Genomic DNA, 72,089 nt, shown 5'->3' with positions numbered 1-72,089 from the left:
AGCTTATATAATTATGGTAACAGTACAAATATTTTGGTTGAATTATAATCTTTCATTATTTATTATTCAAAATTTCAATATGTTATTTTTATGCCAGTCACCATATTCTGAGTGTCATTCCTTTTACTACAAATAAAATATTAGTAATCATATTTGTTACATTTAACAGACTTATATGGTTCTAATAATAATACACATATTTATGTTGTTACAAACTTCCATTATTTAGCTATTCAATATTTCAACATGTTATTTTTATGCCAATCACCATATTATTCAAACATGCTTAATACTACCATCATTCAAGTTCTGATTTCCCCTCTTGTTATTACTTCACCTTATTATACGTATGAAAATGTGTATTCTATTAATCTCCCTCTCTCTAGTTTGAATGGTGGTAGTATTAAGCATGTTTGAATAATATGGTGATTGGCATAAAAAACATATTGAAATATTGAATAATTAAATAATGGAAGATTATATCTTGACATAAATATGTGTATTATTATTACAACCATATGTCTGATAAATGAAATAAATATGATTATTAATATTTTATTTGTAGTAAAAGAAAGTCAGTATTTTTTGTTGCAGTTCCCTATAGAATACCCTCCATCTTCATAAATTCCTGGAGACCTGGTTCTTCTTTCAGCTATTGGGGATATATGTGGTCAGAGCAGGATAAATATATATATCCAAATGAGGACCGAGTCCAATGTACCCCTAAAAAAATAAACTTCCTGATTATGAAGAACATCTGGGCATCATTCTGGTCTCCTTTTCGATACTCTTGTCCTTAACCACAGGCCTTGTTTTAATCATATTCATTAAATATCTAGAAACTCCCATTGTCAAAGCCAACAACCATGACCTCTCCTACATCTTCCAAGTAATCCTCTTACTCTGCTTCTTGTCCTCCATTTTCTTCATTGAATGGCCAAGGAAAACCACCTGTCTTCTCCGACAAACAGGTTTCAGCATTATCTTCTCAGTAGCTGTGTCTTCTGTGTTGGCTAAAACAATCACAATGGTGCTGGCCTTTCTGGCCACAAAGCCAGAGAACACTGTGAGAATGTTAGTAGTACCAGTGCGATTAAGCACTAGCAATGAACCCCAGGTCGAGGTTATAACAGAGCAACCCTGTAAAGTATACGCAGCGTGCGATAGATAAAGCAACCACACTGAATAATGGATAGTAAAGTAACAAAATAAACTTTACTCTTTGAAGAATATAGCAAAATCCATAAACACAGCCAAAAAGTCATACACAGAAAAAACAGTCCAATACTACCAAGATAACTTGGATACAAGTAGCAAATAACTTACACACAGTAAGTAGTAGCAACAGTAGTAACAGTTAGACAGCAGTTATCATACATCAATCAAGAGAGAGAGAGAGAGAACATCAGCTGCAATTTAAATGCTGTAATCTACTAATTAGCAGATCTCCTCTCTTAAAGATACATAACATGCCTTGTGCAATATATTGTCTACCCAACTTGTTGGTTACACCCTAACATTCTCCCCTTTGGGTAGATCAATATATCCACTCACAATGTAAGATGATAACCTTCACATGCTGAGGTATGTTTCACTGAACTTTGTGCCTTAGTGAAGTTGTCTGCTAAATTGTCTTCAGTTGAACAATATTCCAACTTTATCAGGCCATCCTTAATGCTTTGTCGAACATTAAGATACCTCAAATCAGTATACTTCGATCTCGTCTTAATAGCTAAACTAGTCGCCATTTTTATTGCTGCCTGATTATCTTCATAAACAGTAAAAGGTTCATTGATACTTAATCCCATATCTATAAGCAACTGCTTATAATATATCAGCTCAGTACATGTCAACGACAAACATGAAAACTCAGCTTCCATTGTGGATAAGCTTATGTGTTTCTGTCGTATCGACCTCCATCCAATCAGTACACCACCTAGCATAAAGGCTATGCCGGAAGTTGACTTCCTATTATCTATAGCAGCTGCAAAATTCGCATCAGCATAAACAGTCAAAACTAAATCCCTATTCGGTTCTAAATACAATGCATAGTGGATAGTTTTCTTCAAATAACGCAGCACACGCTTTGCTGCTTGCCAATGCCTCTCTGAAGGACTATCATTGAATCTAGCCAGTTGGTTCACACTAAATGATATATCTGGTCTAGACCAATTACTTAGGTGCATTAGGCTACCTATCAAAGATTGATAGATTCCCTTATCAAAACCAGTACCCTCAGTTACCTCAGGTTTAAACTCCAATGCCATTGGTGTCTTTGCAGTCTTACATAGCTCCATGCTATATTTCTTAAGCAAATGATTAATTTTACCAGCCTGTGACAGCTTAAAACCTTTACTGGTTCTAACCACGTCTAAGCCCAGATAATGCTTAATTTCACCCAAATTCCGGATTTTAAATTTACTCTCTAATTGTGAAACAATGTCAATAGCTTCCTGTTCAGACCTAGTAATAATAGCTATATCGTCCGTGAACAAAAGCAACAACGAGATCAAACCATTTTTCACCCGTCTAAACAAACAAGGATCAGCCAAACCTGGAATAAATCCCATAGCTTTTAATTCATTTACTATGCATCTGTTCCACTCAAAACCGGACTGTTTTAAACCATAAAGGCTTTTTTTAAGTCTCCAACAACCAGTCTGGCCATTAGAATCCACACCTGGTGGCATCTTCATATAAATGGTATGCTGCAATGGAGCATGCAGATATGCTGTTTCAACATCAATATGGGTAACATTACACTGATACTTAGCAGCCCACACCAATGATGCCCTCAACGTAGAGGCTTTCAAGCTCGGAGCAAAAACCTCATCGTAATCTCTCTCAGTTTGGGAAAACCCTTGAGCAACTAAACGAGCCTTATAAATAGCATTGCCAGCAGCATCGTTTTTAATTTTAAACACCCATCTACAGCCAATTGCACTCTCCCCTGAAGGGAGCCTAGCTTCTTCATAAACTTTCAATTCCTGTAAGGATTTCAACTCCTTCTCCATAGCTGTCTTCCACAATTTATTTTCCTTTTCAGGATACAGCCTTAACTCTGCAAAACTAGAAGGTTCTATGCTAACTTGCAATACTACACTGGCTTGGTATCTGTCGGGTGGATGCCTGTCCCTAGTAGACCTCCTAGGCAATACAGGACTTGCAGGATCATCCTGTTCCACCTCATGAGTAGATTCTACATCTACATCTTCCTCCCCTTTCAGAGTAATAGATGGACCATCCTGATTCTCTAACTGCTCATTTGGTGTATCATGATTAACCAAACGATCAACATCTATATCATCACAAACCTTGTGAAACTCTTGTTCTAACTTCTCCCAACCAACATGTTCTGAAAACTTAGCACTAGCACTGTGCATAATTCTCCGAGTTCCAGGTTCCCAGAACCTAAACGATCTATGATTGGAATTGTACCCAACAAAAACCATCTTCCTAGCTCTGCTTTGATCCTTCCGTCTAGTCTGTGAGGGAATATGCACCCAAGCAGGGACACCAAATGTGTGTAAATAACTCAAATCAGGCTTCCTACCATGCCAAAGAGTATAAGGAATCTTACCAGTAGTTGAGTTAACTACTATGTTCAGAATATGGTTTGCACACATTATAGCCTCACCCCAAAGCTTTTCTGACAAACCAGAATCAACTAGCATAGTTCTGGTCATTGCCTGCAATGATTGACCACGTCTTTCAATAAATGAATTATGTTCTGGCCTGTAGGGGGCAGAACGCCTATGTTCTATACCAGCATTCTCCAACATTGATATAAACCTATGATTAGTGAATTCAGACCCATTATCAGTGACTAGGCAAAGTACTTTTTTATCCATCTTACGTTCAACAAACTTTAACCATTTAGTAAAATGTTGGAAAGTTTCTGCCTTTGATTTCATTACATAACAGAAACCATACCTAGAATAATGGTCCATAATGCTGAGTATATAGCAGGCACCTCCTAAGCTAGGTTTCTTAGGGCCAATTAGGTCTGCAAACACTACATCCAGTGGTTTAGATGTCTTGAATCATTGAAACCGGTTTGCAGGAGTAACCTTACTTTTAGCCTGGTTACAGGCATTACAGTTAAGATATTTTGAACAAGGTTTCAAATTGATTCCATTAGATAGAATAACAGTTTGACGTACCATTTTATAATTTACATGGCCTAAACGTCTATGAAGTAGATGTATACAGTTATCATGGGGCTGTTTATTCTTATAATCAGGTTCAGAACTCGCAATATTTAAAGAGTTCTCATGTAGAATACATAAATTATTCTCCAAATTGGCAATAACACTATTACCTTCCTTTTCAATAATGCATCTATCATTCTTAAATGTTACTGTAAACCCACATTTCACAAGGTCTTTTACAGATAATAGGTTAAATTTCATTTTAGGTACATATAACATTTCCAATTTTTCATTAATACATGGACAATAAGCTGTACCTTCACCTGAAGCCTTGATTTTCCAACCATTTGCTAAGGAAATATGCTGTTTGCTAGCCTTCATAGTAACAAACCTTTCTTTAACCTTAGTTATAGAATGGGATGCACCACTGTCAACCACCCAGAAACTATGGTTTACAGCCTTATCAACCTTAGCTACAGTTACAGTAACATTGTTGCTTTTTCTTTTACTATTAGCAACACTCCTTTTCTTGCTATTTTTACAGTTCTTAGCAATATGCCCCTTACCACCACAAGAATAACATTTCTTAACAAAATTTACAGTTGAAAACTGTGTTTCTTCTTGTGATTGATTGTCTCTGAACTGAACTCTATCCTCTCTTCATCTGGACTCTTCAAGCAATCTCCCGGTAACCTCAGATAATGTCAGTTCATCACGTGAAAGAACTTCCAATGAGGAAACAAAAGAGTCGTAGCTTTCATCAAGCGATGATAGAATAATATACACCTGTTGAAGCTCAGAAAAAATTAACTTTTTTTCTTGCAAATCCTGCAAAGTTTTCTTCATGAAGTCTAAATGAGCCAACATATCACCACCTTTTTGCAAATGGGCTCTAAACAGTTTCCGTGTGAGATGAATATGAGCACCCACACTGTCCCGAACATAAATTCTCCGCAATGTGTTCCAACACCTAGCAGCAGACTCTTCGCCACGAATATGGACCAGTTGCTGGTCATTCAGTGTTAGTCCAATAATGCAGAGAGCTCTCTCATTGTCCCTGTTAAACTGCGCAATCTTCTTCGCATCCTCATTATCAGCAGGATCCCAACCTGTAACATCTGGTGGGTTCTGAACCACAGACCACAGTCCTTCTCTATGCAGAAGTAGGGAACACTTCAAGGACCAGGAAACATAGTTGGTTCCATCAAACCGGGTAATCATGTAGAGTGCAGCAGACTGTTCTTGTGCCATATTCACAAAAATAAACTATCCAAAAAGTGGTGCATAAAAATAAAAAAAATATGATTAAGGCAGGGCATCTGGGCCCATAACCAATGTTAGTAGTACCAGTGTGATTAAGCACTAGCAATGAACCCCAGGTCGAGGTTATAACAGAGCAACCCTGTAAAGTATACGCAGCGTGCGATAGATAAAGCAACCACAATGAATAATGGATAGTAAAGTAACAAAATAAACTTTACTCTTTGAAGAATATAGCAAAATCCATAAACACAGCCAAAAAGTCATACACAGAAAAAACAGTCCAATACTACCAAGATAACTTGGATACAAGTAGCAAATAACTTACACACAGTAAGTAGTTGCAACAGTAGTAACAGTTAGACAGCAGTTATCATACATCAATCAAGAGAGAGAGAGAGAGAGAACATCAGCTGCAATTTAAATGCTGTAATCTACTAATTAGCAGATCTCCTCTCTTAAAGATACATAACATGCCTTGTGCAATATATTGTCTACCCAACTTGTTGGTTACACCCTAACAGAGAAGATGGTTGGGGAAAAGCTTAAAGAACTCCATCATCCTTTCTTGTAATGGTGTCCAAATTTTCATCTGTGCTATGTGGCTGGGAATTTCACCCCCATTTCCTGATTCTGACTTACACTCCCAGCCTGGAGATATCATCCTTCAATGCAATGAAGGCTCAGTTACCATGTTTTATGTTGTCCTCGGATACATGGGGTTCCTAGCTGCCAATTTCAATAAACTTACAGAGAGCTTGGGAAAAATTCCATGGATGAGAATCCTCAAGGGGAAAACAACTCAAGAAGCTTGGGAAATTTTGAAAAATGAGATTACAAAAGCCCCAGTCTAGCACAATACCAATGAAGAAGAAAAATAACAGCTCCCAAAAGAAACCAGCATGGCTGCATAAAGAACTATCTGAAAAACTGAAAGACAAAAAAGGTAAGTATAAAAAGTGGAAGGAGGGGGACATAACTAAGACAGAATATCAGCAAATAGCCCGAGCCTGTAAAGATGAAGTGAGGAAAGCTAAGGCTCACAATGAAGAAAGGCTTGCCACAAAAGTAAAAATTAACAAAAAAAGCTTCTTCCAACATGTTAAAAACAAGAAAAAAGTTAAGGAAACAATGGGTCCATTTCTAGGAGAAAGTGGCAAGAAGGTGACTAGCAACAGGGAGAAAGCACAACAATTTAACTCATGTTTTGCATCTGTCTTTACACAAAGGAATAAAACAGTCCAACCTATCAAAAGCAGCACCACAAAAATCAGATTAGGAACACAAATTGAAATAGGGAAGAAAATGGTAAGTGAGCACCAGTCTACCCTAGACGAGTTCAAATCACCAGGACTGGATGGATTACACCCCAGGGTTCTAAAGGAACTAGCAGACGAGATCTCAGAACCACTGAATTATATCTTTCAGAGATCCTGGAACACCGGGGAACTACCAGAGGACTGGAAAAGAGCTGATGTGGTTCCCATCTTCAAAAAAGGGGGGAAAATTAGATCCAGGAAACTACAGACCTATCATCCTGACCTCAATACCAGGAAAGATTCTGGAAAAAATAATCAAGCAACGAATTTGCAAACACCTAGAAGCAAACAAAGTAATAGCCAAAAGCCGACATGGATTTGTCAAAAACATATCATGCCAGACTAATCTTATTGCATTCTTTGATAATGTGAGAAAATTAGTGGACCAGAGGAATGCCATTGATATAGTTTACTTGGACTTCAGTAAGGCTTTTGATAAGGTAGACCATAACCAGATGGATTCGTAACTGGCTGACCAACCGCACTCAACGTGTAGTCCTCAATGGAACTGCATATACATGGAGGGAAATATGCAGTGGAGGACCCCAAGTCCTGTTTTAGGCCCAGTGCTCTTCAACATCTTCATCAATGATTTGGATGAGGGAATAAATGGGGAACTCATCAAATTTGCAGATGACACCAAGCTGGCAGGAATAGCCAACACTCCAGAAGATAGGCTTAAGGTACAGAAGGATCTTGACGAACTTGAACATTGGGCACGATCTAATAAAATGAAATTCAATGGTGAAAAGAGTAAGATTCTACATTTAGGCAACAAAAATGGAATGCACAGGTACAGTATAGGTGGTACCTTGCTCAGTAGTAGTAACTGTGAAAGGGATCTTGGAGTCCTAGTGGACAACCATTTAAATATGAGCCAGCAGTGTGCAGCAGCTGCCAAAAAAGCCAACACAGTCCTAGGCTGCATCAACAGAGGGATAGAATCAAGATCACGTGAAGTGTTAATACCATTTTATAATGCCTTGGTAAGGCCACACTTGGAATACTGCATTTAGTTCTGGTCGCCACGATGTAAAAAAGATGTGGAGACTCTAGAAAGAGTGCAGAGAAGAGCAACAAAGATGATTAGGGGACTGGAGACTAAAACATATGAAGAATGGTTGCAGGAATTGGGTATGTTTAGCTTAAGAGAAAGAAGGACTAGGGGAGACATGATAGCAGTGTTCCAATATCTCAGGGGTTGCCACAAAGAAGAGGGAGTCAAACTATTCTCCAAGGCACCTGAGGGTAGAACAAGAAGCAATGGGTGGAAACTAATCAAGGAGAGAAGCAACTTAGAACTGAGGAGGAATTTCCTGACAGTTAGAACAATTAATCAGTGGAACAGAAATTGCCTCCAGAAGTTGTGAATGCCCCAACACTGGAAGTCTTTAAGAAGATGTTGGATAGCCATTTGTCTGAAATGGTATAGGGTTTCCTGCCTAGGCAGGGGGTTGGATTAGAAGACCTCCAAGGTCCCTTCCAACTCTACTATTGTATTGTATTGTATTGTATTGTATTGTATTGCATTGCATTGCATTGCATTGCATTGCATTGCATTGCATTGCATTGCATTGCATTGCATTGCATTGCATTGCATTGCATTGTATTGTATTGTATTGTAATGTATTGTATTTGCTTCACTGTAGCTTTCCTAGCCAGGAACCTGCCTGGGGCCTTCAATGAAGCCAAGCTGATCACCTTCAGCATGCTATTTTTCTGCAGTGTCTAGGTCTCCTTCCTGCCCACCTACATGAGCACCAAAGGAAAATACATCGTGGCTGTTCAAATCTTTTCCATCTTGGCCTCTGGGGCTGGACTGCTGGGCTGCATCTTCTTCCCCAAGTGTTACATTATCCTCTTCCGGCCAGAGCTAAACACTAAGGAACATTTAATGATAAAAATAGGGAAATGATAATGAAATTGTTACTTAGATTCATATCACTTAATTATGTTGCAATTATCATTGACTTGTATGCTTCTGTTGCATTTAATTGACAATTAGGGTTATTTAAAAGCAAACTAATAAAAATACTAAGAATGTAAGATTAATAAAATTAAAATATAAAATAATCTCAAACATTAAAGAAATCATTGATAATTGCTATTTGTATTTAAAGCTATTTGTTGTCCTCCTTTTCCTCAGAACACTCAAATTAGTGAATGCATATATTAAATGACAAATAATATCAAACAATAAATACATAATATTCATATCTTGAAATGTCTTTGAATATTAATTAATATTCATATCTATTAAACAGTTGGTAGTCAACCATCTTCTCATCACTCAGGTTAATGTATATTTGTTTCAGGCAACTTTCCAGAGTGGATGCATGTGAGCTACAACCTGGTCTTTGGTGTGCTGAAAACATGGCAGGTTCCTTCAAAGTTAGTTAGGAAGGTCTTTCATGGTTCTTTGTGACTCAGTATTTTCATTCCTCTGAGGTCTGGATATTACAGGCGGGATGGGGGGGGGGGGGAATAAGGATGATGTGATGTTGCAACAGCTCTAACTGGGATTGGTGTTCCTTTCTTTCTCCTGATTAGTTCCTTCTCTGCAGCCTCCATTCATTTAAGCTCCAGATCAAGATCCACCTTCCTTGTGGGTGTTTTTTTTTTAAGTATTCATTGGATTTTCCAGCTTTGACCCACCATCCAGGACTCCACTGAATACTTAAAAAGAACCCTCCAATTTTTCTCACCTGTGCACAGTAAATAACACACACAATGTAAACATCCATTTTATTCCTAGTTCTGCATATAGATATTTCAGCAGTGCTGATTAAAAGATTGATGCCCAGATCTAACAAGATCTTATGTCCTATGCCTGTCTTCCTTAAGATTTTTACCGGCACCTCTGCTATACGTTTAGCGGTCACATTTGTTAATGGAACTGCTTCCGGGTACATAATGGCGTAGTCACAGACAATCAGAATATACTCATTGTCTTCAGTGGTTTGTGGCAAAGGCCTGCAATATCCACAGCTGTTTTATAAAAGAAAATGTGGACTGAAAGCCCTCTTTCCATAGGAACTTTGTCATGCTCCCCTTTTGGCTTTACCAACAGAGACATGGGGGAAGATTGATAGGGAACGCGTCCAGCGTGGCTTCTTCAAATAGCCAAACTCCACTCCTGTTCCTTCTTTGGCTGTTTGAAGAAGCCATGCGGGGCGCATTCCCTTCTCTTTCTCAGCCACTTCATTTCCAATTGGGGGGAAAGCGGGTGAAAGGCGGGTGAAGGGCGCTGTGCTGGGAGAGGCTGACCATCCCCGAAGCCAGCTCTAAAGGAAGGATGCAGAGATGAGGTTTAGGGCTCATTTCCCTGCCTCCTTCCTCTGAGTGCTGCGGGCGGCCGGGAAAATGAGGTTTCTCTGCTAGCCTCCCAGGTGGCAAAACAGAAATTTGCACCAACTGGAGGTTATGTGTGTGTGAAAGAGGGGGGCAAGAGAGAGAAAGAATGAAAGAGAAAGAGTAAGAGAGAAAGAACAGAAGGAAGGAAGGGAGAGAGAGAGAAAAAAGGAGAGACAAAGATAGAAAGAGAAAGAAGGAAAGGGAAGGAAAGAAAATTGGAGAGAAAGACACAAGAAAGAAGGAAGGAAAGAAGGAAGAGAAAGAGAAAAGAAGGAAGGAAAGGAAGAGGGAGAGACACACACAAAAAAGAAAGAAATGAAGGTAGGAAGAAAAAGGAAGGAAGGAAAGAGAACGAAAGAAAGTTGGAGAGAGAGACACACAAGAAACAAGGAAGGAAGGAAGGAAGGAAGGAAGGAAGGAAGGAAGGAAGGAAAAAAGTAAGTAAGTAAGTAAGTGGGGGGGAGAGACACAAGAAAGAAGGAAGAAAGAAAGAGGAAGAGAAAGCAAGGAAGAAAAGAAAGAAAGAGGGAGAGAGACACAAGAAAGAGAAAAGGAAGGAAGGAAGAAAAAAGGAAGGAAAGAGAAAGAAAGAAAGAAAGTTGGAGAGAGAGAGACAGAAGAAAGAAGGAAGAAAGGAAGAAGGAGGGAAAGAGAGACACAAGAAAGAAAGGAAGGAAGGAAGAAAATGAGAAAGGAAAGAAAGAAAGACAAAGAATGAACTTATGATCACAATTGAGCCCAAAATTTGCTAAGCAAGAGCGTTGTTAAATGAGTTTCACCACATTTTACAAGTTGGCCACTCCAACCCGGTCACATGGCTGTCAAGCCACACCCACAAAATAGGCCACACCTACATAATAGGTTCTAAAAACCTTTGAAACCCACCACTGGTACAATCCCCCCTCTCATATTTCCACAATTGAAGAGGCATAGTAGAATAATAGAAAGTGTGGCAGGCTAAAGATCCAAAAGGAATATGGCTGCAGGCCTGATAGCTAGAAGACCTCCAAGGTCCCTTCCAACTCTGTTATTTTTATTTATTTATGTTTATTTATTATTAGATTTATAGACGGTCCCCTCTCCCCGAAGGGACTCGGGGCGGTGTACAGACAACAAGATAAAAACAGTATATAGAATTAAATAATCTTAAATACCCCTAAAATCAAATTAAATATTAGGCTGTACAGTAGAATAAAAATTAAAAACAACCTAAACAACCTACCCCTAAAAATTTAAAATGCAGGCTAGAAGAATTAAAACTGCGGTTAGGCCAGGCCAGCTGAATTGAACAGGTGGGTCTTAAGTTTCATGCGGAAGGAGCGGAGATCGGTGATTATTCTAATGTCGGGGGGGGGGAGGTCATTCCAGAGGGTCGGGCCCATCACAGAGAAGGCCCTACTCCTGGGCGTCGCCCACTGGCACTGCCTAGTGGACGGCACCCGGAGGAGTCCCTCCCTGTGAGAGCGAATCGGCCACAGGGATGTATGGGGCAGGATGCGATCCCGCAAATACCTAGGTCCTGTGCCATGGAGCGCTTTAAAGATGATAATCAACACCTTGAAACGCACCCGAAAAGCCACAGGTAGCCAGTGCAGCCCACACAGGAGAGGTGTTACATGAGAGTACCTAGTACCTCCCAAGATTGCCCGTGCGGCCGCATTCTGGACCAACTGCAGCCTTCAGGTGCATCTCAAGGGGAGCCCCATGTAGAGAGCATTACAATAGTCCAGTCGGGATGTCACTAGCGCATGGGTCACTGTGTGAAGGGCGTCCCGGTCCAATAGGGGACGCAATTGGCGCACCAGGCGAACCTGGTGGAACGCCCCCCTTGCCACGGCCGTCACATGGTCATCCATTGACAGCCGGGCATCCAGGAGGACGCCCAAATTGCGTGCCCGCTCCACGGGGGCCAGCCGTTCGCCCCCAATGGCCAGTGATGGAACCCACTGGTTGAACCGGGGTGCCGGTAACCACAGCCACTCCGTCTTGGAGGGGTTGAGCTTGAGTCTGTTACTTCCCATCCAGACCCATACGGCCTCCAGACACCAGGACATCACTTCAACAGCATCGTTGGGGTGGTTCGGGGTGGAGATGTACAGCTGAGTGTCGTCAGCGTACAGATGGTACTCGACCCCAAAACCACGAATGATCTCACCCAGCGGCTTCATATATGTGTTGAAAAGGAGAGGCGAGAGGACCGACCCTGCGGCACCCCACAAGTGAGCGGCCTCAGGGTCGACCTCTGCTCCCCTGTCAGCACACATTGCGCTCGGCCGGAGAGGTAGGAGGAGAACCACCGCAAAACGGTGCCTCTCACCCCCAACCCCTCCAGACGACGCAATAGGATACCATGGTCAATGGTATCAAAAGCAGCCGAGAGGTCTAATAGGACCAAGATGGAGGAGCAACCCCCATCTCTGGCCCTCCAGAGATCATCCACCAACACGACCAAAGCCGTCTCCGTGCTGTGACCGGGCTGGAAACCGGACTGGTGCGGGTCTAGATAATCAATTTCCTCCAAGTGGCGTGGGAACTGTTGTGCCACCACACTCTCAACAACCTTCGCCAAAAAGCAAAGGTTGGAGACAGGACAATAGTTAGTTAACATAGCTGGGTCCAGGGAAGGCTTCTTGAGTAGGGGTCTCACCACCGCCTCTTTTAAGACAGCCGGCAAGAACCCCTCTCTCAAGGAAGCGTTGACTAACTCCTGGAGCCAGCCTCGTGTGACCTCCCAGGATGCCAGTATGAGCCAGGAGGGACACGGGTCCAATAAACATGTAGTGGCTCTCAGTCGCCCATGCAACCTGTCCATATCATCGGCAGTAACAGAGATGTTATTCTAAGGATGGCTTCTCAGTAAATAAATATATTCTCAGAAAACAAAGGAAGGAAGTTCCTCTTATGGAATGACGGTTAGGAGGGAGTTGGATGGCCGGGACAGGAGACGTTGTTGGGGACGGTGTAAAGGAGGGACTGATGTTAATGTGTAAAAGGCGTGCTGGATAGAGAGCAACTTATGGCCGCTCCCCTAATTACAACTGTCATCACTCTTGGTTGAAGAATAATAACTTCCTGCAGTTGATCATCCCAGCTTAGAACAAACTTGGTAGTTGCCATCTTATTATTATACATTTACTGCTTTATTTAGAGGATTTATATGGCTGCCCACTCACCCTCAGTGACTCTGGGCAGTGAAGGATCAGATGTTGGAATGTATATACAGATGAGGCCATGTGGATCAGAGGAAGGGTCATACGTGGAGATAAGACCTAGGTATAGACTGAATGGACACAAGAGTGAGGAATATGAATTCTGATAAAACATTTTCTCTTTTCTTCTTTTCTTTGCCTTGACAATTAAGAACTTTGCTCCTTCCTGTCCTCTTTCACTGCGGAAGGATGTGGGGGTCCTGGGGGAGTGGGAGTGCAGCGTCAGACAAAGACTTAAAACTGATTTTACTTTTCTCTGTGGAAGGAGGGGGTTCGCGGGGGAGTAGGGATGCTGACAAAACTGTTCTTTTATTCTCCTCTGCAATCGGAAGGGGGAGACGCACATTCGTAGCAAGTCAGAATTAAGCACCTTACCTGTTACTAGCCAGGACATTAGAAATAAGAATAGCTCACTTATAAGAAAAAAAAACCCAAAACCACATCGCTGGCACACTTTGCAAGATACCCATGACCTGGGGTGAAAAAGGATTGACATCACATTTAGCTATTAAGCATAACAAGCGTAAGGGTTTAGGGCGCTGAAATCTAAATAACCAATCAATATTATCTGTTCTGCATTCATTATTAGGGGAAGGGCAAAAGGTTGAAGGAGACCATTTAATCTTGGCCCTTGGTTATCTTTCAGACCATGGTCCTTATATCTTGGTACCAAATAATTCTGTATCACACCTTGTATCCAATGACGTATCGGCTTCGACATCAAGCAAGAGCCCAGTTTTGGGGGAAACAGTAGCTTACAAACAATTTACGATATGATTGTTATGGATCAATATGTTGGCATGAGGAAACAGGCTTTTTTCCTACATCTGCAACTTCCTTACTCTACACATAAAGTTCAGGGTCCCCAGAGGAGAAGTTACTTCTCACTGTAATTATCATCATCATCCCAATCATTGAGACCTCTTCTGCAACTTCTCCAGTGATTGTTTTTCATTTAAACATCAAAAATTAGACTGAATAGAAGGGAATTTCCAACAGAAGAGAACAAATGCTTCGTGTCATGCTCTGTGTGGCACAGGTCTTGGGACAGACATAGGCTGGGCTCTTGAATGTGTCGTTTTCTCCTTTGCAGCTGAAGCTCAGTTTGTCTCTGTCCAAATCAGGAAGGCACTGTCATTTCCATCTTCTGAGATTGCCATAGAACATAGAATAATCCAGTTGGAAGGGATCTTGGAGGTCTTCTAGTCCAACCCTCTGCTCAAGCAGGAAATCCTATACCATTTTAGACAAATGGTTATTCGGTTTATTCTTAAAAATTTCCATTGTTGGAGTATCCACAACTTCTGGAGGCACGTTGGTCCTCTGATCAATTGTTCTAACTATCAGGAAATTTCTCCTTAGCTCTAATTGCTTCTCTCCTTGATGATTTTCCATTGCTTGTTTTTCGCCTTGCCTTCTGGTGCTTTGGAGAATAGGGTGACCCCCTCTTCTTTGTGGCAACCCCTCAAACGTTCTAACAACTATCGTGCAAGCCCCACTCCTTCTTTTCACTAGACTAAACATATCCAATTCCTGCAACTCTTCTTACATGTTTTAGCCTCCAGTCCCCTCTTTATCTTTGTTGCTCTTTTCTGCACTCTTTCCAGCGTCTCACCATCTTTTTTTCTATTGTGACAATAAATGTAAAATGTGGTTGCAGTATTCCATATGTGCTTTGTAAAGTAGTACTAGCATTTCACATGATCTTGTTTCTCTCCCTCTTAGAATTCCTCTAACTCTTCTTGCTCTTTAGAAGTGTGAAGGATATTGATTGAACCTTATGAATCTTTTGCTTCTGCTTTGGATGCTACTGGTGTCCCAACCAGGCTCTGGGAAGCTTAGAATGAAGTGCCCGTTGAATTTGGAGGACAGAAAAAGACCATGGAGCTATTACAGTCCAGGAGACCATGCCATTAGTATCATTATCACCGCAGCAAAATTGCCACTTGAAAACTTGCCCTTTAATGTGGCTCCTTCTAGTCATTCGTAAGTCATACTGTGTGATGGAGTTCTATTCTCTCCATTTGAAGTTCTAACACTCTTTTATTCTTATTACACTTGTTCCTAAATTGGAGAAATGGTCTGATTTCCAGAATCATTTGATTTCCAAGGCTTCCCTCTTGTTTCTTATTTTGTGGAAGAGATTCAAATCCAAAGACAGGGCGGGAAAACTCTGATATAAGTTCAAATTATTTTCCCCTCCCAAATCAGTCAAGAGTTCATCACTTGAGTACTGATTTTTGTTTAAAATAGCTTATTGAAATTGTTGCTTTTGCTCTGTCCTACTTATTTCTTCATTTTTATAAGTGCTCGTTGATATTCAGGGATTGGTGTTATAAGAATAGAGATTTTTAAAAACTTGTTTTCTTGATCTCTTATGAATTACTTTAATGATTGGATGATTTTGTATCCTTGTTATTGAGAAAATGAAAATTAGCGCTAATACACACAATTGTATATTTGTTGATTTATTTGTATATTAAACCTGGTAAAAAAGGGTCTCCATCCCATCTTCTCAATAGTCATAAAAATCACCTGGCAATGGGGGACTATGATTTATTTTTTGGTTTGCATCAGTGTTGGCTTAAAACTCAGTAGGCTTCAGGAGATGAAACTTCAACTTTTTATTTACAGTCTTTCACCTTTTAATCATGAAAATATCATACGATTCATTGGTACCATTGAAATGCTGAACAAGAATCTCCAGGTCCTGCACAATCTCACACTTGGCTACAACATCCACGACAGCTTATTGAACATACTTGTCACTTCAGAGGCCTTGCTGGACATGGTGTCTACTGGTGAAGCCAATGTTCCTAACTACAGCTGTGGAAGGAAGGACAACCTTTTGGCTCTTCTTGATAGTGCTTTTGATGACACCTCCATCCAGATATCAACATTAGTGGCCCCTTACAAAGTCCCACAGGTTTGTGTGAATTTCTCTATCTGTTAACTGAGCGATACATCCAAACATATCCTCTTGTGACACCATCTCCATTTTGGGGAGGTTTCTGCTGCAACATGTGCAGGGGAGGACGGGCTTTATATCCAATCAAGGAGCCCTCTTTACAAAAGGACCATGTCGAAATAACGAAAAAATCATATTTTGTACATAATCATATCCAGAATAAAGATTCACATCTATTATTTTAATTATAATTGATAAAAACTATACATCTAATGGGACCACTAACATTACAAAATACAGAATAAAAGAATTGGAAGGGACCTTGGAGGTCTTCTAGTCCAACCTGGTGCTCAGGCATGAACCCTAAAGGTTTGAAGACAAATGGTTATCCAATCTCTTCTTAAAAACCTCCAGTGTTGGAGCATTCACAACCTCTGAACAAAGCTGTTCTAATGATTACATGTTCTGTCAGGAAATTTCTTCTTAGTTCTAGGTTCAGTCCCTCTCTTAATGCAGCCCAGAATTGACTTTTTTGGCAGCTGCAGAACAGCTCCTCACTCATGTTTAAGAGATTGTCCACTAGAACTCCAAGATCCCTTTCACAGTTGCTACTATTGAGCCATGTGCCACCTATGCTAGACCTGTACATTTGGTTTATCTTGCCTACATGTAGAACCATACACTGAATTTCATTTTGTTAGACATAGCCCAAGTTTGCAAAGATCCTTCAATATCTTCAGTCTATTTTCTGGAGTGTTGGCTATTCCTGCCAACTAGGTGTCATCTGCAAATTTGATGATTTCCCCACCTATTCTCTTATCCAAATCATTGATGAAGATATTGAAGAATACTGAACCTAAGCCAAAGTCTTGGGATATGACACTACATACTTCCCTCCATATAGATGAAGTTCCAGTGAGGACTCCATGTTGAGTACAGCTGGTCAGCCAGTTATGAATCCATGTGGTGGTGATGGTATCTAAACCACATTTTTCTACCTTATCAAGTAGCAGGTTGTAGTCTAATTTATCAGATGCCTTACAGAAGCCCAAGTAAATTGTATCGACAACATTCCCCTATTCCATTATTTTTGTCACTTTGTCAAGAAGTGCAAAGAATGCAATAAGATTAGTCTGGCATTATCAGGTTCTGACAAACCCATGTTGGTTTTTGGTTATGACTTTGTTTCTAGATGTTTGCTGATTAATTGCTTGATAATCTTTTCCAGAATCTTCCCATATATTGAAGCCAGCCTGATAGGTCCAAGGTTTTCTGGATGTATTTTACACCCTTTTAAAGTTTTAAGTTTTCTGATAGTTCCCTGGTGCTTCAGGATCTTTGAAAGAAATAGTTCTGTGTTTCTGAGATCATGTCTGCCAGTTCCTTCGGGGGTGTAATCTTGTCCTGGTGATTTGACCTTGTTTAGGGTCTACTTGTGCTCACTTACCATTTTTTATCTATTAAACTTGTGTTCCTAAAATGTTTTTAGAGTACTGTTTTTATAGGATAGACCATTTTTATTTAGTATAGACATTAACAACTTACCAGAACTAATGAAAGGTCCCAAAGATGTAAAATCAATCAATCAATCAATTCCAGGTTTCTTCTCTCCTCGAGTATTTTCCATCCATTGTTTCTTATCTTGCCTTCTGGTGCTTTGGAAAATAAGTTGATCCCCCGTGATGCCCACACAGATTACCCTCATGGTCTCATGTCAACCTGAACTTTGGTACTTAATGTATATATTACTGCTGAAAGAAACCCAATTACAGTATCTGAGAAGCATCTTGGTTTCAAATGACTTCAGTTTCTGCCCTCAGAGCTGAACTGGAAATTTATGCAATTTGTTCATTGCCAAATATCAGGGAAATTATTAGATTAAAAATAAAGCTACGTTAAAATAACAGATTCCCAAGATTCTATTTTGTAGAACAAAGAAAATTAAAGACCTCTTGAATTTTATAAATAAATATATAAATAACTGTGGACTCCTTGTCTCATGTATGAGTGGAAACCAAGCTAAAAGGTTGCTGAAGAAATTATATGAGCTATCAAACCAAAGAAAAAATACAACTATCCTTAGTAAGGCTGGCACTCTGAAATGGAGGAGCCACTAGAAATGTTCCTTCCAAATTGCCACATATTTCATTGCAGAAGTGCCAAAACATCTTAGGGTGGTATTTACTTGAGTAAAATTTGAGCAGCTGGACACAGTGGTTAAATATGGAACATTTAATGAAAAGAAGAGACTTCTATTTGTGGAGTTCAGGAAATAAAAGACATAATACATCTATTATTTGAATATCAATTGTATAAGAGTGAGATCAGTATCTTGGACTGCATATTCAATGAATGATGCACTGGGATCCTTTCATTAAAAGGACATATTTTCTGTGTGTTCTGAACTTTAAAAATTCTATTAATTATGGTCCCTTATTTAAACCAAACAATTAAGATATGCATCTTAATTTGATGATCAAGTTTAATGATGGCGGATTCTAGGGTTTATTATTTGGATTCAATACAATACAATACAATAGTAGAGTTGGAAGGGACCTTGGAGGTCTTCTAGTCCAACCCCTGCCTAGGCAGGAAACCCTATACCATTTCAGACAGATGGCTATCCAACATCTTCTTAAAGACTTCCATTGTTGGGGCATTCACAACTTCTGGAGGCAAGCTGTTATACTGATTAATTGTTCTAACTGTCAGGAAGTTTCTCCTCAGTTCTAAGTTGCTTCTCTCCTTGATTAGTTTCCACCCATTGCTTCTTGTTCTACCCTCAGGTGCTTTGGAGAATAGTTTGACTCCCTCTTCTTTGTGGCAACCTCTGAGATATTGGAACACTGCTATCATGTCTCCCCTAGTCCTTCTTTCTCTTAAGCTAGACATACCCAGTTCCTGCAACATTTCTTCTTATGTTTTAGTCTCCAGTCCCCTAATCATCTTTGTTGCTCTTCTCTGTACTCTTTCTAGAGTCTCCACATCTTTTTTACATCGTGGCGACCAGAACTGAATGCAGTATTCCAAGTGTGGCCTTACCAAGGCATTATAAAGTGGTATTAATACTTCACGTGATCTTGATTCTATCCCTCTGTTGATGCAGCCTAGGACTGTGTTGGCTTTTTTGGCAGCTGCTGCACACTGCTGGCTCATATTTAAATGGTTGTCCACTAGGACTCCAAGATCCCTTTCACAGTTACTACTACTGAGCAAGGTACCACCTATACTGTACCTGTGCATTCCATTTTTGTTGCCTAAATGTAGAACCTTACTCTTTTCACCATTGAATTTCATTTTATTAGATAGTGCCCAATGTTCAAGTTTGTGAAGATCCTTCTGTATCTTAAGCCTATCTTCTGGAGTGTTGGCTATTCCTGCCAGCTTGGTGTCATCTGCAAATTTGATAAGTTCCCCATTTGTTCCCTAATCCAAATCATTGATGAAGATGTTGAAGAGTACTGGGCCTAAAACAGAGCCTTGGGGTACTCCACTGCATACTTCCCTCCATGTAGATGCAGTTCCATTGAGGACTACACGTTGAGTTATTCTTTGTTCTTATTCTTTTTTACGTGATTCTTTCATCTTTTCAATTTTTGTGTATGGCTTTATTAATGTTTTATGTTTTATATTCTGTATCTTGATATGGCCTAATGACTAATCATCAATAAGATACTTTAATATGTTCATAAGAAGAAACTTAGTTTTATTAAGAGCTAATATTTTGGACTTAATGTGATCCCAAATATAACGTAGCACTTTTCATTGCTTTTACAGATCAGTGGTAGAATTGTTTCAGAGACTCTCAGTGATAAAAGTCAGTTCCCTTTTTTCCACCAGACGCTTCCCAAAATAGGGTTCCACTACTCAGAAATTGTCCAGCTGCTCCTGCATTTCAGATGGACCTTGATTGGTGTCTTTACTTCAGATACAGATGAGGGAGAGAATTTCATGAGGACTTTTACTCCTATGCTTGTCAAGAATGGAATTTGTGTTGTTCTATCACAAAAATTCTCAATGACTGAAGATAAAGAACTCCTCGGAGATGCCATCTCTAAGTGGAGGCAAGTCAATGTCTATGTTTACTTCATGGAATATGTTGCCCTTGGTGAGATAGTTCTTCCTTTCTTCTTAAAACTTATGAGTTTGCCAAGACCCATTGAAGGAAAAGTCTGGATCTTAGCAGTTATGTCATATCTGACAATCCGAAGGAGCATAATTTTCAAATTTGTCCATAGTTTCTGGACCTTTAATATGATGAGGAAAAAAATGCCAAAGGATGATGTCATAAAAACCCCTTTCTTTCTACATCACCAATTTAAAGATCAGTCTTTTCACTGCTCTTTTTCAAAGAACATCATTTCTATCAAAGGTCGGAGAAGATGCACCCAGAAAGCACCACTGCAGACCAAAGAGGACTCGAACCAGATCCAAATGCCAATTTCGATTAAAAATTACAATATTGTTAAGACTCTGGGCCACATCTTGAATGCTGCATACTCCTCCAGATCCAGGAGGAGACTGAAGGAGAACAAAGGGAGTTTGCAAGCTCCAAGGCTTCAGCCATGGCAGGTATGGAGTCCTGACAATGATCCCTTAAACTTAATTCCTTTGGAGAAGCAATTCAAAGGAGAAGGAGAAGGACCATCACAACCTATCAACGACAGATTTGGCTAATCTAGTTGCTCCGGAGGTTCTGTGTAACATCTTTCGGTTATTGGATCATTGTTGTATCTTCTCTTGTCCAACTAACAGGTTTTGAACAGGTGCTCCCAGATACCTTCTGATTTTCACCTCCTGTATAACAAAATGGCTCATTTTGTTATCTTTCCTCAAGGCTAAGTGCACCTCTTTGATCTCTTCCTTGGCTGCATTGTCCTTCCCAAAATTTGATCCAAATTTTCTCCAATGTCTTCCCCAGACATGATGCTTGCAAAATCACCTGATCCATAGAATGGAATAGAATAGAACAGAATAGAATAGAATGGAATAACCTGGTTGGAAGGGATCTTGGAGGTCTTTTAGTCCAACCCCCTGCTTAGTCCAACTTCTCCTTTAAAAGGTCTGGTATTGGAACATTCACAACTTCTGGAGGCAAGTTGTTCCATTGTTTAATTGTTCTAACTATCAGGAGATTTCTCCTTAGTTCTAAGTTGCTTTAGTTTCTGTTAGATTCGGGCAAGGAGAGGACAGACTCCAGACGATCGTGACAACAGTTCTTTATTAGTCAAGTAGATCCGTTCCAGCTGAATACGGGGTCGTGCAGCTCCCCTTTTATGGGGAGCTGGCAGACCTCCCGACCAATCAGAGTAACCCTTGTTCCCGCCTAAACGGCGGACCTGAGTGGATACTACAGCAGTTTATGCAAATATCTAACAGTTTCCATCCTTTGTTTCTTGTCCTGGCTTCAGGTGCTTTGGAGACTAGTTGGACCCCCTGTTAGGAAAGCTCCCCGTTGGGAGAGCGAGCGTGTTCAGAGAAGCGTTGTGAGAGTTTTGTTGGAGAACACAGAAACCAGCATACAGAGACAGTGCAGTTTAAAAAAAGGTGTTTACTGTCGTGGAAATAGATGTATCAGAGTCCATCAAACAGTCCAAGTCATACATGGATAAGACAGTCAGTCATCAACGTCTTTCAGTTATGGGATAATCCAAGTAACACAGTCCATAATCATACAAACAGTCCGGCACACAAACTTACAATAGCCCATGCTTATCACTATACAGCACTTCTAACAGCCAGCTTCCAAAACCCTCAGAGCAGATCAGAGTCTTACAGTGATTCTGGCTCTTACAATCTTACAATCTTAAGCCATATTCCTCGCAACAACATTTATGCTTTATATTACCTTGGGCCTTAGTAAAATGATCTGCAATGTTACATTCAGACATGCAGTACTTCAATGACACTAATTTACCATTCACACTTTGCCATACATTTAGATATCTTAGATCAGTGTGTTTTGACCTAGTTTTTACAGCAAGACTGGATGCCATCTGAATTGCTGCTTGATTGTCATCATAAACAACAATAGCCTCTAGTATGTCAATCCCCATTATCAAGTAGGAGTTGTTTATAACAGACCAAATCGTACATGATAATGACAAACATGAGAATTCAGCCTCCATAGTTGATAGACTTAAATGTTTTTGTCTAATAGACCACCATCCAATTAGAGCTTTTCCCAGGAATACAGCAAACCCTGATGTATATTCCTAAAAACCCCTCTTCTTTTTGGCAGCCACTGAGATATTGGAAAACTGCTATCATGTCTCCTCTATTCCTTCTTTTCATTAAACTAGACGGATTCAATTCCTGCAACTCTTCTTCATATGTTTTAGTCTCCAGTCCCCTAGTCATCTTTGAGTTTGGGATCTTTCCATACCAGAACATTTACTTCTGAGAAACTCATGGAGTCATTTGCCTTCTTTCCATGAGCATCACACTGCTAAGTCTCATTCGCTTTGTAATCTGCTATTATTTTGCAATCATTCTCACAAATATATTTATCAAGTCTGGTATAATCATAATCCTTCTTCTCTTGCCTCTCATTTCTTCCAGGTGAAAAACTTTTTACTTGTCTATCTTTCTGTCTTTTAATTTCAGTCAGGTTTTTTTTTTCCACCCAATTTTTTTTGTAAACCATCAAGTTGTATTTTAAACTTAAAAGTATAATTTCCTCATCTGGCCAAGTTTTTCATTTGTTCTACCTGGGGGAAGATTAACCTGGCAACTTTCTTCTTGAAAACTGAATGCTTTTTGCTAATCAATCTGTTGTTTTCAAGGAGATTGTGAATAATCTTTTTATTTCTTTTTTGATTATTTTTTTTTGTGGCCTGCTCTTGTACCTTTGCTTACCATTTTCCAAGATACGGAAAACAGTTGTTCTCTCAACTAAGAGTATTTGAAAGTTAGACAACTGTATTAGAAAGATTGAAGCCCTATAGACTAAGAAACCAGGCTTTCTGCTTTAAATATTTGTGGATATTTTAATCCTAGTTCCATCCCTTTCTGGACAAGAAGGAGATTTACAATGTTTCACTGGATAGATTGTATGTGGACCAAAATGGAGACATGAGAGCAGATCTGGAGATCCTGAGCTGGGTGATTCTTTCAAACAAGAATCCCCCCGAACTGCAAATGGGGAGTTTTGAAAGCCAGAGGCTGATTTTCAACCAAGATGCTCTGTCTCGTCTAAAGTTGCTCAACAAGGTATGTGATATATATTTGTGTCTGTTTCTGTTTTCCAAAGCCATAAAACATATTTAAGGTAGCCTAAGCCTAGTCACCTTCACTAAGAGTTGAGTGTGGGCAGCAGAACCCTCATGGTTTTCTTAGATGGCTTTGAAGGCTTTAGTACAATTGCCCAAGTGTCCTTTAGATGCTGGAGCATGGAGCACTATTTTAAGATGATTCAGCCATACCCAGTAAGGAATTCCAAGTGATGATTTTTCAGGACACAAAGCATGGCCTTTCTTCTTCCTGAATGCAACTGGGTCAGGCCTGGAAGCTATTAATTCATTGGAATTTTGAGGAAGCACAAGCCTCAGATCATTATTTATTTGAGGATGCTATTTGGAACCCTGACATTGTTTAAATTTATAGTTACTACTTTAATCTCTTGGGGCAAATAGGAGGCTCCAAATATAACTAATAATAATTTTTGCCATATTTTCGATCTCCTTACAAACATTTGGAACTTGAAAGAGATTTCATATTTATCTAAGTGAAGCTCCGAAACTATTTGTCTAATATTCACGCCAACCACAATTTTGCACAGATGGTGACTCCTAACACATTTTTTGTCATTTTTTTTTCTTTTTCTGCTTAGTCTCTGCCTCAGTCCAAATGTGTGGAAAGTTGTCACCCTGGATTTTTTAAGCAGGCTCAGGAAGAAAAGCCAGTTTGCTGCTATGACTGTGTTCCTTGTCCAGAAGGGACCATCTCCATTCAAGAAGGTGGGTGATACTGGTGGAAAGGTTGCTGGATCATCCAGATCATTCCTCCTGGATTTAGGATGCCTTCGTCATGCTTTGGTTACTTCCTGTGCACTGAATAGCATTCATAATATACTTTAATGTATTCTGCGTAGGGTTGCTGCTGAAGACTACCTAGACTGTACTCATGATCCAGAAGGCAATATCATGCACTTTGCTGAGTTTCCCTATATTCACCCCAATTATGTCAGCTCCTTAGACTCCCACTGTCTTTCCAACTGCAATTCAATTAAAGCTAAATTTGCTTAGAACCAGAGTATCAGTGGGACTAACTCCTCCTGAGGAAGTCTGCTTTGTCCCACAATATATAATGTATATAATGGACATGCTATGATGCTTTGATAAAACATTGCTAACTTGTGGATAATTGGAAGGCAGCATTTTGTGTTGTAATTACTATTCTATGAAACACCTTCCCCTTTAAATTTCAGGAGGCCTCCATTCTCCTAAATTTTGAAGACCTGGTTCTTCTTCCAGCCATTGAGATTAGCTGAGGACAGTTCAGGATAAGAATGTGGTGTGTTGCCTCAGTGGGGGATGAGTGTGGTGCCAGGCATTTCTGTTGGGAGTTTTAGTTTTTTGATGTATTTGTTGTTGTATTTATTTATTTTTTATTTATTTTCAAAATTTATAGACCGCCCCCACTCCCCGAAGGGACTTGGGTCTGTGTACAGGCATCTCATTAAAAAAACAGGTACAAAAGATAGATACCCTTAAAGACATTCCCTTAAAAACGAATTAAACCTAAATTCAACTGTACAGAATAATAAAAGTTAAAATCAATTAAAAAGCATACCCCTAAAAATTTAAAAATACAGACTTGAGGGACTAAAGTTGGTATTAGGCCAGGCCGGCTAAATTGAACAGGTGGGTTTTAAGCTTCTTACGGAAGGAGCGGAGGTCGGTGGTAGTTCTGATATCCGGGGGGAGGTCATTCCAGAGGGTCGGGCCCATCACCGAGAAGGCCCTACTCCTGGGCGTCGCCCGCTGGCATTGCCTATTGGACGGCACCCGGCAATATATTGTATACATTGGGTTGTTGTTGTTGCTTTTGGTTGGGTTTTAAGCTGCACTAATTTGGTTTAAGATAGACAAACATACAAATTTATATTTTATTATAATGTTCTGAGACCAGCTTTGGGATTTGGAAATGGGAAATCGTTTTTTTAAAAAATATTTTAATAAATAAACCTAGTGGGGAAAAGTAGGGAAATGTAACAGTGCTGCCAGGTATTATTTTTAGAGGCGGGCAGAATTTTGTTATTGGTTTTGTTGTTGTATATATTTGGGGTTTTTTGTTGGGCTTTCAGCTGCACTAAACTGGTTTAAGATGGGCAACCAGACAAATGTTATTTATTTTAACCATTTTCTATGGCTTTCCCGTCTCTCAGTATCATCGGTCATCCAAAAAAGATATTCATTGAAACATGACAAGATTTATAAGATCTGGTTCTTCTTCGATCCATTGGGATTATCTGAGGTCAATTCAGAATAAGACTGTTGTGTGTTGCCTCAGTGAGGGATGACTGTAGTGCCAGATATTTCTTTGAGTTTTTCAATTTTGTTGCTGTATTTGTTGTTGTATACATTGGGGATTTTTTCATGGGCTTTAAGCTGCAGTAAATCGATTTGAGATAGGCAACCAGACAAATGTTACATAGTTTAATCGTTTTCCATGGATTTCCAGTCTCTCAGTATCATTGGTCATGCATCATCTCTCATCCAAAGAGGGTATTTATTGAAACATGACAAGAGATAGAAAAGAAATCGTACTTTCTGTTTTCTCAGATACTGAAAAATGCACCAAGTGCCCTAACGATCAATATCCAAATGAGGACAGAGTCCAATGTATCCCCAAAAGAATAAGCTTCCTGTCCTTTGAGGAACATCTGGGCTTCATCCTGGTCTCTTTTTCGCTACTCTTATTCTTAACCACAAGCCTTGTTTTAATCATATTCATTAAATATCTAGAAACTCCCATTGTTAAAGCCAACAACAGAGACCTCTCCTTCATTCTCCTGGTCTCCCTCATACTCTGCTTCTTGTCCTCCATTTTCTTCATTGGACGACCAAGGAAAGCCACCTGTCTTCTCCGACAAACAGTGTTCAGCATTGTCTTCTCAGTAGCCGTATCTTCTGTGTTAGCTAAAACAATCACAGTGGTGCTGGCCTTTCTGGCAACAAAACCGGGGAACAGTGTGAGAAGATGGTTGGGGAAGAGCTTGGCGAACTCCATCATCCTTTCTTGTTCTGGTGTTCAAATTTTCATCTGTGTCATGTGGTTGGGAGTTTCTCCTCCATTTCCTGATTCTGATCTGCACTCACAGCCAGAAGTGATCATCCTTCAATGCAATGAAGGTTCAGTCACCATGTTTTATGTTGTCCTCGGATACATGGGGTTCCTAGCTGCCATTTGCTTCACTGTAGCTTTCCTAGCCAGGAATCTGCCAGGAGCCTTCAACGAAGCCAAGCTGATCACCTTCAGCATGCTGGTCTTCTGCAGTGTCTGGGTCTCCTTTCTGCCCACCTACCTGAGCACCAAAGGAAAATACATGGTGGCTGTTCAAATCTTCTCCATCTTGACCTCTGGGGCTGGACTGCTGTGTTGCATCTTCTTCCCCAAGTGTTACATTATCCTCCTCCGGCCAGAGCTAAACACTAAGGAACATTTAATGATAAAAATAGGAAAATGATAAATAAATTGTTTCTTAGATTTGTATCATTCAATTATTTATTGAAATCGTTATTGACTTGTATGCTTCCTTTTCATTTAATTGACAATTGGAGATTTGAAATCAAAGCTAATAAAAATATTAGTGTAAGATTAATCAAATTAAAATCTAAAATAATCTCAAACATTAAATAAACGATTAATAATTACTCTTTGTATTTTAAACTATTTGTTGTCCTCCTTGTCCTCAGAACACTCAGATTAGCTAATAGATATATTAAACAAAAATAACATCAAACAATACATAAGTGAATGATTAATGTTCACATCTTTAAAACTGCTGGTTGTCATCCCATTTCTCATCACTCAGCTTAATCTATATTTGATTTAGGAAACTTTCCAGAGTGGACACATGTGAGCTACAACCTGGGCTTTGGAGTGCTGAAAACATGGCTGGTTCCTTCAAAGTTAGTTAGGAAGGTCTTTCATGGTTCTTTGTGACTCAGTATTTTCATTCCTCTGAGGTCTGGATATTACAGGTGGGACCGGGGGGGGGGGGATTAATCAGGATGATGTGATGTTGCAACAGCTTTAACTGGGATTGGTGTTCCTTTCTTTCTCGTGATTTGTTCCTTCTCCGCAGCCTCCATTCAGTCAGAAAGAATTCCAGCTTCCTTCCCTTCCATTTTCCTCCTTGTCATCACCTTAAACTGGGAATTTGTAGTTACTCCCACTATCTTAGCCTCACATGTGCTATCAGAATGACACATGCGTCATCACAAGGTCACGCTGCAAGCTCCACCCATTTGGGGCATGTGTGATGTCACAATGCACTTAGGACAGGGAATGTGGCTTGCTTCACAAGGACACAATGCTGCTTCATCAGTCTGGCATCCTTTAGCTCTTTCTCTCTCTTTTTTTCATTCTTTTATTTTAGTATTTACAGTAAGAAAAATAAAAATTAAAAAGAAGGAAACAGCAATGCCATTCACTGTTCTTTCTCTCAAGTTGGTAAAATAGTTAGAAAGAATGTTATTTGCATTCTTATCAAGAATCAGAAAGTATATCTCACTATGTTTCTTTCCTATGTTTTGCTGGCCTTCTTACATTTCACTCTTCAGAAGCCTTGAAAGTAGCTTATTCAGGGAAGTGAGATCAGGTGGTTGACTGGTGTCAGCGTTCCAAATAGCATCCAATATTTAATCAGAGTCCAAGCCAAAGTATTGCTCAAAGTTCCAATTTATTAAGAGAGCCATGTTGGCATATCTGGGAAAACCTGAATCTGAAAGGCTCCCAGTTTTCCCCACCCCATTGAAAGTTCAAAAACTTGCCCCACATCCATGAGTCCATCAAATTGTCCAATCTTCCATTTCCATGTTGGCTGTTCCACCCATCCAGTTCCGGTTAGGTGCAGAGGTGCAGAGACAAATGATGACCTTGGCTCTCAGAAAGGAATTCTGTTTAGGCTACATAGCATCTAACTCCGTACAATCCAGGGGTGGGTTTCAGTTAGTACGCACCGGTACGCCTGTACCCGTTCGTGAAATTTAGTGTGTCTTCCTGTACCTGTTCTTCCAGAGGCCACACTCCCTCTAATTGCCTGTCCCCTTGCTCACTCCCCCTGCCTGCCCAGTCACCACTCGCTTGCTCGCTCACCCCACCTGTCCACACCAGGCTTGCCCCATCCTTCTCTTTGACAGCTGCCTCGTTTCCAATTCGGGGGGAAGAAATCCATGTTTTTCCTTTCTCTGCATGGATTTCCCCACCCCCTCAAATGGAAATGAGGTGATTCCAGCAGCTGCATTTTGCCTTGAAACTTGCTGTCCTGGCAACCCGAAAGGGACATTCTCCAAGTGGCGTCTCAGGTGCTCCCCCCTTAGCCGGGAGGGAGTAAGGACAGCTGGGCGCAGTTTGGCTATTCCTGGCTCCCCTCAGATCAACGGGGGGGCCTCATGTGTTTGCTCACTCACTTGGCCTGCATGCTTCTATTGGGAATGGGAAGTGTGGGTATCTTAATGTAGTAGGGCAGGGGAGGTTGGAGCAGGAGGTTCCTCAGTGCTTGCGGCAGCAGCTTCTTCTTGGGAGAAAATCAGCTGGATTTTCTCAAGTGACAGCCGCTGGGCGAGACACAAGCAACAAAATGGGTCACCAGGGGCACAAAAAGCACCATTGGATTGCCTCTCATGGTCTGGGAACCAACCAAACAAATAAATAAATAAAGTTGGCTTCACTTCAGAGGTGGGTTTCAGCTGGTTCTGTCCGGTACGTGAGAGTGAATGTGTGGCTGGCTGCCACACGGTGACCTCGTCTGCTTTGAGTGTGGACCCTTGCAAAGGTGAGCCGGAGCTAGGCATCGAAACCCCTGCAGAGGTGAGCCTGACTGAGCTCGGCTATGGGACCCCAGCTGGGGTGCGCCTAGGTTAGGCGGGCCTGATACTGCCAAGGAAGTACGGACTCCATGATGTGTTGCAACGCATCAACCAGCTCAGCAAGATCAAAAGACCCCGGCTGGCCGATTGAGACGGTATTTATTAAAATCATACAAAAGGTTTCTGTCTTACAGCGTGTTATTACATGATTGGTTAAAACACTTGTTACTGGGCAGGCTTTGTTCACTTGTTACGTATACTTGTTACCGGGCAAGCTTGTTCACATGTTACAAAAAGATTTTACAGAAGAATGTTGCATAGAAATGTTGCAAAGCAAAACCTTGAGCAGGCTTTGTGGCAGCTAGCAACTTTAAACATGATCGCTACAGGTACGTGCGTACCAGTTGAAAGAATTTAGCCTGTCTTCCCATACCGGGGCTTCCAGGGTTCCAGTACCAGAATGGTCCCTCCCCTGGCCTGCCCCTCCCCCTGCTCACCTGCCAGCAGAAACCTTCTAGAAGATTTTTATTGGAGGCGCGCGGAGGGAGAGTGGGGAATCGATGCAGAGGTAGGAAATCGCATTGATTCCCCACCCCCTTAATTGAAATGAGGTGGCTGTCAGAGGAGAGAGCAGCGTGCACCCATTGGCTGGTCCAATGAATCCTCCCTTCCTGTTAATTCTTCTTCTATTTGAACAAGCCATGTGGGGCACGCTCCCTTGCTTTGACAGCAGCCTCATTTCCAATTTGGTGTGGAAGAAGAAATCGATCTTTTCTGCCGCTCTCCATGGATCCTCACCCCAATTGGAAATATGGGGACTGTGAATGATAAGGCAGCACGCCCCACGTGGCTGTTCAAACAGCAAATGAAGGAACAAGAGATGAGTTCCACGCAGGGCTTTTTAAACAGCCAAACTCCCCTCCTGTTAATTCTTCTCTTTGAACAAGCCATGTGGGGCACGCTCCCTTGCTTTGACAGCCGCCTCCCTTCCAATTGGGGGGGAGAAGAAATCCATCTTTTCTGCCCCTTTCCATGGGCCCCACCCCAATTGGAAATGAGGGGGCTGTGAAAGACAAGGCAGTGCACCTAATGTGGCTGTTCAAACAGCAAATGAAGGAACAGGAGAGGAGTTCCACGCAGGGCTTTTTAAAAAGCCAAACTCCCCTCCTGTTCCTCAGGCAGGCCAGAATGGGAGCGCATGCTTTTGCTCCTCCTGCTACCGCTGCTGTTGGCATGACTCTCATGAAGGGAACAGAAAAAAATAATAAAAGGCTCCCACCATGGAGCGACCCACCCCACTCTCTCATCCGGCAAAGCTTTTTTCCCCCTCAGCTCAGCTCTTCTTTGCCCACCAAAATGCTGCCCCGCTCGGCTGCCCTCACTGTCACCATGCCCCCTCTGCGTGCCCAGCCAAAGACCTGATGGGGAGCGAGTGATGGCAGCGTGGGGTGTCTGGTGGCAGCGGGGGCTAGTGTTCCTTGGCTTGCTGTGTGTAGCGGGTAGCTCCCCGATTTACCCGCCTCCACTGGCAACACCACGCCACCTTAGCAGCAACACCTCCCACCCGCAGACCCGAAGCAGGGAAGAAGATCAAATGACGTATGTCAGTGTTCTAAATACCATGTATGAAATCAATCAGAGACCAAGGCAGAATCATCCTTAAAGTTCCAATTTAATCATATAGGCAAGTTAGCACATCTATGGAATTCCAACTCTGATCTTCTTCCTGGAATTCCACCCAGTTGAAAGTTCATGATCTATCCTCACACCCACAAATCCATCACATGTTCCAATCATCATCTTCCACGCTGGCATCTACACCCCTCAGCTTCCGGTCAGGTGTCGAGGTGCGGAGACAAAAGATGACCTTGAGCTTCTATAAAAGAATGACAACAATACATTCCATAAATCTACCCCTTTCTATTCCCCCCTCCCAACTACTACACTAATGAAACACATAGAAAATTAATAGAACGTGTGGCAGGTCAATGATCTTAAAAGAAACATAACTACAGGCGTGACAACGTGGAGCCACAGACTCCTATCTTTCCCCCACCCCACAGCTCACCTCCTTGGGTGGGACCAGGACATGCACAGGGTGAGTGGAGTTTGCGACCAACTTTAAAGTGAATGGGGCTGTTTGTGAATAAATGAGATAGAGAACACAGAGGAATGCAAGGGAACATGGAGGTAATCTAGTCCAACCCCTTCCCAAGACAGAAGTTCTTCGTTCTCTTTGACAGTTGTCAGTGGCAGACATGAGGGAATTGGTGTGTGTGTGAAAGAGAGAGAGAGAGCGAGAGAGAGAGAGAGAGAGAGAGAAAGGATGAGAAAGAGAAGGAAAGAAAGTTAGAAAGAGAGAGAGACAAGAAGGAAGGAAGGAAGGAAGGAAGGAAGGAAGGAAGGAAGGAAGGAAGGAAGGAAGGAATAAAGAAAATAAGTGGGGGAGAGAGACACAAGAAAGGAGGGAGGGAGGGAGAGAGGGAGGGAACATGATCACAATCGAGCCCAAAATTTTGGTTGCTAAGCAAGAGCGTTGTTAAGTGAGTTTCACCGCATTTTCCAACGTGGCCATGCCCACCCAGTCACATGACTGCAAGACACTCCCACAAAACAGGTCACACCTACAGAATAGGTTCTAAAAAATTTTGAAACCCACCACTGATTCACTTCCTTGTGCGGCAAAGGAGAAAGTTACCTGAGAGAGTAGCTGCTGAGAGAATGTCCCCTTCAGGTTGCCGGGTCAGCACGTTTCAAGGCAAAACGCGGCTGCTGGAATCGGTATACCTGCAACTTAATGCTCTCCGAGATGTCTGTGGTACTGGGAGCAGCAGCAGCAGAAAAAGCTGACACCACCACCACTCCCCGGTGTCCAGTGTCCTCCTCGGGAAGCTCGTGGGCATTTGCACATCTCTCCCGAGCGCCTGTTGGGAGGCGACTGCCGATAGAGCCTCCAGGTGGAAGGCGAGTGAAGGGTGCAGTGGTGGGAGAGGCTGGCCATCCCCAAAGCTAACTCTCGAGGAAGTTGGCTCCGGGCAGCAGGGAAAACAAGGCTTCTTTGCCAGCCTCCCAGCTGGCAAAACAGATTTTTTCACCAACTGGAAGGTACATGTGTGTATGGGGGGGGGGGGGCAGAGAGATAGAAAGAGAAAGAGTATGAGAGAAAGAACGGAAGGAAGGAAAGAGAGAGACAAAGAGAGAGACAAAGATAGAAAGAGAAACTAGGAAAGAGAAAGAAAGTTGGAGAGAGAGACACAAGAAAGAAGGAAGGAAGGAAGGAAGGAAGAAAGAAAGAAAGAAAGAAAGAAAGAAAGAAAGAAAGAAAGAAAGAAAGAAAGAAAGAAAGAAAGGAAAGAAAGTGGGGGAGAGAGACACAAGAAGGAAAGAAGGAAGGAAGGAAGAGGAAGAGTAAGGAAAGAAGGAAAGAAAGAAAGAAAGAAAGAAAGAAAGGGGGAGAGAGACAGAAGAAAGAAAGAAAGGAAGGAAGGAAAGAAAGAAAGAAAGTTGGAGAGAGAGAGACACAAGAAAGAAGGAAGAAAGAAAGAAAGAAAGGAAAGGAAAGGAAAGAAGGAAAGAAGGAAAGAAGGAAGAAAGAAAGAAAGAAAGAAAGAAAGAGAAGGAAAGAAAGAAAGAGGGAGGAAGGGAAGGAAAAAAGAAAGAAAGAAAAGAAAGAAAAGAAAGAAAAGAAAGAAAAGAAAGAAAAGAAAGAAAAGAAAGAAAAGAAAGAAAAGAAAGAAAAGAAAGAAAAGAAAGAAAGAGAAAGAAAGAACTTATGATCACAATTGAGCCCAAAATTTTGGTTAGTAAGCAAGAGCGTTGTTAAATGTGTTTCACCACATTTTGCAAGTTGGCCCCTCCCACCCGGTCACATGACCATCAAACCATACCCACAAAATAGGCCACACCTACAGAATAGGTTCTAAAAAACTTTGAAACCCACCACTGGTACAATCCCCCCTCCCATATTTCCACAATTGAAGAGGCATAATAGAATAATAGAAAGTGTGGCAGGCTAAAGATCCAAAAGGAATTTGGCTGCAGGCCTGACAGCTAGAAGACCTCCAAGGTCCCTTCCAACTCTGTTATTCTAAGGATGGCTTCTCCGTAAATAAATATATTCTCAGAAAACAACGAAGGAAGGAAGTTCCTCTTACGGAATGACGTTTAGGAGGGAATTGAATGGCTGGGACAGCAGAAGGTGTTGGGGACGGTGTTGTAAAGGAGGGACTGATGTTAATGTGTATAAGGTGTGCTGGATAGAGAGGAATTTATGGCCGCTCCCCTAATTACAACTGTCATCACTCTTGGTTGAAGAATAAAAAATCAATTTCATGCAACTTTCTGCAGTTGATCATCCCAGCTTAGAACAAACTTGGTAGTTGCCATCTTATTATTATACATTTACTGGTTTATTTAGAGGATTTATATGGCTGCCCACTCACTCTCAGTGACTCTGGGCAGTGAAGGATCAGATGTTGGAATGTATATACAGATGTAACCCTGTGGATCAGAGGAAGGGTCATAAGACCTAAGTATAGACTGAATGGACATGAGAGTGAGGAAAATTAGTGGACCAGAGGAATGCCGTCGATATAGTTTACTTGGACTTCAATAAGGCTTTTGATAAGGTAGACCATAACCTACTACTAGATAAAGTAGAAGAATGTGGGTTAGACAGCATCACCACCAGATGGATTCGTAACTGGCTGACCAACCGCACTCAACGTGTAGTCCTCAATGGAACTGCATCTACATGGAGGGAGGCATGCAGTGGAGTACCCCAAGGCTCTGTTTTGGGCCCAGTACTTTTCAACATCTTCATCAATGATTTGGATGAGGGAATAAATGGGGATCTCATCAAATTTGCAGATGACACCAAGCTGGCAGGAATAGCCAACACTCCAGAAGATAGGCTTAAGATACAGAAGGATCTTGACAAACTTGAACATTGGGCACTATCTAATAAAATGAAATTCAATGGTGAAAAGAGTAAGGTTCTACATTTAGGCAACAAAAATGAAATGCACAGGTACAGTATAGATGGTACCTTGCTCAACAGTAGTAACTGTGTAAGGGATCTTGGAGTCCTAGTGGACAACCATTTATATATGAGCCAGCAGTGTGCAGCAGCTGCCAAAAAAGCCAACACAGTCCTAGGCTGCATCAACAGAGGGATAGAATCAAGATCACGTGAAGTGTAAATACCACTTTATAATGCCTTGGTAAGGCCACACTTGGAATACTGCATTCAGTTCTGGTCGCCACGATGTAAAAAAGATGTGGAGATTCTAGAAAGAGTGCAGAGAAGAGCAACAAAGATGATTAGGGGACTGGAGACTAAAACATATGAAGAACGGTTGCAGGAACTGGGCATGTTTAGCTTAAGAGAAAGAATGACTAAGGGAGACATGATAGCATTGTTCCAATATCTCAGGGGTTGCCATAAAGAAGACGGAGTGAAACTATTCTCCAAGGCACCTGAGGGTAGAACAAGAAGCAATGGGTGGAAACTAATCAAGGAGAGAAGCAACTTAGAACTGAGGTGAAATTTCCTGACAGTTAGAACAATTAATCAGTGGAACAGCTTGCCTCCAAAAGTTGTGAATGCCCCAACACTGGAAGTCTTTAAGAAGATGTTGGATAGCTATTTGTCTGAAATGGTATAGGGTTTCCTGCCTAGGCAGGGGGTTGGACTAGAAGACCTCCAAGGTCCCTTCCAACTCTACTATTGTATTGTATTGTATTGTATTGTATTGTATTGTATTGTATTGTATTGTATTGTATTGTATTGTATACCCATGCCCTGGGGTGAAAAAGGATTGACATGACATTTAGCTATTTAGCATAACAAGCGTAAGGGTTTAGGGTGCTGAAATCCAAATAACCAATCAATATTATCTGTTCTGCATTCATTATTAGGGGAAGGGCAAAAAGTTGAAGGAGACCATTTAATCTTGGCCCTTGGTTAGCTTTCAGACCATGGTCCTTATATCTTGGTACCAAATAATTCTTTATCACACCTTGTATCCAATGACTTATCAGCTTCGACATCAAGCAAGAGCCCAGTTTTGGGGACAACAGTAGCTTACAAACAATTTACGGCATGATTGTTATGGATCAATATGTTGGCATCAGGAAACAGGCTTTTTTCCTACATCTGCAACTTCCTGATTCTACACACAAAGTTCAGGGTCCCCAGAGGAGAAGTTGCTTCTCACTGTAATTATCATCATCATCCCAATCATTGAGACCTCTTCTGCAACTTCTCCAGTGACTGTTTTTCATTTAAACATCAAAAATTAGACTGGATAGAAGAGGATTTCCACCAGAAGAGAATAAATGCTTCGGGTCATGCTTTGTGTGGCACAGGTCTTGGGACAGACATAGGCTGGGCTCTTGAATGTGTCATTTTCTCCTCTGCAGCTGAAGCTCAGTTTGTCTCTGTCCAAATCAGGAAGGCACTGTCATTTCCATCTTGTGAGATTGCCATAGAACATAGAATAATCCAGTTGGAAGGGATCTTTGAGGTCTTCTAGTCCAACCCTCTGCTCAAGCAGGAAATCCTATACCATTTTAGACAAATGGTTATTCAGTTTATTCTTAAAAATTTCCATTGTTGGAGTATCCACAACTTCTGGAGGCAAGTTGGTCCTCTGATCAATTGTTCTAACTGTCAGGAAATTTCTCCTTCGCTCTAATTGCTTCTCTCCTTGATGATTTTCCATTGCTTGTTTTTCGCCTTGCCTTCTGGTGCTTTGGAGAATAGGGTGACCCCCCCTCTTCTTTGTGGCAACCCCTCAAACATTGTAACAACTATCGTGCAAGCCCCACTCCTTCTTTTCACTAGACTAAACATATCCAATTCCTGCAACTCTTCTTACATGTTTTAGCTTCTAGCCCCCTCTTTATCTTTGTTGCTCTTTTCTGCACTCTTTCCAGCGTCTCACCATCTTTTTTTGGATTGTGTCAATAAATGTAATATGTGGTAGTAGTATTCCATATGTGCTTTGTAAAGTGGTACTAGCATTTCACATGATCTTGTTTCTCTCCCTCTTAGAATTCCTCCAACTCTTCTTGCTGTTTAGAAGTGTGAAGGATATTGATTGAACCTTATGAATCTTTTGCTTCTGCTTTGGATGCTACTGGTGTCCCAGCCAGGCACTGGGAAGCTTAGAATGAAGTGCCCATTGAATTTGGAGGACGGAGAAAGACCATGGAGCTATTACAGTCCAGGAGACCATGTCATTAATATGATCACCACTGCAACAAAATTGCCACTTGAAATCTTGCCCTTCAATGTGGCTCCTTCTAGTCGTTGGTCATCACGGTGTGATGGAGTTCCATTCTCTCCATTTGAAGTTCTAACACTCTTTTATTCTTATTACACTTGTTCCTAAATTGGAGAAATGCTTTGATTTCCAGAATCATTTGATTTCCAAGGCTTCCCCCTTGTTTCTTATTTTGTGGAAGGGATTCAAATCCAAAGACAGGGCAGGAAAACTTTGATATATGTTCAAATTATTTTCCCCTCCCAAACCAGTCAAGAGTTCATCATTTGAGTACTGATTTTTGTTTAAAATAATTTATTGAAATGTTTGGATGATTTTGAATCCTTGTTATTGAGAAAATGAAAATTAGCGCTAATGCAAGCAATGTTATATTTCTTGATTTATTTGTATATTAAACCTGGTTAAAAAGGATCTCCATCCCATCTTCTCAGTAGTCATAAAAATCTCCTGGCAATGGAGGACTATGATTTATTTTTTGGTTTGCATCAATGTTGGATTAAAACTCAGTAGGCTTTAGAAGATGAAAAAGGAATAAAACATCATTTTATTATTGCTGATGATGATAACTTGAACATTTTATTTACAGTAATTCACCTTTTAATTTTCCAAGTATCATACAATTCATTGGTACCATTGAAATGATGAACAAGAATCTCCAGGTCCTGCACAATCTCACACTTGGCTACAACATCCACGACAGCTTATTGAACATACTTCTCACTTCAGAGGCCTTGCTGGACATGGTGTCTACTGGAGAAGCCAATGTTCCTAACTACAGCTGTGGAAGGAAGGACAACCTTTTGGCTCTTCTTGATAGTGCTTTTGATGACACCTCCATCCAGATATCAACATTAGTGGCCCCCTATAAAGTCCCACAGGTTTGTGTGAATTTCTCTATCTGTTAACTATACATCTTATAGGACCACTAACATTACAAAATATAAAATAAAAGAATTGGAAGGGACCTTGGAGGTCTTCTAGTTCAACCTGGTGCTCAGGCAAGAACCCTAAAGGTTTTAAGACAAATGGTTATCCAATCTCTTCTTAAAAACTTCCAGTGTTGGAGCATTCACAACCTCTGAACCAAACTGTTCTAATGATTACATGTTCTGTCAGGAAATTTCTTCTTAGTTCTAGGTTCGGTCCCTCTCTTAATGCAGTCCAGAACTGACTTTTTTGGCTGCTGCAGAACACTCCTCGCTCATGTTTAAGTGATTATCCACTAGAACTCCAAGATCCCTTTCACAGTTGCTACTATTGAGCCATGTGCCACCTATGCTAGACCTGTGCATTTGGTTTATCTTGCCTACATGTAGAACCATACACTGAATTTCATTTTGTTAGATAGAGCCCAAGTTTGCAAAGATCCTTCAATATCTTCGGCCTATTTTCTGGAGTGTTGGCTATTCCTGCTATTCCTGTGTCATATGCAAATTTGATGATTTCCCCATCTATTCTCTTATCCAAATCATTGATGAAGATATTGAAGAATACTGAATCTAAGCCAAAGTCTTGGGCTACAACACTACATACTTCCCTCCATATAGATGAAGTTCCAGTGAGGACTCCATGTTGAGTACAGCTGGTCAGCCAGTTATGAATCCATGTGGTGGTGATGGTATCTAACCCACATTTTTCTACCTTATCAAGTAGCAGGTTGTAGTCTAATTTATCAGATGCCTTACAGAAGTATATTGTATCAAGAACATTCCCCTATTCCATTATTTTTGTCACTTTGTCAAGAAGTGTAAAGAATGCAATAAGATTAGTCTGGCATTATCAGGTTCTGAGAAAACCATGTTGGTTTTTGGTTATGACTTTGTTTCTAGATGTTTGCTGATTCATTGCTTGATTATCTTTTCCAGAATCTTCCCATGTATTGAAGTCAGCCTGATAGGTCTAAGGTTTCCCTGATGTATTTTACACCTTTTTAAGTTTTAAGGTTTTTTTTCCAGTTTTCTGATAGTTCCCTGGTGCTTCAGGATCTTTGAAAGAAATAGTTCTGTGTTTCTGAGATCATGTCTGCCAGTTCCTTCAGAACCTTGGGGTGTAATCTTCTCCTGGTGATTTGACCTTGTTTAGGGTCTACTTGTGCTCACTTACCATTTTTTGTCTATTTAAACTTGTGTTCCTAATCTGTTTTTACAGTACTGTTTTTATAGGATAAACCATTTTTATTGAGTATAGACATTAACAACTTACCAGAACTAATGAAAGGTCCCAAAGATGTAAAATCAATCAATCAATCTATTCCAGGTTTCTTCTCTCCTTGAGTAGTTTCCATCCATTGTTTCTTCTCTTGCCTTCTGGTGCATTGGAAAATAAGTTGATCCCCCCTGATGCCCACACAGATTACCCTCATGGTCTCATGTCAACCTGAACTTTGGTACTTAATGTATACATTACTGCTGAAAGAAACCCAATTACAGTATCTGGGAAGCAACTTGGTTTAAAATGACTTCAGTTTCTGCCCTCAGAGCTGAACTGGAAATTTATGCAATTTGTTCATTGCCAAATATCAGGGAAATTATTAGAATAAAACTAAAGCTACGTTAAAATGACAGATTCCCAAGATTCTATTTTGTACAACAAAGAAAATTAAAGACCTCTTGAATTTTATAAATAAATATATAAATAACTGTGGACTCCTTGTCTCATGTATGAGTGGAAACCAAGCTAAAAGGTTGCTGAAGAAATTATATGAGCTATCAAACCAAAGAAAAAATACAACTATCCTTAGTAAGGCTGGCACTCTGAAATGGATGAGCCACTAGAAATGTTCCTTCCAAATTGCCACATATTTCATTGCAGAAGTGCCAAAACACCTTAGGGTGGTACTTACCTGAGTAAAATTTGAGCAGCTGGACACAATGGTTAAATATGGAACATTTAATGAAAAGAAGAGACTTCTATTTGTGGAGTTCAGGAAATAAAAGACATAATGTATCTATTATTTGAATATCAATTGTATAAGAGTGAGATCAGTATCTTGGACTGCATATTCAATGAATGATGTACTGGGATCCTTTTATTAAAAGGACATATTTTCTGTGTGTTCTGAATTTTAAAAATTCTATTAATTATGGTCCCTTATTTAAACCAAACAATTAAGATATGCATCTTAATTTGATGATCAACTTTAATGATGGCGAATTCTAGGGTTTATTATTTGGATTCTTTATTCTTCGTTCTTATTCTTTTTTACGTGATTCTTTCATCTTTTCAATTTTTGTGTATGGCTTTGTTAATGTTTTGTGTTTTATATTATGTATCTTGATATGGCCTAATGACTAATCATCAATAAGATACTTTAATATGTTCATAAGAAGAAACTTAGTTTTATTTAGAGCTAATATTTTGGACTTAATGTGACCCCAAATATAACATAGCACTTTTCATTGCTTTTACAGATCAGTGGTAGAACTGTTTCAGAGACTGTCAGTGATAAAAGTCAGTTCCCTTTTTTCCACCAGACGCTTCCCAAAATAGGGTTCCACTACTCAGAAATTGTCCAGCTGCTCCTGCATTTCAGATGGACCTTGATTGGTGTCTTTAGTTCAGATACAGATGAGGGAGAGAATTTCATGAGGACTTTTACTCCTATGCTTGTCAGGAATGGAATTTGTGTTGTTCTATCACAAAAATTCTCAATGACTGAAGATAACGAACTCCTCGGAGATGCCATCTCTAAGTGGAGGCAAGTCAATGTCTATGTTTACTTCATGGAATATGTTTCCCTTGGTGAGATAGTTCTTCCTTTCTTCTTAAAACTTATGAGTTTGCCAAGACCCATTGAAGGAAAAGTCTGGATCTTAGCAGTTATGACATATCTAACAATTCGAAGGAGCATAATTTTCAAATTTGTCCATAGTTTTTGGATCTTTAATATGATGAGGAAAAAAATGCCCAAGGATGATGTCATCAAAACCTCTATCTTTCTACATCACCAATTTAAAGATCAGTCTTTTCACTGCTCTTTTTCAAAGAACATCATTTCTATCAAAGGTCGGAGAAGATGCACCCAGAAAGCACCACTGCAGACCAAAGAGGACTCGAACCAGATCCAAATGCCAATTTCGATTAAAAATTACAATATTGTTAAGACTCTGGGCCACATCTTGAATGCTGCATACTCCTCCAGATCCAGGAGGAGACTGAAGGAGAACAAAGGGAGTTTGCAAGCTCCAAGGCTTCAGCCATGGCAGGTATGGAGTCCTGACAATGATCCATCAAACTTAATTCCTTTGGAGAAGCAATTCAAAGGAGAAGGAGAAGAACCATCACAACCTATCAACGACAGATTTGGCTAATCTAGTTGCTCCGGAGGTTCTGTGTAACATCTTTTGGTTATTGGATCATTGTTGTATCTTCTCTTGTCCAACTAACAGCTTTTGAACAGGTGCTCCCAGATACCTTCTGATTTTCACCCCCTGTATAACAAAATGGCTCGTCTTGTTATCTTTCCTCAAGGCTAAGTGCAGCTCTTTGATCTCTTCCTTGGCTTCATTGTCCTTCCCAAAATTTGATCCAGATTTTCTCCAATGTCTTCCCCAGACATGATTCTTGCAAAATCACCTGATCCATAGAATAGAATGGAATAGAACAGAATAGAACAGAATAGAACAGAAAAGAACAGAACAGAACAGAATAGAATAGAACAGAATAGAAGAGAATAGAATAACGTGGTTGGAAGGGATCTTGGAGGTCTTTTAGTCCAACCCCCTGCTTAGTCCAACTTCTTCTTTAAAAGATCTGGTGTTGGAGCATTCACAACTTCTGGAGGCAAGTTGTTCCATTGTTTAATTGTTCTAACTATCAGGAGATTTCTCCTTAGTTCTAAGTTGCTTTAGTTTCCATCCAAAGGCTTCAGGTGCTTTGGAGACTCGTTGGACCCCCTGTTAGGAAAGCTCCCTGTTGGGAGAGCGAGTGTGTTCAGAGAAGCGTTGTGAGAGTTTTGTTGGAGAACACACAAACCAGCATACAGAGACACTGCAGTTTAAAAAAAGGTGTTTACTGTCGTGGAAATAGATAGTCCATCAAACAGTCCAAGTCATACAGGGATAAGACAGTCAGTCATCTTTCAGTTATGGGATAATCCAAATAACACAGTCCATAATCATACAAACAGTCCGGTACACAAACTTACAATAGCCCATGCTGATCACTATACGGCACTTCTAACAGCCAGCTTCCAAAACCCTCAGAGCAGATCAGAGTCTAACAGTGATTCTGGCTCTTACAATCTTACAATCTTAAGCCATATTCCTCGCAACAACGTTTATGCTTTATATTATCTTGGGCCTTAGTAAAATGATCTGCAATGTTATATTCAGACATGCAGTACTTCAATGACACTAATTTACCATTCACACTTTGCCTTACAATTAGATATCTTAGATCAGGGTGTTTTGATGTAGTTTTTACAGCAAGACTGGATGCCATCTGAATTGCTGCTTGATTGTCATCATAAACAACAATAGCCTCTAGTATGTCAATCCCCATTATCAAGTAGGAGTTGTTTATAACAAACCAAATCGTACATGATAATGACAAACATGAGAATTCAGCCTCCATAGTTGATAGACTTAAATGTTTTTGTCTAATAGACCACCATCCAATTAGAGCTTTTCCCAGGAATACAGTAAACCCTGATGTATATTCCTAATGCCCCCTCTTCTTTTTGGCAGCCACTGAAACATTGGAAAACTGCTATCATGTCTCCTCGATTCCTTCTTTTCATTAAACTAGACGGATTCAATTCCTGCAACTCTTCTTCATATGTTTTAGTCTCCAGTCCCCTAGTCATCTTTGAGTTTGGGATCTTTCCATACCAGAGCATTTACTTCTAAGAAACTCATGGAGTCGTTTGCCTTCTTTCCATGAGCATCACACTGCTGAGTCTCATTCGCTTTGTAATCTGCTATTATTTTGCAATCATTCTCACAAATATATTTATCAAGTCTGGTATAATCACAATCCTTCTTCTCTTGCCTCTCATTTTACTTCTTCCAGGTGAAAAACATTTTACTTGTCTATCTTTCTGTCTTTTATTTTTTTTTCCACCCAATTGTTGTATTTTAAACTTAAAAGTATAATTTCCTCATCTGGCCAAGTTTTTCATTTGTTCTACCTGGGGGAAGATTAACCTGGCAACTTTCTTCTTGAAAACTGAATGCTTTTTGCTAATCAATCTGTTGTTTTCAAGGAGATTGTGAATAATCTTTTTATTTCTTTTTTGATCAATTTTTTTTTGTGGCCTGCTCTTGTACCTTTGCTTACCATTTTCCAAGATACGGAAAACAGTTGTTAACTCAACTAAGAATATTTGAAAGTTAGACAACTGTATTAGAAAGATTGAAGCCCTATAGCAGTGATGGCGAACCTATGGCACGTGTGCCACAAGCGGCACGCGTAGCCATTTGTCAGGGCACTCGAGGCGCTGCCCTGTCAGCTGGCCAGTGCACATGCACGTGCTGGCCAGCTGAGTTCACCTTTTTAAATGCCATTTTTTGCCCTCCCCAGGCTCCAGAGGCTTTATAGGAGCTTGGGGGGGGGACGAAAAGAGCCCCCCCGCCCCCCCGGAGGCCCTCTGGAGCCTGGGGAGGGCAGAAAAAGCATGTAAAAAGGGGGGGTTGCGCATTGTGCGCACATGCGCACTGGGGAGTCGCACGTTGCATTATGGGTGCGGCACGCCCGCACACGACCCCCCTGCGCTCCCCCCACTTGTGGCACGCGAGCCAAAAAAGGTTTGCCATCGCTGCCCTATAGACTAAGAAACCGGGATTTCTGCTTTTAATATTTGTGGATATTTTAATCCTAGTTCCATCCCTTTCTGGACAAGAAGGAGATTTACAATGTTTCACTGGATAGACTGTATGTGGACCAAAACAGAGATGTGAGAGCAGATCTGGAGATCCTGAGCTGGGTGATTCTTTCAGACAAGAATCCCCCCAAACTGCAAATGGGGCGTTTTGAAAGCCAGAGGCTGATTTTCAACCAAGATGCTCTGTCTCGTCTAAAGTTGCTCAACAAGGTATGTGATATATATTTGTGTCTGTTTCTGTTTTCCAAAGCCATAAAACATATTTAAGGTAGCCTAAGCCTACTCACCTTCACTACGAGTTGAGTGTGGGCAGCAGAACCCTCATGGTTTTCTTAGATGGCTTTGAAGGCTTTAGTACAATTGCCCAAGTGTCCTTTAGATGCTGGAGCATGGAGCACTATTTTAAGATGATTCAGCCATACCCAGCAAGGAATTCCAGGTGACGATTTTTCAGGATACAAAGCATGGCCTTTCTTCTTCCTGAATGCAACTGGGTCAGGCCTGGAAGCTATTAATTCATTGTAATTTTGAGGAAGCACAAGCCTCAGATCATTATTTATTTGAGGATGCTATTTGGAACCCTGACATTGTTTAAATTTATAGTTACTACTTTAATCTCTTGGGGCAAATAGGAGGCTCCAAATATAACTAATAATAATTTTTGCCATATTTTCGATCTCCTTAAAAACATTTGGAACTTGAAAGAGATTTCATATTTATCTAAGTGAAGCTCCGAAACTATTTGTCTAATATTCACGCCGACCACAATTTTGCACAGATGGTGGCTCCTAACACATTTTTTGTCACTTTTTTTTCTTTTTCTGCTTAGTCTCTGCCTCAGTCCAAATGTGTGGAAAGTTGTCACCCTGGATTTTTTAAGCAGGCTCAGGAAGAAAAGCCAGTTTGCTGCTATGACTGTGTTCCTTGTCCAGAAGGGACCATCTCCATTGAGGAAGGTGGGTGATACTGGTGGAAAGGGTGTTGGATCATCCAGATCATTCCTCCTGGATTTAGGATGCCTTCGTCATGCTTTGGTTACTTCCTGTGCACTGAATAGCATTCATAATATACTTTAATGTATTCTGCGTAGGGTTGCTGCTGAAGGCTACCTAGACTGTACTCATGATCCAGAAGGCAATATCATGCACTTTGCTGAGTTTCCCTATATTCACCCCAATTATGTCAGCTCCTTAGACTCCCACTGTCTTTCCAACTGCAATTCAATTAAAGCTAAATTTGCTTAGAACCGGAGTATCAGTGGGACTAACTCCTCCTGAGGAAGTCTGCTTTGTCCCACAATATATAATGTATATAATGGACATGCTATGATGCTTTGATAAAACATTGCTAACTTGTGGATAATTGGAAGGCAGCATTTTGTGTTGTAATTACTATTCTATGAAACACCTTCCCCTTTAAATTTCAGGAGGCCTCCATTCTCCTAAATTTTGAAGACCTGGTTCTTCTTCCAGCCATTGAGATTAGCTGAGGACAGTTCAGGATAAGAATGTGGTGTGTTGCCTCAGTGGGGGATGAGTGTGGTGCCAGGCATTTCTGTTGGGAGTTTTAGTTTTTTGATGTATTTGTTGTTGTATACATTGGGTTGTTGTTGTTGCTTTTGGTTGGGCTTTAAGCTGCACTAATTTGGTTTAAGATAGACAAACATACAAATTTATATTTTATTATAATGTTCTGAGACCAGTTTTGGGATTTGGAAATGGGAAATCGTTTTTTAAAAAATATTTTAATAAACAAACCTAGTGTGTTGCCTTAGTGAGGGATGACTGTAGTGCCAGATATTTCTTTGGTGTTTTTAATTTTGTTGCTGTATTTGTTGTTGTATACATTGGGGATTTTTTCTTGGGCTTTAAGCTGCACTAAATCGATTTGAGATAGGCAACCAGACAAATGTTACATAGTTTAATCGTTTTCCATGGATTTCCAGTCTCTCAGTATCATTGGTCATGCATCATCTCTCATCCAAAGAGGGTATATATTGAAACATGACAAGAGATAGAAAAGAAATCGTACTTTCTGTTTTCTCAGATACTGAAAAATGCACCAAGTGCCCTAACGATCAATATCCAAATGAGGACAGAGTCCAATGTATCCCCAAAAGAATAAGCTTCCTGTCCTTTGAGGAACATCTGGGCTTCATCCTGGTCTCTTTTTCGCTACTCTTATTCTTAACCTCAAGCCTTGTTTTAATCATATTCATTAAATATCTAGAAACTCCCATTGTTAAAGCCAACAACAGAGACCTCTCCTTCATCCTCCTGGTCTCCCTCATACTCTGCTTCTTGTCCTCCATTTTCTTCATTGGACGACCAAGGAAAGCCACCTGTCTTCTCCGACAAACAGTGTTCAGCATTGTCTTCTCAGTAGCCGTATCTTCTGTGTTAGCTAAAACAATCACAGTGGTGCTGGCCTTTCTGGCAACAAAACCGGGGAACAGTATGAGAAGATGGTTGGGGAAGAGCTTGGCGAACTCCATCATCCTTTCTTGTTCTGGTGTTCAAATTTTCATCTGTGTCATGTGGTTGGGAGTTTCTCCTCCATTTCCTGATTCTGATCTGCACTCACAGCCAGAAGTGATCATCCTTCAATGCAATGAAGGTTCAGTCACCATGTTTTATGTTGTCCTCGGATACATGGGGTTCCTAGCTGCCATTTGCTTCACTGTAGCTTTCCTAGCCAGGAATCTGCCAGGAGCCTTCAACGAAGCCAAGCTGATCACCTTCAGCATGCTGGTCTTCTGCAGTGTCTGGGTCTCCTTTCTGCCCACCTACCTGAGCACCAAAGGAAAATACATGGTGGCTGTTCAAATCTTCTCCATCTTGACCTCTGGGGCTGGACTGCTGTGTTGCATCTTCTTCCCCAAGTGTTACATTATCCTCCTCCGGCCAGAGCTAAACACTAAGGAACATTTAATGATAAAAATAGGAAAATGATATATAAATTGTTTCTTAAATTTGTATCATTCAATTATTTATTGAAATCGTTATTGACTTGTATGCTTCCTTTTCATTTAATTGACAATTAGAGTTATTTGAGAACAAAGCTAAAAAAAATGTGTAAAGTTAATAAAATTAAAATCTAAAATAATCTCAAACATTAAATAAATGATTAATAATTACTCTTTGTATTTTAAATTATTGGTTGTCCTCCTTGTCCTCAGAACACTCAGATTAGCTAATACATATATTAAACAAAAATAACATCAAACAATACATAATTGAATGAGTAATGTTCACATCTTTAAAACTGTTGGTTGTTATCCCATTTCTCATCACTTAGGTTAATCCATATTTGATTTAGGAAACTTTCCAGAGTGGACACATGTGAGCTACAACCTGGGCTTTGGAGTGCTGAAAACATGGCTGGTTCCTTCAAAATTAGTTAGGAAGGTCTTTCATGGTTCTTTGTGACTCAGTATTTTCATTCCTCTGAGGTCTGGATATTACAGGCGGGATGGGGGGGGGGGGGAATAAGGATGATGTGATGTTGCAACAGCTCTAACTGGGATTGGTGTTCCTTTCTTTCTCCTGATTAGTTCCTTCTCTGCAGCCTCCATTCATTTAAGCTCCAGATCAAGATCCACCTTCCTTGTGGGTGATTTTTTTTTTTAAGTATTCATTGGATTTTCCAGCTTTGACCCACCATCCAGGACTCCTCTGAATACTTAAAAAGAACCCTCCAATTTTTCTCACCTGTGCCCAGCAAATAACACATACAATGTAAACATCCATTTTATTCCTAGTTCTGCATATATATATTTCAGCAGTGCTGATTAAAAATTGATGCCCAGATCTAACAAGATCTTATGTCCTATGCCTGTCTTCTGAAGATTTTTACCGGCACCTCTGCTATACGTTTAGCGGTCACATTTGTTAATGGAACTGCTTCCGGGTACATAATGGCGTAGTCACAGACAATCAGAATATACTCAGTGCCTTCAGTGAATTGTGGCAAAGGCCTGCAATATCCACAGCGGTTTTATAAAAGAAAATGTGGACTGAAAGTCCTCTTTCCATAGCAACTTTGTCATGCTCCCCTTTTGGCTTTACCAACAGAGACAAGGGGGAAGATTGACAGTATAGGGCCAACTCTCCACAGATCCCTGGCCAATAGAATCAATCCAAAATTCTGTAAGTGGTCCTATCCCATCTATCCCAACCGTGGATTTTTATGCAGTAATTCTATTACTGATTTGTGATATCCCTGAGGAACTACTAGCTGTGTTGGTGCAGAAGTTAGAATGCAGTACAGCAGGCTACTTCTGCTGATTGCCAGCTGACTGCAATTTGGTAGTTGGAATCTCACCAGGCTCGAGATGGACCCATCCTTTCATCCTTCCGAGGTCGACAAAATGAGGACCCTGATTGTTGGAGGCCATATGCTGACTCTGTAAACCATTTAGAATGGGCTGTAAAACACTGTGAAGTGGTAAATAGGTCTAAGTGCTATTGCTATTGCTTTCTCTTCAATGTGTGTAGGGATGAAGCCTTATCTAGTATAGCAATAATTTTTTTCCTGGAATCTGGGTTTTCTGCCCTTGTTTCCCTCCTTTTTTACTGCTAACCAACAAAGTTTTAATGTTGGGTCCTCTTTTATAAGGGTACCAAGTGAACCTCCCATTTTGGAGTGTCTTTCCCTATGGGTTTACCCGTGGTGTTTTCAGCCTTTTGTAACACTTTCTCATTCCTATTGATATCTCACTTCTCCTATTGAGTCAGAAAGAATTCCAGCTTCCTTCTGAGGCAGCAGGTAAATAACCCCCTCATTTAAAGGGTATAGGAGCCCCTAGACTCCTTGATAGAACTTCTTGATAAAAACATTAATTAAGTCTGCATATTAAAAGAACTTCTGTAGCTGGCATAGGAAATATTACGCATTTTAGTGACACATAGCTTAGGAAACGCTTTATGGAAGGGCACACAGAAAAACAGATGTTGTAAGATAAGAAATAAGGAAGTGGCATTTAGCATTTTAATCACCTTTATGTAGAGATCGCCTAGGCTAACACCTTATTTCTGTTTTTCTGTATAATGTTAGCATTTTCAACTTCTCTTTTCTTGCAGTCAACAAATTCACTTCTGTTTTTGTCAAATGTCAAGGAGCATATTTGTAACATTTTACTGTAAAGGTTGTGATGATGATGAATCTAAAATGTACCTCCCCTTGACCGAATGTACCTCCCCTTGACCTTCCTTTTTCCCTTTGGACAAACACGCCTATGGAACCCCCAAAACGTCTGAAGGGGTATTAAAGTTCTGTCCTGGCCTACCCAGGACAGTTCAGACTTTGCAGTGTTAAACGCTCTGAACTCTGATGCATCATTAAAAACCTGTTTCTCTTTTACCTTGTGGTCTCGCGTCCTATGTTTGGCTGACTGAGGTTTCCTGTCACAGTCTGCCGCAACATTTCTGGCGACTCCAAGCCGGGACTGTGAGGGGTTTTGGAACCCTCTGGTGTGTCGGCCCCGGTGCCGCTCGCCCGGCTGCTCCTAGGGACTTCCCCCTGGCGCCAACGGACCTTTGTTCCGAGGGGCTTTCCAGAGGACTGGGGGGCCGCGGCACCTGCGGCTGACGACTCCAAGAACCACGTGAAAAGGACCAGAGACCAGGAGCTCACAGACGCCGGCCGGCTGGGACAAGGGGATTCAGACAGGCAAGTATTGCGGGACCCCTCTCCCCTGAAGTTGACCCGGACTCGTTAGAGAGCCGGACCAGAACCCCGGATTCCTTAGTGAACCGGAGGCGCGGGCTGATCCCCCGACGCTAACTGAACAGGTACCTCTGGGTGGATTGTCTAAGCATAAGTGTTTTCTGAGGCTATTGCGGTTCCCTACGGTGACCCTGTTGATCGGGCACCCTGGGCCAGTAGCAGGTGCGTGAGCGTCCGCAGTTCCCTACGGTGACCCTGGTGATCGGGCTCCCTGGGTCGGACGATTGTTTGTGTGTGTATAAAGGTGTTACGTTCGCAGTTCCCATTGGTGGCCGTGGTGAACCGGGACCGTGGGTCGGACGCGTGAGTGAAAGCTATTTGTTTTGTCTGGGGCCCCGGGAGGACCATGGGTGGCAGTGAAAGTACACCCCAGACCCCCCTCCAATGTATGTTAGACCATTTTAAGGCTGAATTTATGTCTCAGGACTATGGCATCAGGTGGAGTAGGCACAAACTCAGGGTATTTTGCACTTCTGAATGGCCCACTTTTGGCTTTGATTGGCCAGCCACAGGCACATTTGATCCCCAAATTACTCTAAAAGTCCATCAGTTGGTGTTTCACCCCGAATTAGGCCACCCTGACCAGGCTCCTTACATAGATGTGTGGTATTTCCTGGTGCGAAGACCCCCTCCCTGGATGAAAAAATACCAAGCCAAAGCAGTCAATGTTATGCTGTCTCGTACACTGACGCTGAAACGCCCGAAAATAAAAGTGGTTCCTCCCATAGTGGCCAGTGCTCCAGAAGAAGTGCCCCATCCCCCACCTTATGAAGTCTCTCAGGTGGAGGCACCTCGATTGGCTGTGGCCAGGCCACCCCCGGTGCCTGTGTTAGTACCCCAAGTGCACCATTCAGGTGCCCGTCCACGCAGCATAAGCTCAAGCGGAACCTCGGGGGTTACATGGATGGAAGAAAGGCTGGATGACCTAGCCCCCCTACTCTCAGCCACCAGCTCTTTCAAAGGCTCCCAGGATCTGGCTCCCTCTGAAAGACCAGTATCCCCAGAAGCAAAAGAAGAAGAAGAAGAGGGGGAAGGGATGGAAGCAAGTGGAGGCATACCCATGAGGGAAAGTCAGGATCCCCCCATTTCTACCCGTACCAGGGCAAGAAAAACTGAAACAGCCCTTACGGCCCCCTTGAGAAGGGTGGATCAACTCTTAGTGGATCGAGATGACCCTACCAAAGTGCTGACCAGTCCTCTGTTTCAGCACGTTCCTTTTTCTACATCAGACCTCCTTAATTGGAAGCTTCATTATGGACCCTTTAGTGAAAAGCCAAATGATGTAGCTGATCTGTTTAAAACCATCATGGACACCCACAACCCGAACTGGAGGGATCTCCAACAGCTGCTTGCCACTTTGTTCAACCCAGAAGAAAGGGAAAAGATTCGAATAGCAATTGGCCAGATTTTAAAGCCTGATGTCCCTGCTCAGACCACTTTGGCCCAGTTTATTGAGAGACATTTTCCATCTCAGGATCCCCATTGGGACCCTTATGAGCCCCGCCAGATGGCTGAATTGCGTCAACTCCAGCAGCTAATTGTCAGGGCCATCCGAATGGCTGGCAAACCAACTACCAACATGTCAAAGCCCTCCCTCGTTCATCAGGAACCGAATGAAAGCCCCGAGGCATTCTATACCAGACTCATTGATGCCTACCAAATGTATACTCCCATAGACCCCACTTCGCCTGAAAATGCTCGCATGTTGGCTATGGCTTACATTTCCCAAAGCGCCTCAGACATCCGTCGGAAGCTTCAAAAGCTAGAAGGTGCCTTGGGCAAGCCCATGAGTGAGCTAGTGGAAGTGGCACGCAAGGTGTTTGTCAACAGGGAAGCTGTGGAGGAGAAGAAGAAGGAGTCCAAAATGCAACGTAAAGCTGAACTTCTGGCAGCTGCCTTCATGACGCTGCCACCAGGAGAGGGAAGAATGAGAGGAAGGGAGAGTGGAGGGCCCTTGGGACGCAATCAATGTGCTTACTGTCATCAATATGGACACTGGAGGGAGGAGTGCCCCCAAAAGGCTAGGGACGGCGCAGAGGGGCCAGCAAGAGGATCTGGACGACCCAGACCACCCAGAGACCCTCGTCTCCGCCCCACTAACCGGGGGCGCAGAGGCAGAAGAGGCTTCTTTCCCCCTGCCCCCCTTATGCAGTTGGGCCACTTAGAAGAGGAAGATTGAAACCGACCGGGTTCCAGCAGCCTCCCTGAACCTATGGTCCGTATTAAAATTGGGGGCACAGAAATTCCCTTCCTTGTTGACACAGGGGCTACCCGCTCCGTGCTTACCAAACCCTTGGGCCCCCTCTCTAATCAATCTATCAACATCCAAGGGGCCACAGGTGGCCCTCAGAAGCGTTCACTCCTACAGCCCCTGCTTTGTAAAACAGGAGGAAAGTCCATTCTTCATCAATTTGTGTATTTGCCCGAATGCCCACTCCCCTTGTTGGGCCGAGACTTACTTTGCAAACTACGTGCTCAGATCTTCTTTACTGAAGATGGGGAGATGGATCTTAAATATGGGCGGGTGAATTTGGAAGTGCCCCGGGAGGAGGCTTGGAGAATTATGACCATCATGCAAGTACCAGGAGAAAAGTGGCGCGAATTCAAGGTCCCCGAATTATGGGCAGAGGACAACCCCCCTGGCTTTGCAGCCCATCACCCACCTATCATAGTGGAAGAGCTCCCCTTTAAAAACCCTGTCAGGATTCGTCAAAGACCCTACCCCAGACCCATAGTGGCAGCCATCCAAGAAGTCATTGATCTGTATTTGGACAACCGTATTCTGGTTCCTACTGATTCCAAATGGAACACCCCGATTCTGCCTATCCCTAAGGGTGAGGGTCGCTTTCGCATGGCGCAAGATCTACGCCCCGTCAACTTAGCTACAGTTACCATACATCCGACTGTTCCAAACCCATATGTACTGTTGGGTCTGATTCCTCCAACTGCTAAGTGGTTTTCCGTCATTGATCTGAAAGATGCCTTCTTTTCCATCCCCATACATCGCAAGAGTAGGCACTTGTTTGCCTTTGAGTGGGAAAGCCCTGTCACGGGTCGCAAGCAACAGTACACCTGGACTCGTCTCCCACAAGGTTTTAAGAACTCCCCCACTCTGTTTGGAGAAGCCCTGGCAAAAGACCTTGAGTCATTACAAATCCCTCGGCCTGATGTATTGCTTCAGTATGTAGACGACTTATTAGTCACCGGACACAACCAGGAGCACTGTCACAAAAACACATCAGCTCTGTTGAATTTGTTAATGGAGAGGGGATACAAGGCTTCTAGGAAGAAGGCTCAGTTAGTCCAAACAGAGGTCAGATATTTGGGTTATGATATACAACAAGGCCAAAGGGCATTGGGGCATGAACGGAAAGAGGCTATTTGCCAATTACCAATCCCCAAGAATCGCAAGGAGCTGAGAGGCTTTCTGGGGGCAGCAGGCTTCTGTCGTATTTGGATCCCTAATTTTGCCCTATTAGCTAAGTCATTGTATGATGCCACAAGAGGACATGAAAAAGAACCTATGCAATGGGGAAAAGAGGAACAGGCCAGCTTCTTGCAGCTTAAGCAAGCTCTTACCCAAGCACCCAGCTTGGGCCTTCCGGATTTGGACAAGCCTTTTCATTTGTTTGTGGACACTAAACAGAATATGGCTGTGGGAGTGTTAACTCAGAAATTTGGTACCTGGCACCGTCCTGTGGCCTATCTGTCCAAACAGCTGGACCCTGTAGCAAAAGGATGGCCTGCTTGCCTTAAAGCTGTTGCTGGCACGGCCCTCCTTACCCACGAGGCTAATAAATTGACTTTTGGCCAGGACCTGAATATATACACCCCACATGCCCTTAAGGCTGTCTTGGACCGAAAAGGCCATCAATGGCTCACAAATCCACGGATGCTCAAATACCAAGGCCTGATTACTCACAATCCTGCTGTTACATTGATCCAATCCCACGCCCTCAACCCAGCTACTCTTCTACCTGAACCTGATGCCCAAACTACCCATGATTGTTTACAAACCATTGCTGAGACCTATGCTAGTCGCCCCGACTTGAAGGACGAGCCCCTCCTTCGCCCTGATGCTTCTCTATACACAGATGGCACCAGTTTTCTCCATGAGGGAACCCGCAAGGCTGCCTATGCAATTGTCACTCTCGAGGAGGTATGGGAAGCAGAGCCCCTTCCCCCAGGCACCAGCGCTCAATTGGCTGAGCTACATGCTCTCACACGGGCTCTGGAATTAGCTCAAGGCCTCCGAGTCAACATTTACACAGACTCCAAATATGCCTTCCTCACTGTACAGGTCCATGGGGCCCTTTACAAAGAAAGGGGGCTCATCACGGCAGGAGGAAAAGATATTAAATATGGCCCACAGATTCTGAGGTTATTGGACAGTGTCTGGGCACCTAAGGAAGTGGCCGTTATGCATGTAAGGGGACATCAGAAAGGCACCACGGACACTGAGCGAGGCAACAATAAAGCTGACCGCACGGCCCGTGCCGCTGCTCTCCGCCCTCTGAACTTACAAGCTACATGCCTTACCTTGTGGACCCCAGACTCATCCCATCCACCTTCATATTCGAACCAAGAAATCCAACAGGCCATAGCCATAGGAGCCCATCTTCAGGAAGGATGGTGGGTCTTACCTGACAACAGAGTTTTTGTTCCTCAACATTTGGCATGGGAAGCAGTTACCTCCCTTCATAGGAACCTACATCTGGGGAAGACTGCCCTACAAAATGCTTTGGCCAGAGAAGTCTACATTGAGCACCTTCCTAGTATGGCAGCTAGTGTGTGTGCCAGATGTCAAATTTGTGCTGCCAACAATCCTCGACAAGGTCCTTCTCTTCCCCAGGGACACCAACCAAGGGGATCCTATCCTTTTGATTCCTTAATGATTGACTTTACAGACATGCCTAGGTCAGGTCCATACAATGCCATGTTAGTCTTAGCATGCACTTATACTGGCTGGCCTGAATGTGTCCCCACTAGGACGAAGAAGGCCTTCGAGGTGACACGCGCCCTCATGTGTCTTATAATCCCTCGTTATGGCCTCCCGTCTCGTATTTCTTCTGACAATGGCCCGGAATTTATTCATAAGGCCACGCAACAGGTGGCTTCTATCTTAGGGATCACCTGGAAGCTGCATTCGTCGTTCCACCCTGAATCTGGCGGTTTTATAGAAAGACGAAACCGCACTATTAAGGACAAGGTCGCTAAAATTTGCCAAGAAACCCACCTTAAGTGGCCAGATGCCCTGCCTATGGCTCTCTTGGCGATTCGTTGTGCTCCGAGCAAGGGTCTTGGTCTCTCGCCCTTCGAGCTGTTGTATGGGCGGGTCCCCAACCTCTTGGCCCCTAACTTGCACCCGACCGCTCAGATAGCTGACTCCATTAAAGTTAAACAATTGCAAGCCCTGAATGCCATAGTCCTCCAATTGCAAAAATATGTATTGACCTGTCGGCCACATGTTGTTACCACTCCGGTCCACTTCTTCCATCCTGGCCAGGAGGTCTGGGTCAAGGACTGGAAAAAGGAACCATTGGGCCCCAAGTGGAAAGGACCATATACTGTTGTCATATGTTCTCCCCTTGCTGTTAAGGTTGCTGAAATCAAGTCGTGGATCCATTGGTCGCGAGTTAAGTTGGCAGCAACTTCCCAGTGGCACGCTGCCAGCAACCCACACGATCCCTTGAAGCTCACTCTGCGTCGTCATCGGGACCCCGACCTGAGGACTGTCACCTCTCCTGACGACACTCGGGACGCTGTCTCTCCACGGACAGGTGACCAACGCTCTCCACCCCCTGCAGGTGGTCTACCAGGCGTGATCACCCATCGCACGGGCAACTTACGACGTCTCCCGTGGACTCTTCGCTCCTCCCGACGTTCCAAATAGCTCGATGGAAGCCACCCAGCGCCTGCGCCAAACGGCCTGGATCAGACGAGGCCTTATGCCCACCGTCTGGGTGGTAGTCGTTCTTCTTCTTATTTCTATTGTAATTAACTCTATGTATTTGTACCAACTTTTGCGTGGACCCTCCTCTGGTTCTGCCGGAGGGCTTCCCCGAGTCGGTTGACCCTCCAACAGGGGGGAATGGGACACGCCCCGTATACGAAACTATGGGGCCGGGCCCCTTTCCACCCTGTGAGGAGTGTTTTGTGTACGGTCCAGGGGGAAAACAGTTCCTTCATAGTGATTCTTGGTTCCCCGAATGCCATAAGGAGAAAGGGCTCTCCCCTTGTGAGTATGAAAAGACTAACTTTTGGCAATGCAGAATAGACCCCAATGGTACAAAATGGGCCCCCAATGATATTTACAACTCATCCATTATGTGCCACTTGCTAAGGCCCACTCAGGTACCAATTTCTGGTATCAGACATACCAGACACAAACGAGCCAAAGTCACACCTACTAGTAAGGAATCCACTAAAAAGGACCCCCACACCCTTCAGAAACACATGTCAGCCTGGTTGACCAATTTCATGAGCAACCACGTGCAAGAGACGGAGGGGGAACATGCAGGTCCACCAGACAGGGCCTCACTTGATGAGGTCAAGAGAGCTTGGGCTAACTCAAATCTAACAGTAATACCCAAGGAGCTCCCTCAGTGCATTTCATGCATGACGGGCCAAGGAAAAAACATTTTTAAGTTTAAATTGGGCCTGCCCCAAGAATGCAGTACTTCACCTGAAACTGCTTCACTGCCGGACTGCACTTTTGGGAAGGATCACCCTCAGGTAAATATATGTAGGGGTCGGGCTGGCATTAGAAACTGTACTCAAGTCCTCCTAAAGCCCCAGGTATACAAAAGATGCCAGGGCTCCACTGGTATCATCTGCTACCTTCCAAAATCCCAAGGTTTGGACAGCTGCACACCTTGCATGAAAAAGGCATGGGTAGGGGCTCGCACCATTGAAACCCTGATCTACCACACTGAGGCCCCTCCACATTGTGTACCCCAGGCCACAGGGTGCACCTCCAATGGCACCATGTACAGTTACTGTTTGCAGGGAACTGATTTGGTGTGCTATAATCCAGAACTCCCTGTGCGGATGAATGTTTCTGTTTGGGCAGGCCTCGGCCTTACCTCTCAGGAACACTCATGGCTCTATTACCTAAACTCTACAGTAGCCCTGAAGCAAGGAACGCAACCCCTGACTGTTGTCTTTGATGTGTGTGCTGCCATGGACAAAGCGGTCCATATTACCTGTGGGGACAGTGGCTGGAGAAATGTCTATCAATCTGCACACAAATACCTATGTCCAAGGAATCTGGACCCGCACAAGGGCAATCCTGATGACTTCAGCCCTTGTGACAACCGAATGGTATGTACAGGTTGGGATTGTGTATGCAAATACACAGGCCAGGGAACACACTCTGGTTGTCCGCACATTGTCAAGTTTGAAAGGATCCCCGGTAGTAATTTGGTATCGATCCAGGTGTCTCGAGACCATCCCCCTCAGGTTAGTTATGGTATTGGGATTGAGGGGTCAGGAAGGGATCCTGTTACCTATATCACCATTCGCCTCCAGACTAAGAATGATGGGGAAATAAAGTCTCTTGGATGGTCAGTTTATGACAGCCTTCGAGAGTTGGAAGAACCTCTCCCTCTAAGTACTAAGGCAGTCAATTTGTTTGTGGAAATGGCTGAGGTGGTGGCAAAGTCCCTCGCAGTTCAAAACTGCTTTGTGTGTGGTGGAACTAACATGGGAGAACAGTGGCCATGGGAAGCTTTGGAAACTAGCCCCGAAGTATATAACAACATGAGTCGGGATGGCAATATTACCACCAGAACTGATCCATCGGGCATAGTCTGGACGCTCACCACAAACCTGGTGGGACGAAATTGCTTTGTCCGGAATGGGTCATTCCCGGTGGGCCATCTGATATGCCTAGGTACGTGGTATGTCAATTATACCAAATGGACATCGCCATCCGATTTGCCAGCCCCTCCAAAGTTCAACAGCACTTTCCTTCCTTTCATTACCTCCAACCCTAAGTTCCCAGGCCCATGGGTTGCCCCTGCAAATATGTATTGGATTTGTGGCAACACTGCCTATGAGGTCTTGCCACCGTATTGGTCTGGGTCATGTGTTCTGGGGTGGATAAAACCTTCTTTTTTCCTACTCCCCATCCAAAAACGCCAAGTTTTAGGGGTCCCCCTATATGAACACATAGGGCTTCAAAGGAAGAAGAGGGACTCCGAACATGCATTCTCCAACTTCCCTTGTAAAGAATTGGCCCAATACGAAGAACAAACATTCTGGGATTCGGAACGTATTGTTTGCACCTATGGGAAGGCCACTTGGGCTGAGGATGGGTCCTGGGGGTATCGCACTCCTATATATATGCTGAATCGCATCATTAGGCTCCAGGCAGTGTTGGACCTAGCAGGTGAAAGGATTGATAAGTCACTTAACATTTTGGCCTCAACAGCAGATAAACTAAGGACCGCTGTATATCAGAACCGGCTGGCCCTGGACTATCTGCTGGCCAAAGAAGGTGGGGTGTGTGGAAAATTTAACCTTACCAACTGTTGTCTCCAAATAGATGAAACTGGCTCAGTTATAAAGCAATTGACTACTGAAATGAGGCAGCTCACCCACTTTGAGGGGCAGGATTGGAAAGGGTTTGATTTCTCCTCAGCTTTTGGATCTTGGTTTCCCAAACTCCCTGGACTGCAGGCAATAGTGGCTTTGATTGGCCTAATTGCTGCTGGATGTGTTATTCTGCCTTGCATTCTCCCCATTTTTGTGAGAACCATTAGTAACAGTCTCTCACTTCTGGTCGACAAAAGGGCCTCTGTAAAGGCCTTAGCTCTGTGTGACTTGGAAGGTGAGTATGTTACCTTGCTCCGGCAAGAAAAGGAGGAACCCCCTCTCTGGCGTACTTGGGATGATCCCAACGGTGCTTATGAAACTCCCCAGTAAGCTATCACATACAGGTGAAGTTTCAACAGGGGGGAATGAGGCAGCAGGTAAATAACCCCCTCATTTAAAGGGTATAGGAGCCCCTAGACTCCTTGATAGAACTTCTTGATAAAAACATTAATTAAGTCTGCATATTAAAAGAACTTCTGTAGCTGGCATAGGAAATATTACGCATTTTAGTGACACATAGCTTAGGAAACGCTTTATGGAAGGGCACACAGAAAAACAGATGTTGTAAGATAAGAAATAAGGAAGTGGCATTTAGCATTTTAATCACCTTTATGTAGAGATCGCCTAGGCTAACACCTTATTTCTGTTTTTCTGTATAATGTTAGCATTTTCAACTTCTCTTTTCTTGCAGTCAACAAATTCACTTCTGTTTTTGTTAAATGTCAAGGAGCATATTTGTAACATTTTACTGTAAAGGTTGTGATGATGATGAATCTAAAATGTACCTCCCCTTGACCGAATGTACCTCCCCTTGACCTTCCTTTTTCCCTTTGGACAAACACGCCTATGGAACCCCCAAAACGTCTGAAGGGGTATTAAAGTTCTGTCCTGGCCTACCCAGGACAGTTCAGACTTTGCAGTGTTAAACGCTCTGAACTCTGATGCATCATTAAAAACCTGTTTCTCTTTTACCTTGTGGTCTCGCGTCCTATGTTTGGCTGACTGAGGTTTCCTGTCACAGTCTGCCGCAACATTTCCCTTCCATTTTCCTCCTTGTCTTCACCATAAACTGGGAATTTGTAGTTATTCCCACTATCTTAGCCTCACATGTGCTATCAGAATGACACATGCAGCATCACAAGGTCACGCTGCAAGCTCCACCCATTTGGGGCATGTGTGATGTCACAATGCACTTAGGACAGGGAATGTGGCTTGCTTCACAAGGACACAATGCTGCTTCATCAGTCTGGCATCCTTTAGCTCATTCTCTCTCTCTTTTTCATTCTTTTATTTTAGTATTTACAGTAAGAAAAATAAAAATTAAAAAGAAGAAAACAGCAATGCCATTCACTGTTCTTTCTCTCAAGTTGGTAAAATAGTTAGAAAGAATGTTATTTGCATTCTTATCAAGAATCAGAAAGTATATCTCACTATGTTTCTTTCCTATGTTTTGCTGGCCTTCTTACATTTCACTCTTCAGAAGCCTTGAAAGTAGCTTATTCAGGGAAGTGAGATCAGGTGGTTGACTAGTGTCAGCGTTCCAAATAGCATCCAAAATTAAATCAGAGTCCAAGCCAAAGTATTTCTCAAAGTTCCAATTTATTAAGAGAGCCATGTTGGCATATCTGGGAAAACCTGAATCTGAAATCTTCCCAGTTTTCCCCACCCCATTGAAAGTTCACAAATTTGCCCCACACCCACGAGCCCATCAAATTGTCCAATCTTCCACTTCCATGTTGGCTGTTCCACCCATCCAGTTCCGGTTAGTGCAGAGATGCAGAGACAAAGGATGACCTTGGCTCTCAGAAAGGAATTCTTTTTAGGCTACATAGCATCTAACTCTGTACAATCCAGGGGTGGGTTTCAGTTAGTACGCACCGGTACACCTGTACCCGTTCGTGAAATTTAGTGTGTCTTCCTGTACCTGTTCTTCCGGAGGCCGCACTCCCTCTAATTGCCTGTCCCCTTGCTCACTCCCCCTGCCTGCCCAGTCACCGCTCGCTTGCCGCTCACCCCACCTGTCCACACCAGGCTTGCCCCACCCTTCTCTTTGACAGCTGCCTCGTTTCCAATTCGGGGGGAAGAAATCCATGTTTTTCCTTTCTCTGCATGGATTTCCCCACCTCCTCAATTAGAAACGAGGCGGCTGTCAGAGGAGAGAACAGCGCACCCCCTTTGGCTTGTCCAATGAATCCTCCCCTCCTGTTAATTCTTCTTCTGTTTGAACAAGTCATGTGTGGCACACTCCCTTGCTTTGACAGCAGCCTCCTTTCCAATTGGGGGGGAGAAGAAATCCATCTTTTCTGCCCCTTTCCATGGGCCCCACCCCAATTGGAAATGAGGGGGCTGTGAATGACAAGGCAGTGCACCCCACGTGGCTGTTCAAACAGCAAACGAAGGAACAGGAGATAAGTTCCACGCAGGGCTGTTTAAACAGCCACTCCACTCCTGTTCCTCAGGCAGGCCAGATCGGGAGCGCATGCTTTTGCTCTTCCTGCTGCCGCTGCTGTCGGCATGACTCTCATGAGGGGAAGAAAAAATAATAATAAAAGGCTCCCACCATGGAGCGACACACCCCACTCTCTCACCCGGCAAAGCTTTTTTCAACCTCAGCTCAGCTCTTCTTCGCCCACCAAAATGCTGCCCCCCCCTCGGCTGCCCTCGCTGTCACCATGCCCCCTCTGCGTGCCCAGCCAAAGACCTGATGGGGAGAGAGTGATGGCGGCGTGGGGTGGCTTGTGGCGGTGGGGGCTATTGTTCCTGGGCTTGCTGTGTGTAGCGGGCAGCTCCCTGACTTCCCAGCCCCCCTGGCACCACCATGGCACCTCAGCAGCAACACCTCTCACCTGCAGACCCAAAGCAGGGAAGAAGATCAAAAGACGTATGTCAGCGTTCTAAATACCATGTATGAAATCAATCAGTGACCAAGGCAGAATCATCCTTAAAGTTCCAATTTAATCATACAGGCAAGTTAGCATGTCTATGGAATTCCAACTCTGATCTTCTTCCGGGAATTCCACCCAGTTGAAAGTTCATGATCTATCCCCACACCCATAAATCCATCACATGTTCCAATCATCATCTTCCACGCTGGCATCTACACCCCTCTGCTTCCGGTCAGGTGTCGAGGTGCAGAGACAAAAGATGACCTTGAGGTTCTATAAAAGAATGACAACAATACATTCCACAAATCTATCCCTTTCTATTCCCCCCTCCCAACTACTACACTAATGAAACACATAAGAAATTAATAGAAAGTGTGGCAGGCCAAAGATCTTAAAAGAAACATAACTACAGGTCTGACAGGCGACCTCTCCTAAGAAGAAAAATGTTTCCTGTAAAGAGAATAACATAAAAGTTAATATAATAAAATTAACCACCTGTTCCACCCCCAGGCCTATTGGGAAACTTCTCATGGAACTGCTTTACTAAGTTCTCCACTTTTAGGTTCCAACTTTTCGGCCAAGTAGCTTCAGACCAAGGTTAACCCTTCCAATGCACTAAATACTATAAGGGACCCCTATTCAGCCTGGAGTCTACAATTTTTTCCACCTCAGATTGTGTTTCCCCTTCTATCATTACAGGGGAACATAAAGCTTGGATGGATGCTCTTATGTTAGACCCAATTACTGGTTTCAACAAGCTACAATGAAATTCAGGGTCAATTTTTCCTAGACTTCTGGGTAGACTGAGTTGAACTGTAACTTGGTTAACTATCTTCACTATTGGGAATGGACCTAGAAATTTTGGACCCAATTCCTTACTAGGCATTCCTAATCTTATGTATTTGGTAGATACAAAAACTTTGTCCCCCAAAAGGAAGGGGTTTTGGTGTGAGTGATGTTGATCAGCTTGCTTCTTATAGGCTTCTGCCGCAACTGCTAGAGCCTTCTTCTTATTCTCCCATCCTTTCTTTAGCACGTCCATCCATTCACTCAAAGACATGAAGGAAGGAGGTTCTCTAGGCAACTCAGGCATGGCAACAACTTCCATGCCACTGGTAATCTGGAAACCCGCTAATCCTGTGCTGCTGTGGACCGCATCGTTGTATGCCACTTCGGCGAAGGGTAGCAAGTCCGACCAGTTGCCTTGCTGATAGTCCACAAAACACTGGATGTATTGTTCCACCACCGCATTGGCTCTCTCTGCTGCGCAGTTCATGCTGGGATGAACCTCTGAGCTCAGTTCTTGTGTGGACCAAATGGATCTCAGGACCTCTCTCCAGAACTTGGCTGTGAACTGGACTCCGCGGTCCGAAATGATCCTCTTGGGTACTCCATGCAGGCGATAAATGTGTTTCACAAACATTTTTGCTAATTCGTTTGTGGATGGCAATCCTGAGCAAGCAATGAAGTATGGCTGCTTAGAAACCATATCAATAACTGTCCAAATTACTCTGTTCCCACTGCTGTCTGGGAGTTCCACGAAGAAGTCCATTGCGACCTCTTCCCATGGCCATTTAGGGCTCTCTGCTGCAGGTGCCGCCGGTTCTGGGCTCTTGGATTCAATCATCCACGGCTGGCCCTTTTCCTCTTCCGAGGCTTCCCCCTTGGTAGGACTCTTCATCACCTGAAGTTGGGGATCCTGTTCCAGAGGTCATTTGGGCTTTTTCCCCTCCGAGGCCTCCCCCTTGGTAGGACTCTTTGTCACCTGAAGTTGGGGATCCTCTTCCAGAGGTTGTTGGCCCAGATGACTCTTTTCTGGTGGCATCTGGGGCCTTCTTCTTACTGCTGTGGCAGTTGGTGCATATGTTTGTGGCATTGGGGCTGGAGCCAAGCACTCTGACGCTCTGTGGCCACGTTGACAGCAATGGTGGCATTTTATTAGCCCCCACGAAGGAAGGAACCTAGTTTCATCTCTAAACATAGGAACCTCTTCATCACATTGGACTGCTATCCATCTTGCAGCTTCCACCTTGGTAAACCATTCTTCCATGGTGGATATTGCTTCTCTGTAGGAAGGTGGGGTAAAAACCTTTTGGGGCATTGCAGGTGCACATTTTCGCACCATCCATCCCGCAGGCCTCCCTTTGGTAAACCCTTCTTCCATGGTGGAGATTGCTTCTCTGTAGGAAGGTGGGGTAAGAACTTTTGGGGGCATTGCAGGTGCACATTTTCCCGCCATCCATCCCGCAGGCCTCCCTTTGGTAATACCTTCTTCCCTTTTGGAGATTGTTTCTCTGTAGGAAGGTGGGGTAAGAACCTTTGGGGGCATTGCAGGGGAGACTGGAACCAGTGGGGAGGTCAATCCCTCGGTTGGCCACTGCCCAGTTTTCTGCCATGGTGCCATCTGCTGAGGGAGGGCAGGTGCCCACTGGCATTCCTCCCATCCATGACTTGGGGTTAAGACCCATCCCGAGGTTTCCTACTTCACAGGTTGCAGCTCAACCAACGATGGCTGGCTAGGGGGGTTTATGTGCCAAGGACTCTCCTGCTGGCTTGGAGGAGTTATGGGCCAAGTAGGTGCCCTCCGCTGGCTTGGAGGATTTTCCCATGTTGATGGCAAAGAAGGTGCCCAGTGGCATCTCTTCCATCCATACTCTGGGAAGAAAACCCAATCTGGTGGTGCTTCATTCACTGGTTGCAGCCTATTTTGTGGCTGGCAAGTAAAAGATGCTGGCCAAATCCATTCTTGCTGTCTGGGTTGAAATTCCCATTTTGATAGGGAATCTGTCTCCCACTCAGTTGCAGGGTAATAAGCCATTTCATTTATTGCTGTCTGGAAGGAGTCAAAACCTCCACTCCAGGGTTTTTTTCCAGGCCTTGCTTCCAAGCTGGGGGGGGGGAAGGAGAGGGAGCAGGTCCAAAATGGTCCGGGAAGCCCATCAGAGATGATTGCGTGGGGATGGCTTGGATCTCCATTCCTTTCATCTTCTAACGGGTGTAGAAAAAGTCTTTTCCAGCCCCCTCCATCCTCTTGCCAGATTCAATAAATCTTGAAGCAGATTCCTTTGCCTTTGAAGTTAGCAGAGAAGTATTTTTCTTATCTCCAAAAGCTTTATCATAATTCTTCGCTGATATTTTACACTGTCCCAGTTAGCGTTGGGAATTCAGCAAAAAAAAAAAAACTGGGGGGTTGCTAGTGATTTATTTTAAAGAGAGAGTTGGAATAATGTCAGCGTTCTAAATACCATGTATGAAATCAATCAGAGACCAAGGCAGAATCATCCTTAAAGTTCCAATTTAATCATACAGGCAAGTTAGCATGTCTATGGAATTCCAACTCTGATCTTCTTCCTGGAATTCCACCCAGTTGAAAGTTCATGATCTATCCCCACACCCACAAAACCATCACATGTTCCAATCATCATCTTCCACGCTGGCATCTACACCCCTCTGCTTCCGGTCAGGTGTCCAGGTGCGGAGACAAAAGATGACCTTGAGCTTCTATAAAAGAATGACAACAATACATTCCACAAATCTACCCCTTTCTATTCCCCCCTCCCAACTACTACACTAATGAAACACATAGGAAATTAATAGAAAGTGTGGCAGGCCAATGATCTTAAAAGAAACATAACTACAGACCTGACAACATGGAGCCACAGACTCCTCCCTTTCCCCCACCCCACAGCTCACCTCCTTAGGTAGGACCAGGACATGCACAGGGTGAGTGGAGTTTGCGACCAACTTTAAAGTGAATGGGGCTGTTTGTGAATAAATGAGACAGAGAACATAGAGGAATGCAAGGGAACATGGAGGTAATCTAGTCCCACCCTGTCCCAAGGCAGGAGTTGTTCCTTTTCTTTGACAGCTTTCAGTGGCAGACATGAAGGAATTGGTGTGTGTGTGAATGAGAGAGAGAGAGAGAGAGTGGGGGAAGAAAGGAGGAGAAAGAGAAGGAAGGAAAGTTAGAAAGAGAGAGACAAGAAAGAAGGAAGGAAGGAAGGAAGGAAGGAAGGAAGGGAAATAAAGAAAATAAGTGGGGGAGAGAGACACAAGAAAGGAGGGAGGGAGGGAGAGAGGGAGGGAACATGATCACAATTGAGCCCAAAATTTTGGTTGCTAAGCAAGAGCATTGTTAAGTGAGTTTCACTGCATTTTCCAACGTGGCCACGCCCACCCAGTCACATGATTGCCAAGCCACTCCCACAAAACAGGTCACAGCTACAGAATAGGTTCTAAAAAATTTTGAAACCCACCACTGATTCACTTCCTTGTGCGGCAAAGGAGAAAGTTACCTGAGAGAGTAGCTACTGAGAGAATGTCCCCTTCAGGTTGCCGGATCAGCACGTTTCAAGGCAAAATGCAGCTGCTGGAATCGGTATGTCTGCAACTTAATGCTCTCCGAGATTCCTGTGGTACTGGGAGCAGCAGCAGCAGAAACAGCTGACACTACCACCACTCCCCGGTGTCCCGTGTTCTCCTCGGGAAGCTCACGGGCATTTGCACATCTCTCTTGAGCTTCTTTTGGGAGGCGACTGCCGGCAGAGCCTCCAGGTGGAAGGCGAGTGAAGGGCGCAGTGGTGGGAGAGGCTGGACATCCCCAAAGCCAACTCTCGAGGAAGTTGGCTGCAGGCAGGAGGAAAAGCAAGGCTTCTTTGCCAGCCTCCCAGCTGGCAAAACAGAAATTTTCACCAACTGGAAGGTATATGTTTGTTGGGGGGGGGGGCAGAGAGAAAGAAAGAGAAAGAGTAAGAGAGAAAGAATGGAAGGAAGGTGGAGAGAGTGAGAGAGAAAGAGAGAGACAAAGATAGAAAGAGAAACAAGGAAAGAGAAAGAAAGAAAGTTGGAGAGAGAGACACAAAAAGAAGGAAGGAAGAAAGAAAGAAGGAAAGAAAGTGGGGGAGAGAGACACTAGAAAAAAAGGAAAGAAAGAAAGAGAGAGAGAGAGAGAGAGAGAGAGAGAGAGAGAGAGAGAGAGAGAGAAAGAAAGAACTTATGATCACAATTGAGCCCCAAATTTTGGTTGCTAAGCAAGAGCGTTATTAAATGTGTTTCACCACATTTTAAAACTTGGCCCCTCCCACCCGGTCACATGACCATCAAACCATACCCACAAAATAGGCCACACCTACAGAATTGGTTCTAAAGAACTTTGAAACCCACCACTGGTACAATCCCCCCTCTCATATTTCCACAATTGAAGAGGCATAGTAGAATAATAGAAAGTGTGGCAGGCTAAAGATCCAAAAGGAATACGGCTGCAGGCCTGACAGCTATTAGACCTCCAAGGTCCCTTCCAACTCTGTTATTCTAAGGATGGCTTCTCAGTAAATAAATATATTCTCAGAAAACAACGAAGGAAGGAAGTTCCTCTTATGGAATGATGTTTAGGAGGGAATTGGATGGCTGGGACAGCAGAAGGTGTTGGGGACGGTGTTGTAAAGGAGGGACTGATGTTAATGTGCATAAGGTGTACTGGATAGAGAGGCCACTCTCCTAATTACAACTGTCATCACTCTTGGTTGAAGAATAAAAAAATTAATTTCATCCTGCAGTTGATCATCCCAGCTTAGAACAAACTTGTAGTTGCCATCTTATTATTATACATTTACTGCTTTATTTAGAGGATTTATATGGCTGCCCACTCACCCTCAGTGACTCTGAGCAGTGAAGGATCAGATGTTGGAATGTATATACAGATGAGGCCATGTGGATCAGAGAAAGGGTCATACGTGGAGATAAGACCTAGGTATAGACTGAATGGACACGAGAGTGAGGAATATGAATTCTGATAAAACATTTTCTCTTGTCTTCTTTTCTTTGCCTTGACAATTAAGAACTTTGCTCCTTCCTGTCCTCTTTCACTGCGGAAGGATGTGGGGGTCCTGGGGGAGTGGGAGTGCAGCCTCAGACAAAGACTTAAAACTGATTTGACTTTTCTCTGTGGAAGGAGGGGGGTTGCGGGGGAGTAGGGTTTCTGACAAAACTGTTCTTTTATTCTGCTCTGCAATCGGAAGGGGGAGACGCACATTCGTAGCACGACAGAATTAAGCACCTTTCCTGTTACTAGCCAGGACATTAGAAATAAGAATAGCTCACTTATAAGAAAACACCCATAAACCACATTGCTGGCACACTTTGCAAGATATCCATGACCTGGGGTGAAAAGAGTTGACATGACATTTAACTATTTAGCATAACAAGCGTAAGGGTTTAGGGCGCTGAAATCCAAATAACCAATCAATATTATCTGTTCTGCGTTCATTATTAGTGGAAGGGCAAAAGGTTGAAGGAGACCATCTAATCTTGGCCCTTGGTTATCTTTCAGACCATGGTCCTTATATCTTGGTACCAAATAATTCTTTATCACACCTTGTATCCAATGACTTATCGGCTTCGACATCAAGCAAGAGCCCAGTTTTGGGGACAACAGTAGCTTACAAACAATTTACGGCATGATTGTTATGGATCAATATGTTGGCATCAGGAAACAGGCTTTTTTCCTACATCTGCAACTTCCTGATTCTACACACAAAGTTCAGGGTTCCCAGAGGAGAAGTTGCTTCTCACTGTAATTATTATCATCCCAATCATTGAGACCTCTTCTGCAACTTCTCCAGTGACTGTTTTTCATTTAAACATCAAAAATTAGACTGAATAGAAGGGAATTTCCACCAGAAGAGAATAAATGCTTCGGGTCATGCTTTGTGTGGCACAGGTCTTGGGACAGACATAGGCTGGGCTCTTGAATGTGTCATTTTCTCCTCTGCAGCTGAAGCTCAGTTTGTCTCTGTCCAAATCAGGAAGGCACTGTCATTTCCATCTTGTGAGATTGCCATAGAACATAGAATAATCCAGTTGGAAGGGATCTTGGAGGTCTTCTAGTCCAACCCTCTGCTCAAGCAGGAAATCCTATACCATTTTAGACAAATGGTTATTCGGTTTATTCTTAAAAATTTCCATTGTTCGAGTATCCACAACTTCTGGAGGCAAGTTGGTCCTCTGATCAATTGTTCTAACTATCAGGAAATTTCTCCTTCGCTCTAATTGCTTCTCTCCTTGATGATTTTCCATTGCTTGTTTTTCGCCTTGCCTTCCGGTGCTTTGGAAAATAGGGTGACCCCACTCTACTTTGTGGCAACCCCTCAAATGTTCTAACAACTATCGTGCAAGCCCCACTCCTTCTTTTCACTAGACTAAACATGTCCAATTCCTGCAACTCTTATTACATGTTTTAGCCTCCAGTCCCCTCTTTATCTTTGTTGCTCTTTTCTGCACTCTTTCCAGCGTCTCATCATCTTTTTTTCTATTGTGTCAATAAATGTAAAATGTGGTTGCAGTATTCCATATGTGCTTTGTAAAGTAGTACTAGCATTTCACATGATCTTGTTTCTCTCCCTCTTAGAATTCCTCCAACTCTTCTTGCTCTTTAGAAGTGTGAAGGATATTGATTGAACCTTATGAATCTTTTGCTTCTGCTTTGGATGCTACTGGTGTCCCATCCAGGCTCTGGGAAGCTTAGAATGAAGTGCCCGTTAAATTTGGAGGACAGAAAAAGACCATGGAGCTATTACAGTCCAGGAGACCATGCCATCAGTATCATTATTAGTGCAGAAAAAATGCCACTTGAAATCTTGCCCTTCAATATGGCTCCTTCTAGTCGTTTGTAAGTCATACAGTGTGATGGAGTTTCATTCTCTCCATTTGAAGTTCTAATACTCTTTTATTCTTATTACACTTGTTCCTAAACTGGAGAAATGGTCTGATTTCCAGAATCATTTCATTTCCAAGGCTTCCCTCTTGTTTCTTATTTTGTGGAAGAGATTCAAATCCAAAGACAGGGCAGGAAAACTCTGATATAAGTTCAAATTATTTTCCCCTCCCAAATCAGTCAAGAGTTCATCGTTTGAGTACTGATTTTTGTTTAAAATAGTTATTGAAATGTTTGCTATTGCTCTGTCCTACTTATTTCTTTATTTTTATAAGTGCTCATTGATATTCAGGGACTGGTGTTATAAGAATAGAGATTGTTTTAAACTTGTTTTCTTGATCTCTTATGAATTACTTTAATGATTGGATGATTTTGAATCCTTGTTATTGAGAAAATGAAAATTAGCGCTAATACAAGTAATGTTATATTTCTTGATTTATTTGTATATTAAACCTGGTTAAAAAGGATCTCCATCCCATCTTCTCAATAGTCATAAAAATCACCTGGCAATGGGGGACTATGATTTATTTTTTCGTTTGCATCAATGTTGGCTTAAAACTCAGTAGGCTTTAGGAGATGAAAAAAGAATAAAAAGATCATTTTATTATTGCTGATGATGCTAACTTGAACTTTTTATTTACAGTAATTCACCTTTTAAGCATCCAAATATCATACGATTCATTGGTACCATTGAAATGCTGAACAAGAATCTCCAGGTCCTGCACAATCTCACACTTGGCTACAACATCCATGACAGCTTATTGAACATACTTCTCACTTCAGAGGCCTTGCTGGACATGGTGTCTACTGGCGAAGCCAATGTTCCTAACTACAGCTGTGGAAGGAAGGACAACCTTTTGGCTCTTCTTGATAGTGCTTTTGATGACACCTCCATCCAGATGTCAACATTAGTGGCCCCCTACAAAGTCCCACAGGTTTGTGTGAATTTCTCTATCTGTTAACTGAGTGGGGTAATGGTGGGTGAGCAATACATCCAAACATATCCTCTTGTGACAACATCTCCATTTTGGGGAGGTTTCTGCTGCAACATGTACAGGGGAGGACAGGCTCTATATCCAATCAAGGAGCCCTGTTTACCAAAGCATCAAGTAGAAATAATGAAAAAAAAACCCATATTTTGTACATAATCAAATCCAGAATAAAGATTCACATCTATTATTTTAATTATAATTGATAAAAACTATACATCTTATGGGACCACTAACATTACAAACTACAGAATAAAAGAAGGGACCTTGGAGGTCTTCTAGACCAACCTGGTGCACAGGCAGGAACCCTAAAGGTTTGAAGCCAAATGGTTATCCAATCTCTTCTTAAAAACTTCCAGTGTTGGAGCATTCACAACCTCTGAACGAAGCTGTTCTAATGATTACATGTTCTGTCAGGAAATTTCTTCTTAGTTCTAGGTTCGGTCCCTCTCTTAATGCAGCCCAGAACTGACTTTTTGGGCAGCTGCAGAACACTCCTCGCTCATGTTTAAGTGATTGTCCATTAGAACTCCAAGATCCCTTTCACAGTTGCTACTATTGAGCTATGTGCCACCTATGCTAGACCTGTGCATTTGGTTTATCTTGCCTACATGTAGAACCATACACTGAATTTCATTTTGTTAGATAGAGCTCAAGTTTGCAAAGATCCTTCAATATCTTCGGCCTATTTTCTGGAGTGTTGGCTATTCCTGCCAACTAGGTGTCATCTGCAAATTTGATGATTTCCCCATCTATTCTCTTATCCAAATCATTGATGAAGATGATGAAGAGTACTGAACCTAAGCCAAAGTCTTGGGGTCTGACACTACATACTTCCCTCCATATAGGTGAAGTTGCAGTGAGGACTCCATGTTGAGTACAGCTGGTCAGCCAGTTATGTATCCATGTGGTGGTGATGGTATCTAACCTACATTTGTCTACCTTATCAAGTAGCAGGTTGTAGTCTTATTTATCAGATGCCTTACAGAAGTAAATTATATCGACAAGATTCCCCTATTCCATTATTTTTGTCACTTTGTCAAGAAGTGCAAAGAATGCAATAAGATTAGTCTGGCATTATCAGGTTCTGACAAACCCATGTTGGTTTTTGGTTATGACTTTGTTTCTAGACGTTTACTGTTTCCTTGCTTGATTATCTTTTCCAGAATCTTCTCAGGTATTGAAGTCAGCCTGATAGGTCTAAGGTTTCCTGGATGTATTTTACCCCCTTTTTTAGTTTTAAGTTTTTTTCCAGTTTTCTGATAGTTCCCTGGTGTTTCAGGATCTTTGAAAGAAATAGTTCTGTGTTTCTGAGATCATGTCTGCCAGTTCCTTCAGAACCTTGGGGTGTAATCTTCTCCTGGTGATTTGACCTTGTTTAGGGTCTACTTGTGCTCACCATTTTTTGTCTATTTAAACTTGGGTTCCTAAAATGTTTTTACAGTACTGTTTTTATAGGATAAACCATTTTTATTGAGTATAGACATTAACAACTTACCAGAACTAATGAAAGGTCCCAAAGATGTAAAATCAATCAATCAATCTATTCCAGGTTTCTTCTCTCCTTGAGTAGTTTCCATCCATTGTTTCTTGTCTTGCCTTCTGGTGCTTTGGAAAATAAGTTGATCCCCACTCATACGCACACAGGTTAACCTCATGGTCTCATGTCAACCTGAATTTTCATACATAATGTATATATTACTGCTGAAAGAAACCCAATTACAGTATCTGAGAAGCATCTTGGTTTCAAATGACTTCAGTTTCTGCCCTCCGAGCTAAACTGGAAATTTATGCAATTTGTTCATTGCCCCAATATCAGGGCAATTATTAGATTAAAAATAAAGCTACGTTAAAATGACAAATTCCCAAGATTCTATTTTGTAGAACAAAGAAAATTAAAGAGTAAGGTTCTACATTTAGGCAACCAAAATGGAATGCACAGGTACAGTATAGGTCCGTGATGGCGAACCTATGGCACGCGTGCCACAAGTGGCACACGGAGCCATTTGTCAGGGCACGCGAGGCGCTGCCGTGTCAGCTGGCCACCGCGCATGCGTGCACTGGCCAGCTGAGTTCACCTTTTAAAAAGCTATTTTTCACCTTCCCCAGTCTCCAGAGGCTTTATAGGAGCCTGGGGATGGCGAAAAGAGCCTCCCCCGCCCCCCCGGAGGCTTCAGGGACCATCCCTGAAGCCTTCGGAACGCTTAAAACAACCCTCCGAAGGCTTCAGGGACCGTCCAAGGCTTCCCTGATGCCTTCGGAGCGCTTAAAACGACCCTCCGAGCAACCCAGAAGTCTTTAAGAAGATGTTGGATAGCCATCTGTCTGAAACGGTATAGGGTTTCCTGCCTAGGCAGGGGGTTGGACTAGAAGACCTCCAAGATCCCTTCCAACACTACTATTGTATTATTGTATTGTATTATAAAGACCTCTTGAATTTTATAAATATCTGTGGACTCCGTGTCTCATGAAGTGCCAAAACACCTTAGGGTGGTACTTACTTGAGTAAAATTTGAGCAGCTGGACACAATGGTTAAATATGGAACATTTAATGAAAAGAAGAGACTTCTATTTGTGGAGTTCAGGAAATAAAAGAAATAATGCATCTATTATTTGAATATCAATTGTATAAGAGTGAGATCAGTATCTTGGACTGCATATTCAATGAATGATGTACTGGGATCCTTTTATTAAAAGGACATATTTTCTGTGTGTTCTTTAATTTTAAAAATTCTATAAATTATGGTCCCTTATTTAAACCAAACAATTAAGATATGCATCGTAATTTGATGATCAAGTTTAATGATGGCAGATTCTAGGGTTTATTAT

The 72,089-nt window shown here is 42.5% G+C and overlaps 1 protein-coding gene across 1 annotated transcript; it reads left to right on the top strand.

Annotated features, from left to right (window-relative positions):
- Positions 1 to 20,532: 20,532 nt before the first annotated feature.
- On the top strand, positions 20,533 to 49,069 carry LOC309382498 (extracellular calcium-sensing receptor-like; the record flags this gene model as incomplete). Its single annotated transcript, XM_081934072.1, has 8 exons — positions 20,533 to 20,773; positions 23,201 to 23,413; positions 24,033 to 24,159; positions 40,533 to 40,732; positions 43,348 to 43,560; positions 44,180 to 44,306; positions 45,397 to 45,456; positions 48,861 to 49,069. The coding sequence occupies exons 1-8, from the start codon at positions 20,636 to 20,638 to the stop codon at positions 49,067 to 49,069; spliced, it is 1,287 nt and encodes a 428-aa protein (XP_081790198.1). The 5' UTR covers positions 20,533 to 20,635.
- Between the last annotated feature and the right edge of the window lie 23,020 nt (positions 49,070 to 72,089).

The sequence above is a fragment of the Natrix helvetica genome (assembly GCF_964273705.1).
Source record: "Natrix helvetica genome assembly, chromosome: 1".
Taxonomy (NCBI): domain Eukaryota; kingdom Metazoa; phylum Chordata; class Lepidosauria; order Squamata; family Natricidae; genus Natrix; species Natrix helvetica.
Note: the sequence above shows the minus strand (reverse complement) of the source record. Positions and strands in the feature narration are given on the sequence as shown.